Raw genomic sequence first — 72,089 nt, 5'->3', positions numbered from 1 at the left:
CAGTATCTTGCTTAAATTAAGTTTGTATCAAGTAAAAATTGTTTTAAAAAACTTTTTGGTCAAATTAGTACTTTATGGGTTATAAAAAACAAATAAATAGTATTGGTATAAAACAGATAAATTCTTTTTATTTCGTTATTTTAGGTTACAGTTAATTTCAACAGCTTATTTTAAAAAAACTTACTATTGAAAACAAAAAACCACCTAAAATCACATTCACTCTCAAGAACTTTGAATGCTTTAAAACTTTTTCCGAAAAATGATTGCACAGTTTTTTTTTATTTTATGTGATATATAAGGTCATATAGTTTATTGAACGACAAAAAAAAAGACGCTTAAAGTGTTTGGTTCTAGACCTTGTGCACAAAAAACCTTTCGGTTATCGAATTGTACACCATTTGAATATTTTATAACGTCTTGTCCAGGACAAAACTTAGAAAGTCTGTAAACACTGTATACTTTTAGAAAGTCTTATTTAAGCATAAATATATGTTATAAACTTTCAACACTAAGATTTTATTCTTTATATCTACAAGTTTCAGCAATTTAATTGTCCTTCTATGTCTTATTTCTTTTACATCATAAGACTCATATTTTTGTAAGTATAACTATTTTTCATGTTGTTAAATTGTCAACATAAAAAAATTTTTTACCACTTACACAAAGCAGTTTTGAAAATAGTAAGCTTTTAAAATTTTGTTGGCTTTACACCTAGATTGATAAAACTAATTTTTAAATTCGCTGTTAGCTTAATTGCAAGTAGGTAATGTTTTGATTTTATTTTTACTTCACTCTTACTTTAGGCAAAAATTTCACAACAACTGTTTAAATTTACAACATTAAGCTCCGGCATTGAAATTGTTTGTTTATTCTTTAACTACTAAACATTGCTTGTTATAAAATTCTTTGAATAAAAATACAATTAAGACATGTAGATAAATAAATTTAAGTTACTTAGTGAAAGGTAAGTTCCGTTTATTAAGACTGTTAAGTTCATTATTAATCTTATTTTCTTATGAAATCCGGATCAAATCCTTGTACAGATTACTCTATTCTTATTGATGCTGAAAACATTTATTCGTTGATAAAATAAACTACTAAACTTTTATTTTAACATTCAATGAAAGTGTTTGAAACTTTTGTAATCAAACCTTAAAATCTGATTATGATTGTCGTGTAAAACTATAACTTAGTAATTCTTTATTTTTAAATAACTATTACAAATTAAAAAAGAGTAATCAATGATAATGAAAATAAAAGGAAAGTCTTTTAACTAACTGTTGTATTTTATCTTATATGAGTTTTTTATGTTATATAAACTGACTTCCTTGTTTATACTTTTTCCTTCACAAGCAGTTGCAGAAAAAAAAATAAAAACAATAAACAGTTTTACTATAGCTTGTTGCATTTTAACAATTTTGATCTGATTTCAAAATTAACTTTGCACAGCATTTATAAATATTCAATATAATTTCATTTGTCTAAAGGATTATATTGTGTTCATTTGACAGTAGACTTGATTAAACTTAATATGTTAACACTAAAATATAACACTAATTAACGGTTTAAAATAAATATTTGTTATCAATTAATTTAAACAGTACCAAGTATATACAACTAATAGTTTTAAACTACTTATAATAAAAGGTTGGTTTTTACCCATTGCTCATAAACTGTTTTTAGTTTTTTAGATTTAAATGATTAAATCTAATAAGTGATAATCAATAGTTTTAAACTAGTCTTTAGTATAAGTACTTTAAATTACAAAATACGTATCAATCAAGAAAAAATAGTGTATAGAATAGTTAATAAATACTATGAGCAGTTTTATTTTCATTTTACTTGTTCGTTTATTAGTTCTCATGCTTTTAAATTTTTTAAGATGATGTGATTTTGTAGCTGTTAAAGTAAAAAACTAAACAAGACCATATCAGTTTATCTGAAACAGAAGCTTTACCTTTATTGTAATTTTATTGATGTTATAAACGTTTTTGTTTTATTTAAAAACTCAAAAGCTTGAAAAAGTTAAAATAGTTTTCAAAATTATTAAAATGTTCTCATCTTAAATATTGACTCATTTTTTTTTAGATAGGGTTTTTATTTATGAAGAAAATAAAATAGCTTATCTAAATAAGTAAAACTTAACATTTCAATGTTTTGGTTGAAGTTTGTGTAAAAACTGTATAATGCTGCAAAAAAATAATACTTATAAAGATCTTCCTACATAGCTATGAGATATTACTCATTTGAGAATGTATTTTTGTATACTTAATATTTCTGACAACAGATATTTCATGTTATTCTACCTAACAAAAATCAATTTTAAAAAACAACCTATCATAAAACTGTGAAATTATTATTCAAACATAATAATAAGGTTGCCACCGGTTTTTAAAAAATTCTTCCGGGTTTTTGAAAGTACATAGTTTTGGGTCTATTTTTAGTTATAATTTAAGTCTAAAAACTGTTTAGTAGTATAAAAAAATTGAAAAGATACTGTAAAGCTACTTTAAATGTTTTTTTTATAAGATTATTTTTATTTATATGATAGATTGTTTAAAATTCCAGGGTGTCTGTGATTTTTGTTTAGAATTCCAGGTTTTATTTTCTCAAAAAAAATTAAATTCAAGGTTTAGTGACCACCCTGTAGTTAAAATAATTACTTTTTGCTATTTAAAAATTAAACAAATCCTTCATACAATGACTAAAACAGTTGAGAAATTAAATATAAGTCTATAATTTATTCATGTGGTGTACGACTCGACAACCGAAAGGTTCCTTTGTACACCAGGTTCTTAAAACAAATATTTTGAGTGCTTTTTTTATCGCTTAATAAACAATAATATACACTTTTTTTAACAATAAAAGTGTTATTGATTAATTGTAACTAGTATCATGACTTAATAAATTAAAGTTTGCAATGATAGTGCAAAAAAAATTTACAAAACAATTATTCTTAACTCCATGGTATATCTATTTTTAAAAGTAAATCAGGGGTTGGTAGCTTACAAAAGGGTCAGGTTCACTGAAAAAAGCTTTTTTTGACCACAATAAAAAGTTTTTGCGGGCCATGTTATCATTGAAAAGTTTTACTCCTATAACTAAATAAATTGTGTATAAGATTATTATGCATCAATAAAATATTCAGCACGGTTTATTAGTATTAAAATACCAGTAATTCTTGTTTTGAATAAGCTCGAACTTGTCTTACTTATTTTTGCAGCAAAACTAGCCACATGTTAAAAATGTTTCTTCCGAAGGTCACAGGCCGCTGAACTTGCATTATACCAAACCTGGACTTTAGATTTTTATTTGTTAACTTCAACATAATATTTTGTTTAATTTAAAAACAGCATACTAATTTTATTTCATCATAAATGACATTTACAAACGACTTTAAATAAAAGAAAAATTAAAAACATTTTATAACATATTTTATAATCATTCCGAATTTCTAATCAGCTCAGTCTTAATTTGTGAATACTACAATTCATTACATAAATTTTTATTTTCTATACACATCTTCAAATACAATGTAGCTAATTTAGCTATTATTGTCATAACTAAGCTTAGTAAGTACTGACTAAAATCATTTTTATTACTTACTTAATTTACTATTTATTTATTTTATACGTATTCATTCTGTAAAAGAAAAGCTTAAGCTAGTGTACCGGCAGCTTTAAGAAACACTATATTAAGTAATTGATTGTATTTAAAATGTAAGCAATATGCATTTACATATTTAATCTTGTTTTTTTGAGGTTGTTACTTAACTTTCTCGTAATTTATTTAACTAAGTTGTTGTAGATTTGTTTATTCTTGGCAGTCCGGTATTTGAACATATGAAAATAGTTATTAAACTAAATAAAAATAACTCGACAAATATACATTATTATATTTTATTGTGAATAGAAAAAAAATCAAGTATATGAAAATATCAACTGATGTAGTTGCAATTCACTCATCCTCCTGGCTTGGACCACTTCTCCAAATCCACACAGAAACAGGATTGTCTCACCCTCCTGGCAACTCGCCCTCCTGGCTCGGACGATCCTTGCAGTGTATCTGTTGAATTATGTTGATATTACAAACTAGAAAACAATATTTTGATTTTATTACGATTAAATTTGTGTACTTGTGTTTATTTGCAAACGATAGAAACATGTATTTATTAGTTAACTCAGATGCATGCAGACTTTTCTCAGTTTATGCTTACAAGATGTCCATTCGAAAGTATTATACAAAATTCTTTTGAGCAAAATTTTTTTAAAGAGTTTATTAGAAACACTTTTGCTTAAATGCACTATACTTGTATAAACATACAAATACTATATAACATACTTTTATCCTTTTACCCAAAAACCCAATGATCAATTTTACATTGGTAAAACGATAAAATGTAATAATTAAGAACCAACCGAGTTGATTGTTCAAGTTTGCTTAACAGAGAGAACATTGTAGGAAGCCATGTTTTCCTACCATCTGCATATGTACAGGAAATCATCATCAGTGGAAGATCTCGTTATCCATGATCTCTCCAAACTTCTCCACCAGCTCCAGTGATGACGCTCCGTTCACCTTTTGATGATCTGCTTTTGAATGATCTTGCATGAAGAATTAACACAGCAGTTCCTCTTTCATGCAAGATTATTTTCTTTTGATGACATCTGCTGCTGTTGCTGATCGCAGTTTCCTGTTTATGTTTATAATTACTTATGATACTTCAAAATTTAATGTTCATGATAGTTTTATTACTTCGATAGAAAATATTCGCTCATTTTCAACATAGAAACTGTTAACTATAATTCAGAAATTGTGTAGATTTTTGTCACATTTAGTTTTTATTTATGTTTATACAAATAAAGTAAACACTAAACAAATTGCAGCATGAAAATACTAGAAATACTAATTGGATACAAAGTTATGTATTTTAATCAGCGCAAATTGATTATAAATATATATTCAAAAAAACATACTTTTAACATCGAACCGGTCAATATTTTAAGACAAAATAAAAGAATTTTAAATTATTCGTTTAATAAATGCAACTAACCAAGTTGGTTGGTGGAATGATATTAAACTGGAAGCATAACGAAGCAACTCTTTCCTACATTTATGACCAGGAACACATCTTTTTCGGAGATCTGATTCCCGTGAAGTGCCAATGAACTGCATCACGGCCCTTCACCTTCGTCCTGGTCTGCTCATTCACATTGAAATGTTCTTGAAACTTCGGATGATTTCCATCAGGCTACTCATCTTCAATCCTTCAGAGATTTTTCCACTTCTTCTGATGTTCTTCTTGATCGCGATATCCTGTTAAAAAAATATTGACTTAAAAATCTTTTAAGCTTGTTTTACAGCATCTCTAAAAAGAACAAATATTTACACAATCACTAACAACTTGCTCAGAATAAAAGCTTTGTTGCGGCGAGTCTCTGAGTTTCATCAAACTTATCTCAAAACCTTCGAAACATTATCTGAAACCATTTCGGGTCTATCAAGCTCTCCGCTGACTTCCTTAAGCTTTAATGTGACGTCATACCGTTTTGCTTGCTTTGATGACGTCACTCGGTCTCTTTCCACTGTTGTTGGTGTTGGATGCAGTTTTTTTGCTGTAGAATTTTAATCAATTAACCACTCAAATTTTTCTCAAGGTTTGCTATAACTTTTATGAACTATAAATACCTATTTATACGATTATTAAAAATTTTCGATAAGTTTATAGCTCCAATAGAAATGTAGCACTATAGTTAATTACAATGCCTAATTTTTTTTCCATTATAACATGATTTTGTACATTATTTCGTGTTACAGTAAAATAATTTCAAACGGGTTGATTTTAAAATAATACTAAAAGTTGATAAATTATTGATTACAAACTTATTTTTTAAATATTTTACTTCACTTTCAATATTTAATAACCAATGTTATATTTCTGATTTTTTAAGGAAAACAACCAACTTACATGTGCTTGATCCGCTGTTAAGAGACAAGTCTTTTGACGCCACAGACTTCTGGCACGTTATCACAAACTTGCTGTTCTCCGGAGTTCTGAGGAAACTTCCGTCGGTGTCTCCTCTCCCACAGGCCATTGAGGATCAGCTCCTTGAGCAAGTTGCTGCATCTTCATTCAGTATAGATTTGATCTTCGAAATACTGAACTTTCTGTGGAAGAGTTCTGAAATTCCCTTGTTTGAAACTAGATCTTGAAATTCAAGGGTGACGAATCAAATAATGGTGCAGTTATAAGAGTTTTTTTTTTGTTTTCAAAGTTGTTTCATAAAAACTTAAAGAATTCAACTCGAAGTTAAAATGTTCAAATACTGCATCATTCAAATCAAAAAATATGTACAATATTTAAAAAAAATCAAAAAGTTTGATGAAACTTTCATGGTTATGAAAGTTTTTTGCAATCCAAGGACTAGGTTTGTAATAAAAACACGGAGAAATAAAAACACATAATTAATTATATTTACAAATATACAGTTATTTGCCTTAATTTCAAAAGAACGCTCAATTTACTGGGATGTAAAGAACTTATTTTAATAGATTTACATTTATACAATTTCTCACGATTATCATCTTGATAACAATTAATAAAATAAACAAAAACACAATAAAAACTCAATATAAGTAAACAAAATTAATATGCATTCACTACAAGTACATTAAATTCAGGATAAAATAAAATAGTAAAAACTAAGATAAACACAATATTTACAACAAAGAGAGAACTGATTTTTCTACTCTTTTATGGTGGGCTGTTACTTTTTCTAGACGTAAATAATAAAACAAAGTTATTTACAAATTTACACACAAATTACAAATATACTGAAAATCCCCTTTATAAAAGCTGTTAATAATGTGATAAATATGTTTTTAATTTCTAATTGAATACCCGTTGAATTAAAAAGATAGTAATTTTAAAATAATACTTTGATAGGATACTACATTTCTAAATTTTAGTTTCCAAACGTTTTGTAAATTTAAAATAATTTAATTATTCAAATAGATATTTTCAGTGTAAATTCAACAAAACTTAAACTCTAGGTGGTTTTAAACTTAAGTTCAGCATGTAAATAATTTATATTTTTTCAAAACTTTCGCGGTTTCAAAAGCATTTATGCGCAGAAAAACACGTTTTTTATGAGAAAATAAAATATGTACAAATATTACAAAAGAGCCAATATCTATAAGCGGACAAGTAGGTTTAGAGAAGTCATAAGAAAACAAGAAAAAAAAAAACAAAGAGATGGTTTTTTTTTTCTTCTACAAAATACAAAAATATATATGAACAATACAAAAATATCTGTACAAATTTACAAATAGAACAAACTTCTTGTGAACCAATAAGCGAACAAAAAGTTCTTTACAAAAAAAAATTATCAAATACAAAGAAAAATAAACAAAGAATAGATGTTTCTTTCTTCTCTTTTTATGGTTATTTGTATCACGATATTAAATGAAAACAAAACTTTCTGTACAAATATACAACAACGTTATGAAAAATACTGATTCTTCAGTTTTATTGTACATACAAATTAAGTTTTATAACATATATATCCAAGTTTGTGTTTTGAAATACTTGATAAATCGTTTGCCATTCTTTGCAGGAAATTATATAAAACGCAGTTATAATAATTTGGTCTTTTGTTTTTAGAATATTGTAAGGGAATAATCAACATTTTTCAAAAAAAATAATCATTTATAATATATACAATTTAGTATAAATCATTAAAATAGGGGATCTATAAACCTTGTACAGAAAGAACTTCACATACTTATCAGCATTCAAAAAACAAGACAACAAAATTAAATTCAACTATAATAGAAACAAAATACTGTACATTAAAAAGATGGATTTTTTAAAATCTCATCTTTTCAGTCGAATTTTGTATACGTGTTTCACAAAAAATTCTGTACAAAATTTTTAATAACATAAAAATTTATTCTCAACAGATATTTTATTCTAAAATATCAAAGGTACAATTGCTTAGCGCTTTGAAATAATATTAGGTTCAACTAAAATATTTACATTTTTGCAGACATGCGCCCTTATTACAACATCTCAACAAAAAATACACAAAATGTACAATTTAAATGGGTCTGCTTCCAGATATGAAGCAGATTTAAACCCAAAATTCAAACATTTTCCAAAAGTGCGACAAATGAAATCTTTAAAAAATAAACAAAATAATTAAGGTACAATTAAAATGGGTCTGCTTTCGAATATGAAGCAGATTTAAACCCACAATTCAAACATTTTCCAAAAGTGCTCCAAATAAAAATCTTTACAAAAAGATTATAAATTAATTATAAAAAAAATAAATACAATTCATTGTGTGCGCAAGGGATGTCGCGCAGACAGACTAATGACATAAGTCGAGCGAAATATAACAACAATCAATATAAAGAATTTAACATTGTAAAATATTTTCGAGGGATTACCAACTAGTACATTCAAGTAAAACAACACAAAAAAATATCAATAATATTTACAAAATTTTTTTAGGGAATTATAACCCTGTGTTTTTAAAAGTGATATGCTCATTTTTAGCAAAAAATTAAAATCTCAGCACAACAACAAATAATATAAATAACTACAAACATCACCATATTAAAATATTGAAACACACTTTTATGTACAACGACAGAATTTTGCAGGGACTGAGAACCCGTTTATTAACCATGACAACTTGACTAACAATAAAAATATTAACATTTCATAATAAGCAAAAAATATATGAAACAACAAAAACATTTATGTACAAATATACAATTTTGTAAGGCAAAGGACTCATTTTACATACCAATATTAAAAAAAAACAATATTAAAAAATACAATATATACAAAACACCGTTAGCCTTATGATGAAATGTTGCTAGGTAATTGGTTTAAAAAGGGTGCCCGAAAGTTTGGTGATGGGAGAAAATAAAATTTTTATGAAACTGTTTTTTCTAAATTATTGTTTAACTTTTGATTTAGCTTTATATAACTCCATATTCTTTTTAAATGAACCTTTTAATATCAGTGTTTTGGTTAACTTAAAGTGGACAGCTTTAAACATAATTACCTAGCAACAATAACATCAAAGTTTCCCAGGACACGCTGCGAGGAAGCCGGTGTTATAAAATTTAAATCTCTGCTGCAACTAAACATGACAATTATAAAAATATTAATATATGCCAATTGCAAACTTTATTAGGAGTAAGTGATTTAAGTAAAAAAATCGTTTTAGTTAACTTGTTAGGAATTTTAGTGTCAGCTTCAACAGTTGCAACGAAGATTTAAATTTTGTGCCCCACAATAGAACTTGATTTAATAGAAATTAAAAAAAAATTCAAATTAAGAAACTATGGTTGAGCCTACATGAGTTAATAAAACATTTTTTATTAACTGACATAAAACTCTGGTTAAATATAAACTTCTAAAAAACAAGTTACCAAATATTGAAATGTATATATTAAGAACAATAAGTTTAATAATGAAACTAATTGTTTATAACTCAAATTAGAAAAAGTTTTCGTTCAGTAAACAAGACACCAATTCCAAATTCATTACTTAAGATTAAACTAAATAAGTAAAACTCTTTTTAATATTAATGTTTTTTGTGTTGTAAAATAAACAAATTAAAGTTTAAATATGTTGTTGAACAGCTAACTAGTTAGTTTCAGTGTTGAGTCTCTAGTTTAGTATCAGTTTGGCAGTTGGCGTCCTCAAACGGTTGCGGTGCTTTCAAGCGGAACGGTTGCAGTGTTTTCAAGCGGAACGGTTGCAGTGTTTTCAAGCGGAACGGTTACAGTGTTGTTTTCAAGCGGAACGGTTACAGTGTTGTTTTCAAGCGGAACGGTTACAGTGTTGTTTTCAAGCGGAACGGTTACAGTGTTGTTTTCAAGCGGAACGACGTCCTGATGATGCAATCAGTAGAAAGAAGAATTTCCGAGACTTCGTTGCAGCGGATTTTTACAAGTTGAAGGGTCGCAAATGTTGCAGGTGCAAAATTCGACACGTTTTTGGACGATCTACTGGTGCCGATTGACCCCATTCACGGCTACTTGATAGGAACTTTGCATCTTCTAAAAAAGTTCCTTACAAATCAACCTGAAAAGCCTGTGCCCTGCAATGCACTTTTTAGTTAGAAAGAAGTGTGTTTTAAAGCATTAAAATTAGTTTCTGTTGTAAAAGTTTGCATCTAGATTCTTAACTTGATATTTACTAATTCATTGTTGTTGGTCATTTTAGGACACGTCCTTATATATATTTGCATTAATCACTCAAGTTAGTTTAAAATAAGCGTACATGTTACCAATGGTATATTTACAGGGTTGCAAAATGTTTTTTGTAAATTTCTTGCAGAATTAAAAAAAAGTTTTTCAGATCATAAATAGTATCAAGTAAATTGAAGATAAAAAATTTATAGGCCTCATAAGTATAACAACATTAAAAAGATACTGTAAACCTGTTTTATATGTTATTTATAATATAAAAAATTAGATGACACAGAGAATATCTTAACTTTATGATAGATTTTAGTATTTAATCTAAATTCCGTTTCTTTATATGTAGAAATTGTAGGTTGTTTTTAATTTAATTGAAGCTTTTTGCCTAAATAGTCAAATTCCAGTATTTATTTAAGGGCATAGGGGGGTCCACCTTGGTTTTTACAAATTTATCTTATTTTACAGTTATATCTGAGCAACCAGACATTTTTAACTGCTTGAAAAAATACAAAGTATTTTTTCAGATATGAGCAATCAAATTCGGTGACTTAAATAGGTTCCTAATGGAAGGCGCAAACTAAAAACGCTAAAAAAAGACCATTTCACTAAAAATCTATCTCCTCCTTCATGGTTTATGCAATCTTCTTCAAACTTTCACAGAAAGTGTATTATTAAATTTTAAAAAGATTCAATGCAGGAATTTTTTTAATTTTGAAAAGTAAATTTTTATTAAAAAAACCATCTAATTGCCACTCATTTTTTCAAAATTTTCCGAGGTTTCTCAACTTTCTTCCAGGTTTTTAAAAGTACATTTTTTAGATCTATTTTTAGTTTAAAGTTAAATTTAAGGTAAGAAACTGTGTTAAATTGTATGTAAAGCTACTTAAAATGTGTTTTTCTAATAAAAAAATTTTTGGTGATGACAAAAATTTTTCATATATATGATAAATTTTTTGAGTCAAACTGAAGTTTTACTACTGAACATGCTAAAATTCTTAAAAATTCCAGTTTTTCAAGGTTTTTTTAAAAATTTCTTAAATTCCAGGTTATTTTGTCTAAATTGTCAATTTCCAGGTAAAGTGGCAACCCTGTTTTATTAAAAAAAACATCTTTTTTTTTGTTATTTTTATCTAAAATTTTTATTTGATAACATTTTATAATTCCAACATTCAGAGTCTTTTAATCTGTAAAAGGAACGTTTCCTAAAAATTTGAGGTCTCTATCTCAAAAATCGAAGAAGAAGATAGGTTTTTAGAGATTTTTTTTAATTTCTGAGAAAATTGACCTTGAAAAACTTACGGTTCATACGTTTTATTAAAGTTGTAAAAACAATGTTGGACTCGGACCCCCCCCCCTATGCCCTTAATTGGTAGTTCACAGTACTGCTTGCCATAAAATTATTTGACTAAAACTTTTTTATTAAAAGATTATACTATCTGATTTTCATTGTGTGGCCCGTTGGTCATTACTTATAAAATGCTGTTCGGATCTAGAAATGCACCAATAAGACTTATAGTATTAAATTTTGGAATTGTTTGGGTCAAAAAACAAACCAACACAACTTGAATTAAGGTAGCCGGATTTGAGAGAAGATAATAAAAAACTGAAAATACTTACTTCTGTTCAAGCTTAGGTATCCAAAAACCCTAACAAAATAAGAAATGCTTTATTAATAACAGTATTTCAGGGAAAACACTAGATTTAAATTCAAAAAACTTGTCCGTATTTTAAGAGAAGTATCAAGACAAACAGGTACGTTGCAAAAACCAGACAGTCCAGACTTTTTGTTTTGATTTCCGCACTAGTGATTCTGAATTTAAGGCCTTGCAGAGGCAAAGTTTTTACAGAACTGGTTGCCAAGTCAGTTCCAACCCAATGGGATGATATTTAGTGTCAAACATAAATGACATTTAACCTTAAGCAGTTTTCAGTGAACAGTAAAAAAAAGGTTGCGTACTTTTATTTTAATAACTTTCAGACATGCTAAAACCTAAACGCGAAGATTCAAGGAGCCGCAACAATTAAAAATATATACTGAGAATCACAAAATTAATTGATCGAAAGTTCACTATCACACCAAGTTCAGGACAAATGTCTACCAGATTTATGTGGCATTTTTAAAAATAATTTTTTGTCACAGGCATCAAGTCTCATAAAACTGCTCATACTAACTTGACCTAATATTCTGTTGTTTGTTTTACTGTTTTCACGAGACTGAAAATGATGGTTATACGATCTCTGAAAATTTTGTTTGCCTTGTCACAAGCTCTTTAAATAAACAGTGAAAGGTTCTTTCACAGTATCTTGCATTTTACCAATGACACTAGAACTTTTGAGACTTGGCACTTTTTTTAAATTATGATAATGACAAGCAGAAAATATCAAATTTTCTCTAGTGACAACTTCCAAGTACTGAAAAGGAAAATCAAATTAACTAAAATTATAATTAGCCTTACTTTGAAGTTTCTTTCAAATAGTATAAAATTGTGTGCGAGACGCTGTAACAAGTCAAGTTCGCAAAAAAGCCAAAAGTTAAGAAATTTCAAACTTTTGGTGGTATTAGGAAATTGTTTCTAACCAAGGATTAAGATCTTAATTAATTTTTTTCGGTTTTTAACATTTTGACACCTAAAACATTTCCTAGTCCAAATTGTAAGTATAAATTCCTATTTAGTCTATTTGATATAGTGGTATAAATTAACTCTAATATAATACAACGCGATTGATATTTATTTCATAAATTTATTAATAAAAATAGAATGTAATCAACATAATGTCAACTCGATATTTAATTTGTTGCAACTTGTCCTGGCTTGGACCACTTCTCCGAATCCACTCAAAAATTGGATTGTCTCAATTTCATGTCCTGGCTTGGACCACACCTCCAAATCTACACAGAAATGGGATTGTATCAGTTCAATGTCCTGGCTTGGACTATGTTGCAGTGTATCTGGAAATTTTTTTTTATTAACATTTATTATTTTTATTTCAATAGAAGTTATGTACTTATTTTTAATAGCAAACGAAAGAAATATCAAATTTATTCAAGTTCAGAAACTGTGCTTTTTCTCAGCTTTAATTTTTTAAGGTTTTGCTTTCAACATAACTATCAAATAAATTGCTTTTACAAAAAACTATTTACAGTATGAAAAGATTACAAAAACTTTTGTTTAAAAATAATATACATATAAAAAACATAAGCAGGTTGGATAACACACAATTATAGTTTTAACCAAGTACAAAATGTTAAATTTCATTCTGATAAAACGAATATTGTATAATAACTAAACCATTGAGAAGCAACTAACCGAGCTGATTGTTGAAACTTTCTTCATGTTAGTTTGAACACGATTAAGAGACACGTTATTATTTTCCACAAGCTTAATTTTGAACGAAGAAAAGGCCAATTGAAGATCTCGCGCGGTACAACGCATTCGCTGATCTCTCAACGTGTTTTTCATCGCGATGAAGATTTGTCAGCAGCTCTTCCTCCACCGAAATGGAGTTTTTTCTCGCCGCTGTAATTCTCGATTGCAGTTTCCTGCTAAGTGAATAATTTATTAATAACTCTTAAAACTTGTTTTTTATGAAATATCTATAACCTTTACTTCGATAGAATTAATTTACTTTTTTATTTAAACCTTAGAAAAATTTCTGATATTAACTAATTAAAAAATTATACGCGAAATATTTCTTAGATTTCATCAGATTACTAACAAAATTCAATTATTTGAACAAAAAAATTTAACAATGCGAATTGGTTATAAATAAATATTTCAAAAAAAAAAACTATAGCATTGGACTGGCAATTTTTACAAACTAAATAAAAAAAACTTAATCTATCTATTTATTCAAATAAAATCAACTAACCAACTTAATTGGAAGCCTTTTTTTTTCTTTGATGATTCAGAGAATTTCAAGAATTCATTTCTTCTTGAAGATCTCGTCAGGTCTGATTCTGTTAAAGAACTGAAGAATAGCTTGCTGATAAATTAATCTCAATGTTGGGATGACATCAATGTTCGGGTGAAGAGTTGTACTGCTCTACATCAGCGGCTTCTCAATTATCGTTTAAAGATTTCTTCTTACTTCTTGTTTGGACATCTGCTGATGTTCTGGATTGCAGATAACTGTTAAGTTATAATTAAATCATTTAAGACTGATGTTTGGTAGTAATTTCATAAAGTAAAAACTAATCAAGTCAAAAATAGTTATTTAATCAAATTCAAAGCAACTAACCAACTTAGTTGAATGTTGATTCGATGTAAGAAAGCAAGCGAATCTTTTAATGTGACTCCTCAACTCATCACAACCTGAACATCTTATGAGGTCATCTAGATCTAGTCACGTCATCAACTGAAGTCTTCAAGACTTCCCACGGATTTCTTCTTATTTGTGACGTTGTACCGTTTGTGACGTCATAATGTCTACTTCCACTGCTACTGGCGGCGTTGCTGGTTGCAGTTTCTGCTGTGAATTAAAGTATATTTATAATCAGTATTTGTTAAGGCTCTTAAATAAATAATCAAGTAAAGAAATCAATAAAAACTTGTTAACAAAAAATTAATCATTAATTTAAATAATAAAATTTAGCAGTTTAATTAAATTTGATGTTGTAAGCTTTTTTATTAAAACAGTATTATTTACAGAAACTTGTGTCAAAGATTCAAGTTATAAAACAGATTGAGTTTAAAATAAAAATTTCATGAAAACCAATTAGAGTTAAAACATTCAAAACAAATTTAATTAATTCGATTTTCTAAATAACACCAACTAACTTTTTTGTACTTTGTACCCACTAACAAGAGACGGGTCTTGTGATGCCGCAATCATGAAGATCTTGTGGGGGATCTGCTCTGCTGCGAGGCATCACTCCACAGATTGTCATGAAGAGATCCTCCCCTGAACCTGGGAACACGTCAGCATTTCCTCTTCCCGGGATTTCCCTCTTTTAGAACAAGGTTCAAGCGGCTCCTTCAGCAACTTGCATCTTACTCAGCATGATCTTTAAAATACTAAAAGTTTCTCGCGCATCTGTGTTCTAAAATCCCCTTGTTTGATACTGGTTTGATGTTTAAACACAGGGGCGGGAAAATTTTCAGGTGTTTGGTAATGATGCAGTTACATAAATTTATTTACACATCGGGTGGTCTTTCCCAATTTTCTATATGTTCTACAGGCTTTAGACATCATGTCAAATATTTGACTCAAAAAATTTTAAATACATCATTGAAAGTGCATCATTAAGACAAATAAGTAATAAGAAACTGTACAAAAATTTACATAAGCTATGAAAAACTTTGATGAAACTTTCATGGTCATGAAAGTTTTGTTGCTAATATCAGAATCGGTTTGAAATAATCACTTAAAAATATAAAGACACAAAATTAAGAATATTTACAAATATACAATTCCTCGCGCTTTTCACTTGATAACGATCATTAAAATAAACACAAAAAGACAATAAAAATTCAAAATGTAAACGAAGTTCATTAAATTCAAATTGAGCATGATTCACGACATAAGTAAAATTCTTATCAATATAAACTAATTAAAGGAAGAAAAATATGTCATATATACAATTTGTCGAGTGAAATTTTCTTTCTACTCTTCTATGTTGGATAGCATTCTCAGGTTTTTCAAAAACAACTAAATATTTTATGTACAAATTTACAAGTCAACAGCTTAACATGCACAAATAAACACGTTTATAACAAAAATAACAAAAAACTAAATATCTGTACAAATATTACAAACAGAGCAGTTTTATGAACTCAAGCGAACAAAAGTTCTTTTTAGGCGAATACAAAAAACAAGGAGCACAAATCAAAAAAAACAAGTTGAAAAGATGAAAAGATGTAGTTGTTTTCTACTCTTTCTATGTTGAATATCATCATGACATTAAAATTATTATAAAAAAAAAACAACTAAGAATATTTACAAATATACAATTTCTCGCGATTTTCACTAGATAACCATAATTAGAATAAACAAATAGACTATAAATATTCAAAACGTAAAAAAAACAAATATCTGTACAAATATTACAAACAGAGCAATTTTTATAAGAACTCAAGAGAACAAAAGTTCTTTTTAGGCGAAAACGAAAAACAAGGACGAAACAAATAAAAACCGCTAATTGAAAATACAAAGAGAGATATCGATATCTTGCTCTTGTTATGTTGAACTGTATCCATGACATTTTAATAAAATTTTCTGTACAAATTTACATCAGGTTTTTGAAAATGTTGGTTTCTAGAGTTTTATTAATGGAGCTTTAGACCATTTGTTAATATTTAAAATTATTTTTCTCATTTCTTACAAAGTTATTATCATACTAGGCTTAATTTTAGTAATTTTAAGGGTCTGTAATAATTAAGTGTTTTGTTTTAGAATATTGTAAAGAAAACATCAACGATTTTCAAAAAAAAAATTACAATATATACAATTTAAGTAAAATAAATCTTTGACTTAGGGGATTTACAAACCTTTGAACAGAAAGAACTTCGCATTGTTTCCAGTATTAAAAAATATAAGACAACAAAATTAAAACAAATGTAAATTATGTACAATTTAAGTGGGTTTGCTTTCAAACATGAAGCAAATTTAAACCCACTATTCAAACATTTCCACAAGTGCGTCTTAAAAAAATTCATAAAAATGATAAAAGTACAATTAATTATTCTCTACAATTCATGGTGATGCCAACTGTACAAGTAACGCTACTGTAATTATGTTAACAAATATTTAAAAAAATAATACAATTCATTGTGTGCGCAAGGGATGTCGCGCAGACAAGTTGATGACATTTGTTGAGCGAAATAAATAACAACAACTAATAAATTTTGTAATTTTTTTAATTATTACAATTTGAGGGGTTAGCTTTGAAGGCTCAGATAATTCAAGTGAAATAATTGATATTTACAAAACTTACAAAAAATAAACATTTTTTTAGGGAATGATAACCCTATTTTTTTACAGGAAAACTCAGCAATTTCAACACAAAAACTAATAAATTTAAAATAAGACATTTACAAAAAATAAACATTTTTTTCGGGAATGATAACCCTTTTTTTTACAGGAAAACTCAGCAATTTCAACTCAAAAACTAATAAATTTAAAATAAGACATTTACAAAAAATAAACATTTTTTTAGGGAATGATAACCCTTTTTTTACAGGAAAACTCAGCAATTTCAACACAAAAACTAATAAATTAAAAATAAAATATCAACCACAATAACCATAATTATTAATAAAACAATAACACAATAGAAAAAACTTAATAATTAAACAACAGATATATTTATAAACAAATATACAATTTTGTAAGGCATGAGTACTAATTCAAATTGTAACAAATAAATATACAATATTTACATTCACACCTTTAGCCTTTGAAAATTTATTTGTTGCTAGGTAACTGGTTTTAAGGGTGAAAATTATTTGGTGTTTACAAAGAAATTTTTATGAACCTGTATTTAAACCATTTTTAAACGTTTTATTTACTTCTGTTTAAGTTAATATTAATTTTAGACAAATTCAAGAAGTTTAAGATAGTTTTTATAAGAACTTAGTGTGGGCAGTATTTAACAACATTGGGGGTTACCTAGCAACAATAACATCAAAGTTACCAGGGTACACTGAACGAGGAAGCGGTGTGAATAAATTTAAACCTCTGTTGCAATTAAACATGACAATTCTTCATATATTAAAATAAATTAATTGTAAACTAGACACATTTTAAATTATTACACTTTTTGATAAATTAGTCAGAATTTTTTGTCATGAAATGCACCAATTGCAACGAAGGTTTAAATTTCGTACCCCGCATCAAGTTTATTTTGATAATATTAAACTAGTTAAAAGTTAAAACATTTTTAAAAACCTAACTGTTGGTTTGACAGTGGCTAGTCTTTGAGAAATTAATTAAATTCAAGATTAGAGCATTAATATATTAATTATCAGTTAAAATAATTAATCAAACAACCAGTAACTAAAGTATGAAATTTAATCACACGGACACAATAAATTTTTTACAAATTATTTTTCGACATGATAATACAAACCAATTAACTTTAGTCAACTGTTCTTAGGTTTCTTTTATTTTATAAGCTTTCAAAGTTTTATAAAAAACCTAATTTCTAAAATAAACAAATAGACAAACATTAAGAAACACATATTAAACACAAACATATCCAAGTAACAATGTGAATGTGATTAAAATTTTATTTTTCTCAAAAGTTTATCATCGATCAAAACAAGTTTAAAATAAACTCTAATAACATTGAAATATTTATTTTGTTCGTAAACTAGAGACTTTATTAAGAAAGAGTAAATTTAAAATATTTGTTGTTAATTTGATAATAATGTTAGTGTCAGCTTCGCTTTGAAACAAAAATTTAAATTTTGTACCCTAGAATGAGACTTAATATAATTTCAAATAACATATAATTTTTTTCAGTTTTTAAATTAAGAAACTATAGTTAATAAGAATATTAATAAAAATCCAAGAAAAGTTAATAAAAAAATATTCAAGTAACATAAAACTTTTCTTATCCGTCAATTTAAAAAAAATACACAATTTTGATGAATATATTATGAATAAAAATTGTTTCACTTAAAATATTTGTATTTGGTTCAAGGCTATATATTTTTAGGACATAAAAATATATTTATATATAATACCAAGGTAAGACTAAATTCAATTTGCACTGTTTTTTTAATTATTTTAGTTTTTCCTTTGTGTTGTAAAAATGTTTCATAAATAGCAGCGTCTTGTTGATAAATAATCTATTAATCGGCTAACTTGCAGGTTTCAGTGTTTTCTAGTGGACCGGTTTCCTCGCGACACAGCAGAAAAACAATTGCAGAAGACCCGGACGTTGCAACCTCATTCTCCGTGTGACCGGGCGTGTGAAGTAGTCGAAACTTCTGAAGTAGTCGTATGAAGTAGTCGACACTTTGTCCCAGGAGCTGCTGGAATCAAATTGATGCTTGTTGACTCCACTTGCGGCTTTTTAGAACTTTGCATCTTCTTGAACGGCTCTTGGCAAAATGCGGCCTGCAAAGCAAAAGAAAATGCCTTTTTTGTATTTTTAGCGAAATGAAACTATTTTTCAAAACAATGTATTAATATAGAATTCACTGAATAAAACTAAGGAACTAGTCACAGCCTTGTTAATTTAATTTAATAAATCGAATCTTTACATTTGTTTTAATGCAACGAAAAACAAAACTATAGTAACATTAATATTCTACGAATAAAATACATTACTCGAACAATTAAGTTGTAACAAAAAATGATATTATAGTATAGTGAACAATACTACTTGTCAAAACCCATTACTTAAGGTTAAAACTAAACTCAGACACGTTTTTAAAATGTAAAGATCTTGTCAATGATAAAAACAAGTAGCTTTCAGCTTGAAATTATAACATTTAGTCTATAAATAATTTATTAACCAGCTAACTTTTCGGTTACAGTGTTTATTCGTTCTCACAACACAGCCAGTGGGTGTGATGAAATTTCAGTCTTTACAGCAGAATATTTTACTTGCTGAGAAACTGCATTTCAAGCAGCAAGATTCAGTCGAGACTTTTACGCAAGAGCTGCTGAAATCACATTGAAAGACTGCTAAGAACTCTATGGCTGGTATAATGAGACTTTGCATCTTCTAGAAAGGGATTTAGCAAGTGCAGTCTGCAAAATAGGTAAAGCTGTGGCTCTTTATTATTCTAGTGTATTTGAAGCTCCTTATTTATAGTTACAAGTTTCTGGTGTAATTTTATTGGTTAATTACTGATGCTTTCGAGTAAAAATTATAAATATTGATCAATAAATTAAAGTCTGCCAACACTTATACCCTCGTGAAATTTTCATACCATAAATTGAAAATCTACATCCAAAAATGTTTAGTTTAGAAAATTTGCAAACAAACCTGACTATCCAAAAACAGTTGTAACTAACTCGAGTTATTCTGATTTTTTATACTATTTTTTTGTTGGGATGAATCCTAAATTAGGAGTTTGGCGAAAATTTTACAGAGCTGGTAGCCAAGTCAGCTCCAACCCAAAAGGGGGAGACGTTTTAAATTAACTACTTTTCAGCGAACACTACAGGGTTGACAATAGTTTTTTCATAAAAAATCTAGGTTTTCTAATTATTTTTCAAGTTTCTAAAAGTTCACATTTTTGGGTCTATTTATAATTTAGAGTTTAAGTAAGAACTGTGTTAAATAGTATTGAAACATCGAAAAGATATTGTAAAGCTACTTCAAGTTAAAAAATAAACTTTTTGATGATGACCAAATTTTTTCATTTATATGATAGATTTTTTGAGTCAAATCGAAATTTTACTATTAAACATGTGAAAATGTCAAAGTTTCAGATTTTTTAGTAAATTTCATTCGAAATTCCAGTTTTTTACGAAGTTTATCAAATTTAAGTTTTATCCAGGTTTTATTAAGCCTAAATTGTCAAATTTCCGGTTTTTCCAGGTTAAGTGGCTAAAACTAAAAAGTAGTTTTAGTGTAAACTAAAAATTATGCACACGTTATGTGCCGCGTTTATATCTTTGTAAAGCAAACCAGACCTGTTTTTAATAATAAAAGCGGAGAATCACCTTTACAAGATAAAACAACATTTTAGAATTAAAAAAAAAAAACTTTTTCAAGATACCTTTTAATTGAAGCGCACCAATTCCAATTACTTTGTTCATACCAAATGATACACATTGAATGACAAGAAGTTTAGTCTGAGGACCTGGTGCACAAAAAACCTTTCGGTTGTCATGCACCAGGACAGTTTAACGTCATGTCCAGGACAAACTATTGACTTAGTTCTAATACTCGTTTTGCGCTATAATCGGGAGACTGTAAATTGTTAAATTTACTATCTTTTAAACTTTGTTCGCCGAATCAAAAGCTCCTTAGAACGACAGTTAAAGCTTCCGTTAAGGTAATTTGTAACTTATCTTAAATTGTTTGGTTTTTTTTTCTTATTGTGACAACAACGACCTAATCAGTGTTGGTACTTGCAACCAAAATTTCATCTTTACTGCAAAAAAATCGAAAAAGTTCCCTTTGCAATAAAAATTAATTTTGAAGTTGTTAAGTTTAAACCAAATAGCAAAACTTCATGAAGGTAGTATATTAGTCAAGTTTATAAAAGAACAACATTTAGGGCACTATAATTTTGTTTCTAATCAGTTAAGGACTTCGTTCCTACTTAGTTTGCTGATTTTCAACCATATTTGACACAAGAAATACTCGTCAACTTCAACTTGAAACTCTTATTTCGTTTACAGTATTAACTCTTATATAAAACAACGCGATGTATATTCATTTTTTAAATTTATTAAAAGAAATAGAAAATATCAAAATAAGATCAACATTCAATTGCATGCACCGCAAACGTTCTCCGCTCATCTCCACAACGCATGTGTGTACTGGTCCCCAAAATGGTCCGCAATGATGGTCCGCAATGATGGTCCGCGATGATGGTCCATTCATCTATCCTGCCTCGGACGATCCTGCAGTGTATCTGTGAAATTAAAAATCAATATTAAAACTTAATTTACTTAATTCAATAGAAGTCATGTAATTTGCTTAATTTGCAAACGAAAAATGCCAACTTTATCAAGTTATTGAGAAATTGCATGCTGACTATTCTCAGTTTTAACTTTTTTAAATTTTAACTTGCAACATTTGAAACTATTATACAACTACTTTTGCGAAAAAACTTTTAACAGTATGAAAAGATTACAAAAACTTTTGTTTAAAAATAATATATTTGTACAAAACATAATCAGGTTGTATAACACATAATTACAGTTTTAAATTCAAACACCAAATGATAAACTTCATACTGATAAAACGAAAAGTATATAATAAGTAAATGATTGAGAAGCAACCAACCGAGCTGATTGTTGAAACTTTCTTCATGTTTGTTTGAACACGATTAAGAGACACGTTATTATTTTCCACAAGCTTAATTTTGAACGAAGAAAAGTCCAATTGAAGATCACGCGGTACAATTCGCTGATCTCTCAACGAGCTTTTCATCGTGACTTGTCAGCAGCTCTTCCTCCGCCGAAATGGAGTTTTTTTCTCGCCGCTGTAATTCTCGATTGCAGTTTCCTGCTAAGTGAATAGTTAATTAATAACCCTTGCAACTTATTTTTAATGATAAATCTATTACTTTTACTTATTATATTTTAAACATAAGAAATATGGTGATTATTGACTAATTAAGAGTTTTACGCAAAATGTTTGTTAGATTTTATCAGATTATTAATTAAGTTTAATATGTAGTACAAAAATTTAAAACAATGCGGATTAATTTTAAGTAAATTAAAAGTTAAAAAAAAAAACTTATAACATTGGACCGGCAATTTTTACAAAATAAATAATAAACTCAACTTTTTACGTTTATTCAAATAAAATCAACTAACCAAGTTAACTGGAAGAATCCAAACAGAAATGGGATTGTCTCCGTTCCACGTCCTGGCTTGGACTATGTTGCAGTGTATCTGGGAATTTATTTTTATTAACATTTATTATTTTTATTTCAATAGAAGTTATGTACTTATTTCCAATTGCAAACGAAAGAAATATCAAATTTATTCAAGTTCAGAAACTTTATTTTTTCTCAGCTTTAATTTTTTAAGGTTTTGCTTTCAACATAACTATCAAATAAATTGCTTTTACAAAAAACTGTTAACAGTATGAAAAGATTATAAAAACTTTTGTTTAAATATAATATATTTGTACAAAACATAATCAGGTTGTATAACACATAATTATAGTTTTAACTAAGTACCAAATGATAAACTTCATACTGATAAAACGAAAAATGTATAATAAGTAAATTATTGAGAAGTAACTAACCGAGTTGATTGTTGAAACTTTCTTCATGTTTGTTTGAACACGATTAAGAGACACGTTATTATTTTCCACAAATTTAATTTTGAACGAAGAAAAGGCCAATTGAAGATCTCGCGCGGTACAACGCTTTTGCTGACCTCTCAACGTGCTTTTCATCGCGATGAAGATTTGTTCTTCGTTCGTCCTCCGCCGAAGTGGAGCTGCTGTAATTCTCTATTGCAGTTTCCTGCCAAACAAATGTTTATCAATAACCCTTAAAACTTGTTTTTTTATGAAATATCTATAACCTTTATTTTGATAGAATTTACTTTTTTATTTTAAGCAATTGAAAAATGTCGGTTCTTAACTAATTAAGAAATTATACGCGAAATGTTTGTTAGATTTCATCAATTACTAACAAACCTAGTATTTTAGACAAAAGTTTAAAACAATGCGAATTAGTTTAAAGTAAACATTTCAAAAAAAAACTTAAAACATTGGACCTGCAATTTTTACTAACTAAATAATAAAAACTTAAATTTTTTCGTTTATTTAAATAAAATCAACTAACCAAGTAAATTGGAAGTCGTTTTTTTTTTTTCTTTGATGATTCATCAGAGAATTTCAAGAATTCATCTCCTCTGGAAGATCTCGTCGGGTTTGATTCTATTGAAGAATCGAAGAACAGCTTGATTATGAAGTAATCTCAGTGTTGAGATGACATCAATGTTGGGATGACCTCAATGTTGAAATGACCTCCGTGTAGAGATGACCTCCGTGTTGGGATGTCATCATTGTCGGGATGACATCAGTGTTCGGATGACATCAGTGTCGGGATGACATCAGTGTCGGGATAACATCAGTATTCCGGTGAAGATTTGTACTGCAAACATGAGAGCTCTTCATCGGCGACTCCTCAGTCATCGTTCGAAGATTTCCTCCAACTCTTTCTTTGGACATCTGCTGCAGATGGATTGTAAAGTTAATAATTAAATCATTTAAGGCTCATGTTTGGTAGTAATTTTAAAAAGGAAAAACTAATAAAGTCACAAATAGTTTTTTAATAAAATTCAAAGCAACTAACCAGCTTAGTTGAATGTTTAAAAGTTCTTTATCTTGAAGAAAGCATGCGAACCTTTTAATGCGACTCAAAATTTTCGACTCATTACAAGCTGAACATCTGATGAGGTCATCTAGATCTATTCACGTCATCAACTGAAGTCTATCAGACTTTCCACTGGTTCCTTCTTATTTGTGACGTCATACCGTTTGTGACGTCATACTGTCTACTTCAACTGCTTCTGGTTGCAGTTTTTGCTGTAAAATATATATTTTTATTCAATGTTTCTTAAGGCTCTCTTAGTCAGTACAGAACTAAAGTAATCAATAAAAACTTGTTATCTAAAATCAAATAATGGAAATAAGCATTTACATAAAACTTGATGTTGTAACTCAAGTTTTCTTTTTAAAACCACATTACGAACAGGAATTCGTGTAAAAGATTCAAGTTATAAAACAGACTGAGTTTAAAATAAAAATTTCATAAAAAAAACGAATTAGACTTAAAACATTCAAAACAAATTTAATTTATTCGATTTTCTAAATAACACCAACTAACTTGTTAGTACTTGGAAAAGTACCCACTATGAAGAGACGGGTCTTGTGATGGCGCAATCATGAAGATCTTGTGGGGATCTGCTCTGTTGCGAGACATCACTCCTCAGATCTTGAAAAGATCCTCCCCTGAACCTGGGAACACGTCAGCATCTCCTCTTCCCGGGATTCCCCTCTTTAAGAAAATTCAACCGGCTCCTTTAGCAATTTGCATCCTCACTCAGCATAAAGCTGATCTTCGAAATGCTGAAAATTGCTCGCGTATCTGTGTTCTGAAACCCCCCTTGTTTGATACTGATTTGATGTTCAAAAGCAGGGGAGAGAAAATTGTCGAGTGTTTGGTAATGATGCAGTTATATAAGTTTATTTACACATCGGGTGGTCTTTCCCGATTTTCTATATGTTATACAGGCTTTAGATATCATGTCAAATATTTGACTCAAAAAAGTTTAAGTACATCATTGAAAGTTTAAGTACATCATTAAGAACGAATAATTAGTAACAACTGTACAAAAATTTACAAAAGCTATGAAAAACTTCGATAAAACTTTCATGGTCATGAAAGTTTTGTTGCTAATATCAGAATCGGTTTGAAATAATCACTTAAAAATATAAAGACACAAAATTAAGAATATTTACAAATATACAATTCCTCGCGATTTTCACTTGATAACGATCATTAAAATAAACACAAAAAGACAATAAAAATTCAAAATGTAAACTAAGTTCATTAAATTCAAATTGAGCTTTGTTCACGATAAATGTAAAATTCTTATTAAAATAAACTAATTAAAAGAAGAAAAATATGTCATATATACAATTTGTCGAGTGAAATTTCTTTCTACTTTTCTATGTTGGATAGCATTCTCAGGTCTTTCAAAAACAAATAAATATTTTATGTACAAATTTACAAGTCAACAGCTTAACATGCACAGATAAACACTTTCATATAAAAAAATAATAAAAAAATATCTGTACAAATATTACAAACAGAGCAGTTTTATGAACTCAAGCGAACAAAAGTTCTTTTTAGGCGAATACAAAAAACAAGGAGCACAAGTCAACGAAACAAAACAAAAATTTAATTGAAAAGATGTAGTTGTTTTCTACTCTTTCTATGTTGAATATCATCATGACATTAAAATTGTTGTAAAAAACACAACTAAGAATATTTACAAATATACAATTCCTCGCGATTTTCACTAGATAACCATAATTAGAATAAACAAATAGACTATAAATATTCAAAATGTAAAAAAACTAAATATCTGTACAAATATTACAAACAGAGCAATTTTTATAAGAACTCAAGAGAACAAAAGTTCTTTTTAGGCGAAGAAAAAAATTAACACAAGCACAAAGCAAATAAAAACCGCTAATTGAAAATACAAAGAGAGATATCGATATCTTACTCTTTTTTATGTTGAACTGTATCCATGACATTTAAATAAAGTTTCTGTGCAAATTTACATCAGGTTTTTGAAAATGTTGGTTCCTCAGTTTTATTAATTTAGCTTAAGACCATGTGTTAATATTTAAAATTATTTTTCTCATTTCTTAAAAAGTTATTATGTTACTCGGCTTAATTTAAGTAATTTTAAGGGTCTGTAATAACTAAGTGTTTTGGTATTAGAATATTGTAAAGAAAACATCAACCAATTTTCAAAAAAAAAATTATACAATATATACAATTAATGTAAATGTAATATAAATCTTTGAATTAGGGGATTTACAAACCCTTGAACAGAAAGAACTTCGCATAGTTTCCAGTATTCAAAAATATAAGACAACAGAATAAAAACAAATGTAAATTATGTACAATTTAAGTGGGTTTGCTTTCAAATGTGAAGCAAATTTAAACCCACTATTCAAACATTTCCAAAAGTGCGTCTTAAAAAAATTCATAAAAATGATACAAGTACAATTATTTTTGCATTACAATTCATGGTGATGCCAACTGTATAAGTAACGCTACTGTAACTATTTTATCAAAATATTAATAAAAATAATAAATCAATAATAATAAAATAATACAACTCATTGTGTGCGCAAGGGATGTCGCGCAGACAAGTTGATGACATTTGTTGAGCGAAAAAAAAACGACAACTAATAAATTTTGTAATTTTTTAAATATTACAATTTGAGGGGTTACCTTTGAAGGCTCAGATAATTCAAGTGAAATAATTGATATTTACAAAACTTACAAAAAATAAACATTTTTTTAGGGAATGATAACCCTATTTCTTTACAGGAAAACTCAGCAATTTCAACACAAAAACTAATAAATTTAAAATAAGACATTTACAAAAAATAAACATTTTTTTAGGGAATGATAACCCTTTTTTTTACAGGGAAACTCAGCAATTTCAACACAAAAACTAATAAATTAAAAATAAAATATCAACCACAATAACCATAATTATTAATAAAACAATAACACAATAGAAAAAACTTAATAATTAAACAACAGATATATTTATAAACAAATATACAATTTTGTAAGGCATGAGTACTAATTCAAATTGTAACAAATAAATATACAATATTTACATTCACACCTTTAGCCTTTGAAAATTTATTTGTTGCTAGGTAACTGGTTTTTAAGGGTGAAAATTATTTGGTGTTTACAAGGAAAGTATTATGAACCTTTATCTATTTTTAAACGTTTTATTTACTTCTGTTAATATTAATTTTAGACAAACTCAAGAAGTTTAAGATTCTTTTTATAAGAACTTAGTGTGGGCAGTATTTAACAAATTTGGGGATTACCTAGCAACAATAACGTCAAAGTTTCCAGGGTACACTGAACGAGGAAGCGGTGTGAATAAATTTAAACCTCTGTTGCAATTAAACATGACAATTCTAAAAATATTAAAATAAATTACTTGTAAACTTGACACATTTTAAATTATTAAACTTTTCGATAAATTAGTCAGAATTTTTTGTCATGAAATCCACCAATTGCAACGAAGGTTTAAATTTTGTACCCCACATTAAATACATGTTGTTAATATTAAACTAATTAGTTTAAACATTTTTGAAAACCTTACTTTTGGTTTGACAGTGGCTAGTCTTTTAGAAATTAATAAAATTCAATATTAGAGCATAAATATATATGTGTTCTGTTTAATATAATTAATCAAACAACCAGTAACTTTTGTATGTAATTTAATCAAACAGACACAATAAAATTTTTACAAATTATTTTTCGACCATACTTATACAAACCAATTAACTTTGGTCAACCGTTTTTAGTTTCTTTTATCTTACAAGCTTTTTAAGTTTTAAGAAAAACTTAATTTCGAAAATAAACAAATAGACAAACCTTAAGAAACACATATTATACACAAACATATCCAAGTAACAATGTGGTTAAACAATTTTATTTTTATCAAAAATTTATCATCAATCAAAACAAGTTTAAATTAAACATTACAACTCCAAAAAACATTGAAATAATTATTTTGTTTGTTAACTAGAGACTTTATTAAGAAAGAGTAAATTTAGGATATTTTTTGTTAATTTGATAATAATGTTAGTGTCGGCCTCGCTTTGAAACGAAAATTTAAATTTTGTACCCTACAACGAAAATTAATATATTATAATTTAACAAACAAGTATTTTTTTCAGTTTTTAAGCTAAGAAAATATAGTTAATAATATTAATAATAAAAATCCAACAAAAGTTAATGAAACAAAAACTATTTAATTAACATAAAACTTATCGTACCATCAACTTTAAAAAAAAAATTACACAATTTTGATATATATTATGAATATAAATTGTTTCACTTAAATTATTTGTATTTAATTCAAAACTATATCTGTTTTAGTACAGTAAAGTATCTAGATATACCACTAAAGTAAGACTAAATTCAATTTGCACTGTTTTTTTCAAATATTTTTTATCCTTTGAGTTGAAAAATGTTTTAAAAATAGCAACGTTTTGTTGATAAATAATCTATTAACCGGCTAACTTGCAGGTTTCAGTGTTTTCTAGTGGAACGGTTTCCAAACAACACAGCAGAAAAACAATTGCAGAAGACTCTGTCGTTGCAACCTCGTTTTCCATATGACGGGGCGAATGAAGTAGTTGACACTTCGTCCCAGGAGCTGCTGGAATCACATTGATGCTTGTTGACTCCACTTGCGGCTTATTAGAACTTTGCATCTTCTAAAACGGCTCTCGGTGAAATGCGGCCTGCAAAGCAAAAGCATATGCCTTTTTAGTACTTTTTAGCGAAATGAAACTATTTTTTAAAACAATGTAATAAGTTAGAATGTCCTGAATAAAACAAAGGAACTAGTTACAGCCATATAAAATTAATTTAATAAATATAAATCAAACCTTAGCATCAATTTTAAAACCATGAAAAACAAAAGTATAACAACATTGATATTCTACTAATAAAATACATTACTTAAACAATTAAGTTGTTAAAAAAACTTATATTTTAGTTTGGAGAAAAATATTACTTGTCAAAATCCATTACTTAAGGTTAAGACTAAACTCAGAGACGTTTTTAAAATGTATAGATATTGTCAATGATAAAAACAAGTAGCTTTCAGCTTGAAATTATAACATTTTGTATATAAATAAATTATTAACCAGCTAACTTTTCGGTTTCAGTGTTTATTTCGTTCTCACAACACGGCCAGTGGAAATGGATATGATGAAATTTCAGTCTTTACACCACACCTAAATATTTTTACTTGCTGAGGATTTGCAAATTAGAAGCATGACTGATTCAATCGAGACTTCTTCGCAGGAGCTGCTGAAATCACATTGAAAGACTGCTAAGAACTCTATTGCTGGTATAATGAGACTTTGCATCTTCTAGACGGGGATTTAGCAAATGCAGTCTACAAAATAGTAAAGCTGTGACAGTATTATTTTCGACTAGTGTATACTTTTAAATCAAAACGTTAATATTGTAAAAAATTTTATTCAGGCTCTTTATTTATAGTTTTTAGTGCATTTTTTCATTGGTTACTCAATGATAGTTGCTAGTTAAACATTTATGTTGATGATGAATAAAATTAAATATAAGTCTGCCAATCCTTTTACTAGAACCCTCGTGCCATTTTCATAACATAAATTGAAGTCAACATCCAAAAATATTCTAGTTTAAAAAATTAGCATACAAACAGAATTCCTACATGTAAAAAATAAGTAGTGTTTATTTAATTGATCGTTCGCAATATTACTTCTTAAAAGATTGATAAACTTATCACTAATCCAAAAGATGCAACCCCTTTTTTATTGTAGTGTGCTGGCTTGTTAACACGTTTCCTAACAATTTTTATTATTCTTTGTATGATACTATGACCAAACTATGTAATAATAATTTTGGTGATAGTGGTGGCCATTGTTTCATATCAAAAACCTTATCCTAAATGTAATAAATTTTCCTTTAAAAACTTTAATTAGCGTTGAAAATAAAAATTTATTAGCCGAATGCTTGAAAGATATCAATAAACATTAAATCTCTGAAAACTCCATAAATAACAAATCGTTTCAACTAAAACACCTTTTTAAAGAAAAACGAGATTTCGAATCATAAACTGGTCTTAAATTAAGCAGAACTATCCAGAACAAGCCAGAAACTTGAAAAATCTCGACGAAGTTTCTGAAGATAGTTGTAACTAGCCAGAGTTGTCCTGAATATTTTAAATTGTTTTTTTTTCTGTTGGGATGAATCCTAAATTAGCAGTTTGGAAAAATTTTTACAGAACCGGTTGCCAAGTCAGTTCCAACTCAAAGGGGAAATACAAGATATTTATAAATTAACATGAATGAAATTTAAATTTTAGGCATAGTTTCCAGTGAACAGTATAAATTTTTGTGCTTAACTATAGTCATGTAAACACAATACAGGCCTGTTTAAGAATATACGCGGAGAATCAGTATTAATTAATTTAACAACAACAATTATGGCCTGAGAAAAGAGTTATTCAAAAAAAAAAAATTTCAATTTACCTTGAGGCGCACCAATTCTCATTACTTTGTTCATACCAAATGCTACATTTTCAGCGACAAGAAATGCTCCAGAAGTTTAGTCTGAGGACCTGGTGCACAAAAAACCTTTCGGTTGTCATGCACCAGGACAGTTTAACGTCATGTCCAGGACAAAATATTGACTTAGTTCTAAAACTCGCTTTGCGCTATTATCGGGAGACTGTAAATTGTTAAATTTACAATCTTTTAAACTTTGTTAGCCGAATCAAAAGCTCCTCAGGATGACAGTGAAAGCTTCAATTAAGGTAGTTTGTAACACATCTTAAATCGTTTGAATTTTAGAATTTTTTTTCTTATTATGACGATCTAATTAGTATTGGTACTTGCAACCAAAACTTTATATTTACTTTTGCAAACAAAATCAACCAAGTTCCCTTTACTATAAAAATAAATTTTGAAGTTTTGAAGTTTCAACCAAATAGTAAAACTTCATGATGAAGGTAGTATTCTAGTCAAGTTTATAAAAGAACAATATTTAGTGGCACTATAACTTTGTTTCTAATCAGTTAAGGACTATGTTCCTACTTAGTTTGTTGATTTTCAACCATATTTGACACTAAAAATACTCGTCAATCTAATTTTGATGTTAAAACTCCTATTTCGTCTACAGTATAAACCCTTATATAAGACAACGCGATGTGTATTCATTTTTTAAATTTATTAAAAGAAATAGAAAATATTCAACACTATTAAATTGCATGCACCGCAAACGTTCTCCGCTCATCTCCACAACGCATGTGTGTACTGGTCCACAAAATGGTCTACAATGTTGGTCTGCAATGATGGTCTGCAATGTTGGTCCGCGATGATAGTCCATTCATCTATCCTGGCTCGGACAATCTTGCAGTCTATCTGTTAAATAATATTCAAGTTATAAAATAGAAGATAAAATTTACTATATTTAGTTCAATAGAATTTGTTTACTTATTTTAATTGCAAACGAAAGAAACATAAAATTTATTTAAGTAGTTTAGAATCTGAATGCAGACTCAGTTTTAAAGGAAAACACATAATTAAATGATCAAAAACAACCAACCAAGTTGATTGTTGAATTTTTCGCACTCAAATGAAATCAGAGGAGGGCGTGTTTAACAGGAAGGTATCACCAAATGAAAATCTCGTGAATTGTGGTGAATTGTGGTGCAAGGAATCCGTTGATCCACTGGCTTCAGACGCTCCTGTTAACTTTAGGCTGCTCCTATGAACTTTGATGAAGAACACAACCAGCACTCTTTAGATCATGCACGATTGCTTTCTTCAATAAGCGTCTGCTGCTGTTGTGGATTGCAGCTTCCTGTTTTGATAAATTAATAAGTCGTTAAACTGAATTGATTAAAAATTCATTCTTTTTACTGAAAATGAAATCAAATAAATACTTGAATTTCAAACAATAGAAATATCAACTAGTTTTGAAATTGTTGCAGATTTTGTCAGATTATTTTTTTGATGTTAGTTTACAACATGTGAAATTCATTTACAAAACTATCTAAATTATAAACAGTAAACAATTTGCAGCACAATAAATGACATACTTAATACGAAATGCTTACAGACTTAAACTTCTATAGAAAAATTAAACGAATTTATTATCAAAAAATAATGAAAACTTTAATTATTCATAATTCAAACAAAACCAAACTAACCAAGGTGATTGTTGGAACAAGTTGATAAATCAGACAACTTTGAGGAAGCTGTGTTTTTCCTTATTTGTCGTGATTCTGAACGAGAACGCTGGAACGCCATCGAAAGATCAGTTCTGCTACAAGAAATCCGCCCGACTGATGTCTCCGCTGCACTTGTGTGGTTCGCCACATGGCTCTTCTGGACTCTAATGAAGATCGAACTCCGTCAGCACTTATATCTTCTGATGGCTTTTCTCGGTTGCCTTTCCTGCTGTTTGAAAATTACTTTTAGATATTTAAAAAACAAATTTATGTTATGGCTAAAATTATATGTAAAAATAAAACAGAAATAAACATTGCATTTCAATATGAAATAATTATTTTTAAAACAGATCAAAACTGGCAATAGAACTATATCTTTAATACAAGTTAATTATTTATTCATCTACTTAACATTCAATTTTTAACAGCTAATTTGTAGTCTCTTAAAAAAAATAGTTTATCCAAAGAAAGACAACCAACCAACTTTGTAGAATTTGATGTAATTAATGAAGAAGCAAGTCTTAGAGTTCACAGAAAATTTTCTCAGCTTTGAACAGCCAGTAGATCTTCCAGAAAACCTCGTCAGGTCCTCAGGCATCAACTGAGGTCTGGCTCTCCGCTGGCCTCCTTCCCTTATCTTTATGACGTCATAAATAGGTGCAGCTTCCACTGCTGCTGATGGATGCATTTTTTTCTGTAAAGTTGTTATTTATTAGTCTTTGTTTAACTTAACAAGTCAGTACCGATTTAGTTTAGTTATTAAAAACTTATTCTCTAAAAATTTATATTTAAAATTAATAGAATTAACACATAAATTAAATATTACGTAATAGTTGATGATTAGTTTTTATATACAAACAAATTAAAAAAAAAATATATAATTCTAATGTTACATTAATTTGAAACCAGATTTAGCTAGAAATACCAACTTAAACATACAGCTTTTAACATTTAATGATATTTGAACGGTTTTTTTGAAAATTAAGGCAACTAACTTTTTGAACTTGGAACAGTGTGCGCAGTAAAAAGCCTTGTGACGCAACAGATCTTGCGTGACTGCATCCGTGGGCCCTTCGCTTTTCCTGTTCATCGTGACGTGTTCCTTTCCTGAATCTGGAGAAACCATCACATCGGCAACTTCCACAAGAAGACAGCTCCTTTGGCAAATTGATGCATCTTACTCAGTGTAATGTTGATCTTTGAAACACTGAATGTTGAGCGCACATCTGTGGGAGAGTTGTAAATTCCCCTGGTTTGAAACTATGTTGATGCTCGAACACAGGGGTGCTGAAAAAACTCGACAAAAGTTGTCTTGACAAAAATTGAAAAGTGTTTGGTAATAATACAATTTTTATGTACAATTTATACATCGGGTGGTTCTTCCCGAATTTTTTTTATGTTATACAGGCTTTAGACATGTCAAATATTTGACTCAAAAAAAATAAAACGCGTAAATTAAAATTGTTGAACAAAAATATGTACAAATTTACAAGATCAAAAAATTGAAACTTTCATGGTTGTGAAAAGTTTTTGCTAATATAAAATCAGTTTAAAAAATTACACAAATAAAAACACAACTAAGAATATTTACAAATATACAATTCCTCACAACTTTCACTTGATAACGATCATTAAAATAAACAAAAAGACAACAAAAATTTGAAATTAAAAAAAAAAAAATATCTGTACAAATATTACAAACAGAGCAATTTTTATGAACTCAAGAGAACAAAAGTTCTTTTTAAGCGAATACAAAAAACAAGGAGCACAAATCAAAAAAACATAATATAATACAAAGAGAGATTTCCTTCTACTCTTATTATGTTGAATATCATCATGACATTAAAACTATTAAGAAAAATAATTAATTATTATTTCCAATTATATGCAAAATTTACAAGCGTAAATCATAAAATTAGGGGATTTACGAACCTTATACAGAACATACATAGTTTCCAGCATTCAAAAAAACAAGACAATAAATTTAAACCAAAATTAGAACAACAAATATATATGTAAAATTTATATGGGTCTGCTTTCGAAAATGAAGCAGATTTAAACCCACAACTCAAACATTTTCCAATAGTATGTCTACAACTTTTACAAAAAAAATAAAAATTAACGTACAATTATAAAGTAACAAATAATTATTTACAACTTAATGGGTCTGCTTTCAGACATGAAGCAGATTTAAACCCACAACTCAAACAATATTCACAAGTATGTCTTAAAAATATTTTAATTAAAAAATCTGTACATTCATTGTGTGCGCAAGGGTTGTCGCGCAGACAGATTAATGACATAAGTCAAGCGAAATAAAACAACAACAATAAATTTTGTAATTTTTTTAATTATTACATTGAGGGTTTACCTTTTTAGGGCGGCTTTAGGAAAATAACTCGAAGATCTTATGTACAATATATACAAAAAACAAACATTTTTTTAGGGAATGATAACCCTATTTTTTTACATGAAAAGTAATAAAATAAAAATATCAACCACAATAACTATAATTAGTAATAAAAAAATTGACCACAAAAAAAAAATTATTATACAACAAATACACAATTTAGCATGAACAACCATTTTACATTTAAAACGCAACAAATAAATATACAAAACATCAATAATGTAATATTTACAGACACACCATTTAGCCCACAATGTAAGTCAATTGTTGCTAAGTAACTGGTTGCAAAGACAACTAGTTTTAGAGGGTGCAGAAAATTTTATGGTGATAATACAAAGAACTATTTATAAACGTTTCATCTACTTCTATACAAGTTATGGTTTATCTATAATAATTGAAATTAACCTTCATATATCAGTTTTGTTTTAAGAACCTAGTGTTAATTTTTAACAAATTTGGGGACCCCTTAGCAACAATAACATGGTGGTTAACCAGGGCACACTACGAGGAAGTAGGTGTGAATAAATTTAAACCTCTGTTGCAATTAAATATGACAATTTTAAGAATATTAAAATAAATTTCTTGTAACTACACACATTTTAAAGTTAGAAAATTATTACACTTTTTGATAAATTAGTCAGAATTTTTTGTCATTTAATCCGCCAATTGCAACGAAGATTTAAATTTTGTGCCCCACAGTTAAAATTTTTAGTGAATATTTAACTAGTTGAAAAAAAATTGAAAATCTTACTTACGGTTTGACAGTGGATAATATTAAACAAGTTTATATCATAAACAAATTAGTTAACAGTTAAAATAATTTATCAAAAAATCAATAACTTAAGTATGAAATTTCATCACACAGACAAAATAAAATTGTTACCAACTATTTTTTTACATACTAATAGACACCATTGCCATTTTTTTACAGTAATAGATTATTGAAATACTTTTTAATTATAATAAACTCAAGTGATCATCATGTGGCTAATTTAAGCTTTTTTTTTCCTTATATGTCTATGCCCCTTAGTTAGAACAATGTATTGCAAGAAAGATGTTTTTTGAAAAATTCTTCCTATGTTTTATAAAACATGAATTTAAATTTTGATGCTAAGACAAGTGTTCTGACCACTGTTTAGTAGACTGTACAAAAATAAGCACATTTTAATTAAGAATTTTATTTAAGATTTTATATAAGAAGAATAGAAATTCATAGGTTTAAATTCACTTAAAAAACATTTGATTACCACAGATTTCAAATGATTTTGACAACATTGATTCAATAATACAAAACTGCAATGCCATAAACTTTAAGGTAGAAATTAAAAAACATACATACCCATATAGACCCAGTGTATTATTTAATATTATTGCATATTATTTTATCATTTAAATCCACTTCAAACAGTAAGGTTAAAATAAATTTATTTTATTAATATCTATTAATTTCAATTACTAGAGATTGTTTAATGCCTAAGTAATAGTCTGTATCATAGCAGGTGATGTGGCATTTATGTTTGTTCAGATAGTTTTTCTACATATAATTTTCTTAAGTTGTTACCAAAACAATTCAACACATTTATAATGAAAATTTTTGCTGTTATTGAACAATTTTTAAATATTTACATTTAATAATTTGTTGGCTTGACTTGAAATTTCAACCACAAAATGCAATTTACAAGGCTGATAAAACAAACTGAGCAGTAGTATTAATTATTTTGAAAAATTTTATAAAACTGCTTAAAACACTCAAAACTTAGTAGTTGCCATTTGCAGCACTGTTGATAATATAAGATAACAAAATTCAATAATTAAGAAGTTCATAGTATAGTTAATTTCTATAAATTTTGTTTATTTTTTAATAATATTTCATAAAATTACTCAACATATATTATTTCAAATATAAAATTAAAAATAAACAAGTTATATTTTATAATAAATTATAACTTTTTAATAAAACTGTTATTTTTTCATACTACTTAAATCTCTAATACAATGATGATTAATATAAAATAGTCTTTTTGGCCCATATTCAGAATTAATTTTTATTGAAAATTTGGTTTAGCATTATTAATCATTGCAATGTATATATAGTAGCATTCTTGTTTCTATGGGGTAAGTTTTACTAATAATCTGGACCATTTAGGGGACAACACCTAATGTTATTAATTGCTATTGATTTACAGCTAACAGCAGCAGCTTTCTATAGATATGAGCTTTTGATAAAATCACCTTAACAAATCAACACATTATTTCATAGTTTGGTTAACTCTTAATAAAACCAGGGATTAAATTCTTATGCCTACTTTGTGGGAGTGTCTAGAATTTTAAGATCTAGATAAGTTCTGAATACTGAATAAAGTTGGTTTTACTTAATATGTCATGCTTGAAAGATGTGTGGCAATTTTCTTATCTAACTTTGGCAATTATATTTTTTAATGTTAGAATTAGTAGTAAGTATAAACAAATTCAATTTGACCAAAAAATTAAACATTTGGTATTACCTACTATGTTATTTTGAAATTGATAAACTATGACCATATTCAACAACAAATTTGTTTTACACCAAATAAAAACCATTCGAAAGTTAGTATTTTATCAATAAAGTTAAAATATAATATGTAGGTAATCTTCAAATTAGAACTATATCACAATTATGACTGTATTCTTATGTTAAAAATGAATAAAAATGTTAAAAATAGATATTTCATAAAAACTTGAATGATTTTTATGTAAAAATAATCATAGATAACAAAGAAGTGTACCTTCCCAGTACTAATTACAACCAATTGCTCTACAAAGTAAATATAAATAAAAATATTGGAGTAATATTAAAATATTCAATAACAATAAATAAGAAACATTTATACCTTAAAAAATTCAAATTTGTTCAGAAACTTTAACAACTATGTTAAAGCTATCTATATAGCTTTTTAACTTATTATCAAAGTTATCTATATACTTTTCAAACTATAAACACAACAACTATAATGTTGCCATAACTTTAGTTAAATACAGTAAACTAAGTTGAAGGCTTTAACTTTTACAATAATAATCTGAAAATGCTGTCATTACTATTTAAAACTTTTACATTTTTGGTCCTTACATTTACTGTTAAAATTTAGTGTAAACACTTTTTACTGTTTTCATAATATTTTGCATGGGGACTTTTCTTAACTTGTTTGTTTACATAGTGGCACTACCAGGGAAAGAAGAGTTTTCAAGGCTCGATTCATGTTTTATAAACATTAATTTCTTAATTAAATTTAAAGAATTACTGTTTGGAATAAATTTGTTGCTTATTATTTCTTGTAATATACTATTAAATATTCTTTTTAGATACCTTAATTTTTTTAATTTGGATAGCAACCGATTTAATTTTCAGTTCATATATAATTCTCTTTTACTTATTCATTCATTGAGTAGCTTAACCAACTTAACAACTACTTACTATATTCATATATAAACTTTTTTATAATAAAAACATATGCTAAACAAAAAAAAATTAATAACAAATGAGAAGGTAGCCTATTAACTGTAATATAATTAATTATGATGTTGTTTAAAATGGTTATTTCAATAATAGGTACATGTAATACAGGTTTCATTGAAAAGCATTTAAATACACAAACACTTTTACAGTTATTATGAAACACAACTTAATGCTTACCCCAATGTCATCTGTTACCAACTACTTAGACTTTAATTTAAATTAGTGCATTAGTAGATTTCAAAACAGTACCAAGCAACTTTTAATTCATTTAAATGTGTTTTCTTTTTTTCATTTAACGTTTATGGAACATTTTTCTGTATAAGCAATTTTTCAGAATAGTTTAGGTTGCAGAATTACCAAAAATGTATTATTGTAATGAATTAAGGAACAGGCATTTTATTACAATTTGGCATAGGAGAAGACAGTGCTGTTTATTTTTCATTAAAATAAATATTACAGCTACAGCTAGTGTGTACATGGTTTCATAATAATGTTAAGTATTAAGAAGTATGACATAATGTTGGCAATCTACAAAGGTTAAACTCTAAATTTTAAAACAAAAATCGTAGGTTAAACTACAAAGCCACTTAAAATAAAGCCTATTGAGTACAAACTAGCCTTTATCTATATTATCTGAAAATTCAACATCTAATCAAAATAAACTTAAACATTAGTTGGAAATTATTTGAGCAAATCTAACTTTTGATGATTGAATATTTTTTTATTTTCCTTATTGTATATCTAAATATTTTTTGCTTGAATTATATATTTTTGTATCAATGAGTTGTAGTTGACCAGAGAGGATACAATAACTCTTCAAACATAGATACTACATTATTATATTTTATATTTTTATACATTTTTCTGTGTTTATTTAGCCTCCATCTCCTTAAGCCTTTTAATTCTACTGAAATTAATTATAAACCCTAATTTTTAAACAAAATTTCATCAGAAATGTTACCTGTTAAGAATAACTTAGCTTCAATACATGAAATAATTATTGAATTAATATGATAGTTTGGTATAAATGTACCCTAAACATTAATTAAGTACTTATTCACTTCAAGTATACCAACAACAACCTTGTATTCAAAAACAGTAATTCAAGTAGTTATTTTATGAAATCAACCTTCAGACTTTCTAAACCAAGTATATCTAAGTGAGTTTGTCACTCTAAAATACAGATAGATGGTTTGAGTGACCTTAAGTTTATCACACTACACCAGCTTAGAATATGGATGAAGTTATAATAAATTCAGTAAAACCTGAACAGTGAAAAAATTAACTTCTTGTATAACTTGTTAATGAAACAAAAAAACCTAATATCTACAACAGACAACTTGATTAGCATCATAAAATTTTGCATTTGATTCAAGAGAAAATAGCTAGTTGAGTTATCAACCAAAATAATATAATCAAACAAAATAACAATATTAAACAAGCTTTGGATGTGAAAGTACATGTAGCCAATATAAGAAGTGGTGAGTAGCTAAATAATTGGGCCAATGAGGCCATTCAGGTTAGCTGAACTTTCAAATAAAACTTGTGCTAATTAAGAACTTCACTTAACTATTTATAAAACTTAACAGTTATTATTTATCAGAAATCTCAAGCATAGTTTGGGCATTTTATAAATCTTTCAGTCCAAAAATCGTCTTGCTCTTATTGCTAAAGAAATTAACATGTTAAAATTGTATTAACAGAGAAAACTTTCACTTTTTGCAATTTTCTAAGCAATTCTGGCTAATTTAGTGTGACTCATGTTGTCTACAATGCTTTGAAAACCAAACCTGTCAGTGTCAACAAGCAATTTTAAACCAGCTTGAGCTAGAACCTATTATTAAGATGGTTATACTAAAGATTAAGCAATAATGTTTACATTTATCAGATTTCAATAAATACAGAATACATCTCTTTTGATTGAGCAATACATTCATTGAGCTGAAAAATCTTTTGAACAAACTTAATAGAATTGACAACAGTCATCTGATAAATATCAGGAATTAGACAAGAAAATTTGTTTGGTAATGATCATATGATGAATTAACTGTAAATCGGAATAATTCGGTACCTGCTGAGCAGAGAGTATATTCAAGCCTCATACTGCAATTTAAGCCAATTTAACAAGTGAACTTTGTGATATTAGCTTGAAGGTGACCTTGAGGACAATATATTGCAATGATTTATATTAAATCAGTTTAATACTTGAGATAAATTTTGAGTTGTTCAAAATACATTCATACAGCTCATAAACTTGTCATTTTTCAGACCAACATAAACAAATTTAATGGTCATTTTATAAGAAATGACAATAATAAGCTAACTTTGAAAAAGAGACTTAGCTTTCAGTAAATTACCACTATTACCAAGCCTTAAATCGTTAAAAGCTTATTTAACAAGTGCACTAACTGGAATTAGCCTAAAGGTGACTTTGGGGACAATATTTCACATCATAGTTTATAAATATATGATTTTGATTAACTAATTTTGAGCTAGACTAACAATTTATGGGAGTTGTACAAGAAAATGCTCAATTCTGAAATGTTCCAATCCATCGAAACAGCCCTGCACACCAACGTCCGTCGTTGAAACAACTGTAAAAAAAAGTTAAATTATATATTTCTCAATTATACTTGGAAAAGTTTCCAAAATACTTACCATTTCCCTAGCAGCATAGCCCTGCTGCTCATAGGTGTGTTACCACCTCAATGAATCGAAATGAAAAAGGACTGAATGAAGAAGAATTGAGAAAACGTTCGAATGTTCAACATTCACAAACAAAAAGTACAAAAACAAAAAAGGGCAGTTTTCTCCTCAACGTGTAAGTTTATGCAAAGCCAAGGGGAATTATTACTTCACTATTCAGCATTCTAATAGTTAACTATAACTGTTCTATTAGACTTCAGTTTATAAAAGTAAAATATTAAAGTTTTTCGTTAAAAAACATACTTTATTAATAATCAAAAAATATTATTAACAATTTAAAAATAATTTTCTAAAAACATCTTTTGTTTCACTAAAAAGTAAAAAAAAAATTATTGTACATATTCTTTAAAAATAAGTAAAAAATTCTAAAGTAGAAATTAAAATGATAACTAATACTTGAGCTAAAAAAAAACCATGAAACTAAAATTTGTTTTTATTTTAATTATACACTTATAAAAAAGTGAAACTTTTGGTTTTCGATTTGAAGTATTCAAGAAAAAATACCTGCATTTAATATGTATTGATGTATTATTACGTTTTTTTTAATACTTATGACAATTAAAGTTTAAATAGAAATCACTTGTTTTAGTGACGGCAAATTGCTAAATAGTTGCTATTCTAGCAACAGGCATGTGGCGAAAGTTACTCGAGCATAACATTTTAAATTGAAACAAACATAGGTTTATAGTATTCAGCACACTTTATTTAGGGCATTATGGCAACTATAACCACAGGTAATTACTTTGCTAAATAGTTAATGGTATATTACGATTGTTATAAATATTATTAATTTTTATTTTGCAAAAAGAAACGAATGAATTAAATTCGTTGCTAGTAGTAAATTAAATTAGATATTTAAAAATATTAGTTAATAAAAAAACTTATTTTGAAAAAATTGTTATTTAATATGTAAATTAATTAAGTTTAAAATCTAAATTGCTATTTTTGTTTAAACAAGTTTGTTACAAAATAACTTAAAATATTAATTTTTAAAATTGTTTTTTGTATAACAGAAAAGCTATATTTTCAAGTTACGCCAATTCATATTTTTTTTTTGTTTTTAATTTTTTTAATATGTATGGACTGAATATATTTACCATGGTCTTATGCATCAATGAACAATAGTAGTTTTTTTTTATTAACTATTAAAAAAATGTAATAATAGATCGAATACATTAAAAAAAATGTAGCTATTATTATACATTTCTTGAACAATATTAATATAATAAAACAAACATTATACAAAAGTTTTCTAAAATAACTTATATAAAGTTAAAAATTAGTAAAACTGTAACTTAATGATTAATTCTAGTATTAAAAAGCTATAAATACAATTTTAAACGGGTAGCTGTCACGAGGGGATAAAATTGAACGAGTGCACAAAATTACACGAAGATACTTTTGCACAAAGGGTCACTTTTGCACGAAGACACTTTTGCACAAGCAGAAAATTTCGCACGGAGATATTTCTGCACGGGTTAATTTTTTTATTTATCTATAAACTTTTTTATTAATTTTGCCTTTTTTTTATTATTTTTTTTACTATCATTTCTACCCCTAACCCTTACCCTCGGGCGATAAGTTATTTCTTCTTAATTTTTTTTCTTTTTTTTTAAATTAATATAACTGTTACCCTTAACCCTTGCCCTCGGTCAGTAGATTATTGTTTTTTAATATTTTTCTTTCAATTTTGTTTTTAATGTTAATTTTTGTTTATTAATTATTTTTTTTTTAACTATCACTGTTACTCCTAACCCTTGACCTCGGTCAGTAGCTTTTTTACTAAATAATTTTTAGTTTAGTTTTCTGTTTTTGTTTTTATTTATTTTTATTTTTTTTACTCTTGTGCAGAAATGTAACTAGTACGAAATTGACCCTTGGTGCAAATCGTCTTAAAGCATTTTTTTTCCTCGTGCAATTTTGTCTTAGTGCAATTTTGAGCACTTGTTCAATTTTGTTCTCGTGCAATTTAGTAACCTCGTGCAACTTTGTTTATGTGCAATTTAAACCTGTTCCCATTTAAACAGCTGAAAGTTTCAAAAATAATAGTTATTTAAAATTAATACAATTTTTTTTTATTATAAACTATTTCTAGATTTTGAAACATCTGTTTTATAACTTTTTTATACTTTTTTGATAACATTTATTATAGTTTTTAATTCTAACTTTTGTTTATTGTAGTATTCTTTGTTCGGGAACGGGTCTAAATTGCGCGAAGACAAAATTGCACGTAGGGACTTAATTGCACGAGAAAAAATTGCAGGAGTGTACAAAATTGAACGAAGACTAGTGTGCACGCAGGCAAAAAATTTCACGAAGACTATTTTGCAAGGATGCTCAATTTTGCACGAGTTACAATTTTACACGACTGATAGTTTTGCACGAAGGGTTAATTTTACACAAAAAAAAATACTAACTTAAATAACTAAATTAAAAATACATTAAAACCTTTGTATTTTATAAAAAATAATAAGTATGTATTAGTGTAATTCATTTTAATTTAACTAGGTTAAAATTAGTTATATATTTTTTTAATTATTAAGCTTGTTTTTAAATTAAATAAATGTGTTTAAAAACTACTATAAATTAAAATTTTAGTTTAATAAAAATTAAACTAGAACTTTATTTTAATAAAAATAACCCTTGTTAAAAAATAAAAATGTATTGATGTTGACTTAGATTAAATTATAATTAAACTTAATTTTAATATGAAATAAAAAAAGCTAAAAAAAATATGCATATACATGGGTAGGTGTTAAAATTGCACGAGGCGACAAAATTGCACGAAGATACTTTTGCACAGAAAAAAAACGAGCATTCAAACTAATGAGACAATTAGATAAATTTAGAAAGGAGGAAAACTGTCTGATGAAATTTTTATTGTGAATAATATAGAAAATCTGTTATGGCTTTGCAGTTCTATAAATTATACTTAAAATTGTTTTTTTTATTTTATATGAAAATTTTCAAATAAATATTTTAGTCTTCTTTTAAGTGTTTTATAATTTAAATTAATATTTTAATAATAATTAAAATATTTTTATCTTACATTTACTTTATCTTTTAGTTTTTTAAATACACTCATGTTTTAACTTAATTTGATTTTTTTTAGCTTGTAAATCTTTAGTAGATACTAAATACAAAGTCTTAAAGTAAAAAAATATTTCTTTCTACTACAAATATTTAACGTAAATTTAAGATTTAGGTTATACAGGATGAAAATAAGTGAAATTTTGAGATATTTTGATTGAAAATCTAGCAAGGTCTGCCAATTTTCTGTGATTTGTTTTTATATCCACAAAAACAAAGGATAATAAAAATATAAACATAATTTATATATCATCATTTTCTATTTGTTGAAACTTTTCTTAGTTGCATCACTATTTGCACGCGTTTTATTCTAGTTAGCTCCTAAGTTTCTCCTGCTCTGTTTTATATTTTTTATCTAACCCAGACTTGTGAAAAACGCTGTCAAAAACTTTTTTTAAACTTTTTTGGAAGAAAAAGGAGTTACAAGCTTTTGAATAAAGGAAAATTAACAAAATAACGCAACAGCTACAATTAGTTAATATATATTTTTAATAAAAAGAAATATATTAATATGGTTAATAACAAAACTTTTTCTGGTAACAATATTCTAATAATGTTTAAAATCTAGTTTTATATTCTAGTTTTTATTTTTATTTATAAAATTTTTTTTGATTGAATTTTTGTTTAATTATTTAATCTGTTCATTTTGACTTTTTAATTACTATTATTATTTCTTTCAAGTTTATTTAATTATTTAATTTATTTGTTCAGACTTTTTTTATAACTTTTATTTCGGACTTTGATTTATGAAATTATTATTTAACTTATTTATTTAAAAAGTTTTTTTAGTTTTTTTTAAATATATTTAATATTTAGTTATTTTATTTTTCGAATTCTTATTTTTTTATTATTATGTTTTAATCAATTCATTTTTAATCAATTTTTAATCAATAACATTCAATTTATTATTTTTTACCTAAAATTTTAATTTATTTATTTATTTTTTGTTTATTTGATTTGTTATTTTTTTACTTAAATTTTTTCTTAATTTTTAATATTTTTATTAAATAGTTATTATTTTATTAATTTGATTTTTTATTATTCTTAAATATGATATAAATTTTTTTCGTGCAAAATTGTATGACATGCAAAAACATCCCCTCGTGCAAAAGTTTCTTCGTGCAAAAATGAACCTTCGTGCAATTTAGTCTACGTGCAATTTTGTACGCTTGCGCAATTTAGACAGCTACCCTGTTTGTTGATTGAAAAAAAAAACGCTCAAAATATTTAGTGTTAAGACCTAGTGTACGAAGGAACCTTTCGGTTAACGAGTCGTACACCACTTGGATACAGTTTAACTTTATTGTTCACGACTAGTTACATTGATTATAAAATTGTACCAAAATACTAAATTAGGATGGATATTGTACCGCCCGCGGACTAGACTCAGCTTACAAATTATAAATTTCTAGCTAAAGACGTCTTTCAGCTTAACAAACTTTGTGGAAAAAAAAGGTTGTTTTATAACAAATAACTATAACTATGCCCATAGTTTTATACTTAAAAATGCTTATTAAAAGGCTGAACAAGACATTAAAAGGCATCCGTGGTTTGCGACCCAATAACAGGAAAGTTATTTTTGTTCACCCGGTCTTAGGACAAAACATTTTGAGCGCTTTTTTTGTCGTTCAATAAACAGTATATTAAAGGACAAGAACTTAAAGTCTTTAAGAAGACGTTAAAAGGTATCCAAGCGGTGCATGACTCGATAAACGAACTTCTTTTTCGTGCGTCGGGTCTCAGAACCAAATATTTTTACTGTATTTTTTGTTGTTCAATAAACAATGATTTAATAATCATTTGAAAAAGTGATCAAGATTTTTTATAATGCTATTATTACGATTTCGTAAAATTACGTACACGGAAATGAAATTTTTCTAGTGAGTCTACAGACTAAAAAATGCTCATTGTTTTATAACTTTTGATGGAAACTGCTTAAATTATAAAATAAAAAAATCTTTATTATACTTTGAAGAAAAATTACATTTTTTTTTAATGATTATAGTGTTCACTTAAACACTTAATAAAATTATATTTAACATATATGTGAAAAGGTTTTGTATTGATCTTAATATTTTAGCGTTTAGATTTTTCTTACTTTAATATTTATTTTTCATTTTTCAGTGGATTAAAGCTTTGCGACGCAAATTTAATTTTGAAAATAATATTTTTTTAAGTAACACTTTTTATTTTTTAAGTTTAAGTTAATCTTTTTTTAAGTTTTCAATGGGTCATATCTAAAGAAACAAAAAAGGGACATTAACAAGGGCGTGTTTTGACTGCCTGTGCTACCCCTATAAAATTGAAAAAAAAGCGTTTATTAAAAGCGATTAAATGTGGTTTTCTTAATTTTTTTTTTAATTCGTACCAATATAGTTGATTTTTGATATTAACTAAAGTTTAATTCATATTTTTTTAAAGAACTACGTCAAAATGAAGTAGTTTTATTAAGTTTTTTGAAAAAAAGTATAAACTATACAAAAATTTTATAACTACCAAAGTTGCACAGTGTTTAAAAAAGTTATTTTGAATGATTATACAACTCAAAAGGTTTATCTATTATTTTAAAAACTTTTGATGAATTCACATTGTGTTTTTATTTTAAGAACATTTAAAATCTATATATATTTTTAATGATTAAATTATAAAATAATGGTTCACGTCTGTTTTTCAAAATATGATTTATTTTTGTTTTAAGTTGAGTTTTTAGCTAAACTACTTTAACTGGAACTGTTCAATTAAGTATTTTTTTACATAATATTAAATAAGTTTTTCCAATTTATATTGTTTATTGAACGAAAAAAAACACTCAAAAATTTGGTCCAAGGACCTGGTGGACGAAAAAACTTTTCGGTTATCGAATCATACACCAGGTTACACTTTTATGTCCAGGACGTTATTACTAATACAACTTACTTAATAATTTTGATTAGTACTGTGTCTTAACCTTCTTATGTATAAAATATTTTGTTATTTAGTTAGCTTCACAATTTAAGGCAAAATTTTCACATTTTCAAAAACAGGAGCTAGGCTTATATTTATTTTGTGGTTACTAAAAATTAAATATATGGATTACACATTAAGACAGATATTAAGATATTTCATTCCGTTTTACTGGTATTTTCTAATTGTTAAAATTTTTAATACTTTTATATATCTGCAAAATTTTAGACAGTTATTTAGTAGAGAGCTATACAATATTCTAATGTCTTTTACTAAAATGATATATTAAAAAGATTTTACACATAATACTCTACTATTAAACAAAAAAATGTGCAAAACCACTGAAAAAAACATAAGCATCAATAACGTACACATTTTAAGAGATTACATTAGCGTAATCCACAGACAATAAATTTTTAAATATAGAAAAAAAAATTGTAAACCTTTAGTTTAAAATAGAACAAATTAAAACAAATAAAGTTAAATGATTAAAAATTTACTTTTATGTGGTTAATGCAAACGTAACAGGATCAATTTTTAGGCTAATTAATTTAAAGTTTAGAAGAATAGACAGTATACTTATAAAAAATAAGTCTAATTACATATTACTTGGAGTAAAATGCATGAAATTTTATAGTGAGTATTTTAAATAAAACACACGTTACAACATTTGTCTATATTGAAACTGCTTACCTTATTAGTTTTACTACACCATAAAATCATATAAATGAGTCATAATAGAAAAAAACAATAAAACAGTTCCTAAAACGGCTATACTCTGCTTAGTTAAAACATCATTTTATAACTAATATAACTAATGATCGTAAACGAAAAACTAAAAATGTACTAATCTATTTAAACTAATAATTGTATGATGGGAATTTAAAAATTACAGAAAAATAATTACAAAAGGTATTTCAATATCATTTAGGAAAGAATTTGAACTTTCATAATTCTAAATGTCGTAAATCCCAAATATACCCCCGAAATTACGCATTATGAGGACCTGCGCAAAAAGTTTTAATTGTTATCGTTCTACCGAACTTATAATTTTCAGTTTACAAATGTAATCTAAAGAAACTTTTTGTGCAATATGCAGAGTTAGTTTAAGGTTAATGATTACTTAAAAGTTATGACACATAACTAAAAAGTTTTTATAAAAGTCGCTTTTTATTATATTGAAATTTCAAATATTTTTTAAACTGTTGGTGTAAGAAATATAATGTCTGCTAAATCACATGAAAATAACTAAATACAACTTTTAGGCTCAACAATGTCCACCTAAAAGTATTTCCTAATGTTTAACCTTCTTTAGCTACTCATAGTTTTATTAAAGTTCTTTTTTGTTGCAACTTAATGATTTAAAGAATTTAAAAAGTTGGGTAGCTTTTTAGTATCTCAGTAGTTCAATTCAGTTACAAATATTTAAACTCTATTAAAATTTGTAACTGTTGAAACAAATCAGTCCTATTTATTCACATCCAATGTCTTCTTTCACAAATTGTTAAAATTGTATCTATACATGATATTGATTATGCATAAGAAATTTATTTTAATGTTTCTCAAGTTCTTATCTAAGAGCTTTTGTTTGTTTGTTTAGCAACTCACATAGTAGCATTACTTAAGAATTTAAATTCGGACAGATTAAATTCCGACGATTCAAATTCTTCAAAAAATATAAAGGACCACAACTCACTAAGTAGTATATGCTTGAAAAAAAAAACATTTGTAGCTTTTATCAATAATTACAAGCCATTTTATCTTTCTTGTAAAATTTTAAATATCTTTTGAGATATTTTGAGGCTTGAAGATATTGAAAAGACCTACATAATTTTTTTTTTCTATTCAAATATATACTACTTGGTGAGTTGTGGCTTTTTTTAGATTATTTTTAAGAATTTGAATTGTCTAAACTTGATTTATTGTGCACCCACATAATAGTTCTGTAGCATAAAGATGACAACTTCTTAAATATACATAAGTAACATGACAATTATATCTTAATTTTAGGGTGCATGATTATAACTTAAATTTAGGTTAATATAATTTATTAATAATACAAATACAAAATTTCTAACACATACTTATTCATATCTAAACATTTACTTAGTAGTCACAACAAATATTCTCTTTTAACATATTGAAAATAACAAGCTATACATCTCTATGAAAAATAAATAACCTAAAATATTTTTATAAATTCTTATAGCGACACCATGCGACTAGTAAACTTCCATAATGTTTTCAATTTTGAGACCAGGGTCGGCAACCTCTACAGTTTTCGTGCGAAATTTAGTACTTCAAGCAGTAACTTACGGGCTGAAATTTTTGTTTATATGTAAATAGATTTCCGAAGTAATTTAAAAGTAGCTATTTTACTGTTTAAGTTTGCAAAATGTTTGTAAATTTAACTTAATAAACGTCTTTAAAATATAAAAATTTAAAAGAATTACGTTGTGTTTTTATACGTTTTTGTAAGCAGTAGCACAAGTTTAATAACTATTTTTTTTAAGTTTTTTTAAAATTCTTTAAAATAATTAAAAAAAAAACACACATTCTATAATCTTTTGAAAATATTGTATGTAAAAAACTTTTTTTATAATCTAGCGCTAACCCATAAATTTGTCAAGCTACAGATTTTCGTTTTAAGACGATAAAAATATAAACACGCTAATAAAAGCAATTAATTAAAACTTTAAATATTTGAATTAAAAATAACTTATACTATATTTGATTAAAACTAGAGATAGTTTATAATTTTGTTATTATTCAAAATACTTAATATTTATATCTTTCTTTTATAATTATTTTTGTTCTATTTAAATAAAGTATTAATTTTAGCTGGTTTAAAATAATACCTTGTTCTTAATTTGTCATAATGTTTCTTAGTAATTAATGACCTCTAGTTATAAAAACTCAAATAATGGCAAATTTAGTTTTTAAATTTCTAGTTATTCAAAGTTTTTCAATAACACCAAAAGTTATCATCTGAGATCAAAAAGATTGTTGGCAAGTAATTTCTTGAAAACAATACAACTTTTTAAACTAATTAATTTCGAGTTTGCCTCTTTATCTATTATTATTATTTTAAATTTTGCATATCTTTTTTCATTTCATAAACATTTGAAAAGTTTTATTTTTTATAATCAAAGCATTATGTAATATTCGATACAGTAAACGAAAACCGAATAAATTAATAAGCTTAAAATGGCTAACCAAAAATTGTAATACACATTATTCTTACAATGCATTAAAATCTTTGAAAAAAAAACCTTTCTAAATTACTTTTGAAATTTATTAAATAATTTAGTCTTAACTTATTAAGTAAAAATTTTAACAGGAACATTGTAAGAACTTGTTTTCAAAAGTCTTTTAAGTGTTGTATTGTATAAAACTAAAATGTACAACGACATACGACTAACTATAAACCTTGAAAATATCAGTTTTTGGTATGTCAAAAAGAATAATTTTTTAAAGAAAGTGTTTAAAGTTGACTTGAAATTATCTTGTATAGTGTAACAAATTTTAGATAAATTCGTACCATTCTATTGTACAAGTAAGTTTTAGAAATGCCTAGCTTAACGTCAGTTATATAGTAGTAGAACTCTTGCTAATCAACTTAGTTTCATTTTTCATAAATAAACAAAAACTATTTATGACTTTAGTAAATAAGATTATTTTTTTATTTTACATACAAAGATTATACCTTTGCTCGAGTTTTCGTCTATTCAGCTTTTTTCAGTGTTAAGTTTTCTATTTATTTACCATTGTGAACAATGAATGTATTGTTTACATTATAAGTTGTTTCTTCAAACAATAATGATAAACAAAACAATTACAATAAACAAGAATGGTTAACAGTGATGATGAAGAAAGGATACCACATTTGTATGGTAATTTCTAATTTCTTATAATAAATTTACTTTTTAAACTATTGCAAATGCAAATAAAATATCTTTTAAAATTAAAATTTTCATCACTCTTTAAATTTAAATAGCTCATAACAGTGTCTACTATCAAATGGTGTGTTGCTTAATGTCCGAATGACATTTATCCAATGACCAGAGTTATGGGCCTTTTATGATTTTTTGCTTTCTAAACTTACCATAAGAATATATTTTTTGTATATGTGTTGGCCATGGTTTATAATCTTGCAATGCACAGCTTGTTAAAGATTGCAGCATTATTAAATAGAAGTAGATATGTGACTTTAAATAGCTATCAGATATAATTATTTTAAAAAGTAAAGTAAACAGAATTGGTTTGAAGAATGATCTTATATCTTTAGCTACACCCAACTCATTCAGTTTTTATTATTTGAGCTATGATTGATTAAAAATAGGGTTTTAAGATTTGTAAGAATATATATTTTGTTCTTCAACACAAACAAAATACCTAAATTATAAAACTCTGTAAGTTTATTGCTGCTCAAATATTAACACCACATTCTACCAACACCACAACATTTCCTTGCTCAAAACTGTATTTTTAATGATTAGAAATTATAAACTAACACAATGTGTTTAACAGTTAAAATTTGTTATTAAAAGAGTTTTTTTTGGCAAATATGTGACAACTTTGAATTATAGTACACACATCACTTGTAATAATTTAAATATTTCTAAACTTAATAGGTTTTTTTATAAAGTTTATACAAAGATGTAGATATATTAAAGAGTTTTTTCTTATGTAATGAAACAAAAGTTAAACTCAGGTGGTGTAAAAGTAGTTAGTATCATAAAAAATATAAGGACTAGTGTTTAACACTAGTAATCTCAACCACTAAAGGGGCAGGTGTAATTGCATATTGATTTAACTTACATGTTAAACTTAAATGACCTTGTTGTTGTTTTTAAATAACAAAAGTTTGAAGGTTTTTATTTAATCTATATATATATATATATTTATTTTTAATTAAAACATGAACAATAAAGTTTGTTATTTTGTTGTAATTAAAACTATCTTTGTGTTTTTCAAGGTAAGTTAATTTTTACAGTTTCTCTTTTCAAAAGGATTCACAGCTTTAAATACATTAAAACACTGGAATAAAGCCCCAAAATTATACAAAACACAGAATTGTACTTTTTTGATACTTTGTTAACTATCTTAATTGCTTCAAAAAAAAATTCTGATAAAAATTAGTGATGTGTAATAAAATGTGTCAAAAAAAAATACAACATCAATCTATATAAGCTTGATTAGTCTTTAAATTTTATACTCAGTAAATAAAAACAAAAGCTTCAGAAAGTCTAGGATGTATGAACCTATAATATTGATCTGCTAGAATGTTATTAGTGAAATTAGTATAACCAGTGTAAAATACTTTTAACTTTAAGGTAAGAGGTTGAGGAGATTAATTAGAACAGCAGTCCCTTTTTAAAAGCTTCATGTAAGAGAAAATATTTTTATTTGATAAAGAAAAAAAATCTTTAAAATAAAGTCAGTTTTATTTGAAGTAACTGATATATAAGTATGGATAGAAGAAACATTTTCATTGTTGATTTTTTATTGAAATTGGAAAAAAAATCTTCTGTTAGGTTTTTTATGCTAGGAACCTCAAGTTTTTAGTAAATATTCCTGGCAGTAGTAACAAAAGTATTTTTTTATAAAATTCAAAAGTTTAATAAAAGTAAATAAATTAAAAACAAGCTATAGTACTTTTGTTTGTTGTTTAATAAAGATTTGACTGCAAAGTTTAAAATGGGTTCTTCAAAACTTTTAAAGGAGATAGAATTTTGTGATTAAGTCTTATTTTGCTATTTTATTATAATTCCTATATATTATATATCAATTCCCATTAAACTTACCAACTTTGACCTTTTATACCTCTAAAGTTTTTTAAAAGTTTTATTAGGTGGTAACAAGCAACTAGGAGCTTGGTTAAAAAATGTGCAAAATAAGATCAAGTTCTTAAAATAATAATGACTGTTTTACCCCCATATTATCTTAATTCTGTTAATTATGTACAATATGAAGGGAAACAATCACTTCCAATCTTTTAAATGCTAGCCAAATTAGTCCCAATTTGAAATATTTCACATCCACTCATACTCCATAAAGTTATTTCCCATCCAAACAATTCCATCAAACTATTTCCTATCTGATTCATTTCCTTCCAAATAAGCTTCCATTTGTTCAATTTTCATCTTAATTATTGTTTCTTTTCCAATATTTGTTGTTGGAAAATTCAGGATTTTTTATCAAATATAAAACTTATTTCTTGTTAAAGTATTTAAATGTTTTTTTCATTTAAAAAAAAATAAATAAAGTATTATTATTTTACACATTAAACTACAGTATAGTATTATTTTTTTAAGATTCTAAAATTAATAAATTTTAAATACATTTTTAAGAAGCATAGAAAAAATAACAATGAAAAGACTTGAGTTTTATTTTTTTTCTAATGTTTTGAAAACAAGTTAGAAGTATTTTAAATACAGGTTAGCAAAAGGTTAAGTAAATTTGACCATGAACCAATAGAATTTGTTCAACTGATGTACCTATTAAGGCTTTGTCTTTTATGACTTATTATAAACAAAAAATCCTTTTTTATTTTTTTGTTCTAATGTGCATTAATATGCATTAGTATTGTTTAAAAGTTTGTTCATTTGGATGAAAATTTATTTGGCCAAGAAACAGTCTTGATGGGTATAGACTAGATTCATATTGGAATTAATTGCTTACTCTATATAGCCAGTGTTTCTTTAATTTTTGAAAACTTTTAACAGTAGATAATTAGTTTTGTGCATCTTAGTTTTAGTTTAAATAAGTATTTTAAACCAAAACTACTACAGTGGTGTTTATGACTACACTAGGGACAATGATTTTTTATAAAAACGCTTTTGAAATATAAGTTCAGTTGAAAAGTTGCCTTCAAATCAAAAAAATCATTATCAAAACTTCTTTGCAGTATAAACTTTGCAGTATAAAACAGAGTACATGTTGATAAATAGTGAACTTTACTACACAACCATCAACAGCAGTATCTAAGACAAGACAGGTTAAGCTCATTATTTATTATTGATGGCGCGAAGCATCTCAACTATGTTGATGATGGCCGTAATAAATACAGTGTAAATATTGAGAAGTACCGGGTTTAGTCACAAAACAAACTGAATAAGTTTAATTGCCAATTGCTCATTTATACAAAGGCTAGAACATTATTATTTTATTAAACTTGACTTTAAGAGTTTTAACAAAAACAAAATTTTTATTTTATTGAAAATCAAGTGAGAAACCCTTTGTCTTGTTGTTCTTATAATTGTGTGAATAGTAGTTTATTCAAAATTTTATTTTTAATCCTAGTAACAAGTTCTTTATTAATTTCAGGCAGACCAAAGGAGTATGATCCGGACTTCAGGGGCCCGGTGAGGCAAAGAAAATGCACTGACATTCTGTGCCTCATCATTCTGTTCGGATCTATATTTTTCTATTTCACCATTGGATTGTACGGTAAGTTAGATTTTTGTAGTATTTAAAAGCAATAGTTTTTAAATTATTTTTTCTTTTAGTATTGATTCACCTATTAATTGAGGTGTTTTTAGTATATTTCTATTTTTATCAGCTGTTTCAAGTTTTAGGCTTTGAAATGCATGTTAAAATTGTTACGCAAATTAGAACAACACATTCTAAGGATAGACAAGTTTTTGTTATGACTGTTTTTAGGTTGGTTTGCTGGAAAACCAGAAAGATTAGCTTATCCAATTGAAAGCTCTGGTAGAATATGCGGACAAAAATACAGAGATTTAGATACACAGTAAGTGAAGTGTTATTATTACTATTATCTCAAAAATATTGTGTAATTGTCATTTCATGTCACAATGGTTTCATTTTAAAATAAACAATTAATATGATGTTTGTGTATTTGTTTTATTTTTTTATCTTATTTATTTTTATGTGTGAAAATGATTATTTTAATTTTGATATATGTTTTTTTTGTTTATGTGTATCTTGCAACTGGGTGTTGATCTTTCAACGTTCAACGTAGAAACTTATTCAAACATTGCGGAATCAGGCCACACTGATTTGTGTAATAACTCGATGCTGTGTTTTACTAAATTTGATAATACAATGTTGTCTACTTTACAAGAATTAAATTAAACATAAAAATAGCTTACAAAATGTACACTTAAATTATAACACATTACCTTTTTACTGTTTAACAATAACTATTTTTAAGTTTATTTGGAGATAAACCATGAATTTCTTTTTATTTTTAAGCTAATGAATCCCTCACAAATAACAGTTAAGTATACTAGTTTTAAAAAAGAAATTATATAATGTTAAATTTGGTATCATACTTTTTATGATAAATTGAAAAGGTTTACATTTCATTATTTTAACAAATGTTTTTATTATTTGAGAAATTTTTATTTATGCATATTTTTAATTATCAATCATGCTGTTTGCTGATAAGTTTTTCACTCAAAATAACAAATTATCATGTTTATAACGAGACAAATTATTATATTTATGCAGTGACAAGCTATTAAATGTAAATTTTGTAAAACCTTTTCTAAATCTTTTACATGTAACAAAACAAACTTTCATTACTTCCTTCAGTGACTATTAGGTGGAAATCTTGTCAAACTTTTCCTTGATTTTTACACTTACAAACAACATCTTTTTATTTGCAGTGACAAACCCTTCCTCTACCTACTACTTTGATACAACGAATTAGTTTACTGTTTTCAAAAAAGTCAAAATAAAACTACAACTCATTATGATATATCTTCAGTAACAAGCCTTTCCTCTACTACTTCGATATATAAAAATAATTTATTAACCTTAATAATAGAATAATCAAACTAATAAATAAAATATATGTTTACATTTAAAAATTTTAAATATACACATTAAACTACAACTTATTATAATGTTTTCTTCAGCGACAAACTAATAAATGTAAGTCTATTCAAGCCTTTTCTTTATATTTTATACTTGAAAATAGAAAAATATTGACAAACCAATTAACAATTATCTTATATTATATACATTACATATTTTCATATACACATTAAATTACAACTCATTATGATATTTCTTCAGTGACAAGCCCATCCTGTACTACTTCGATATAGCAAATTAGTTTATTAATTTAAAAAATAGTTAGAAACTACAACTTATTTAAAAAAAAATTATACTTAAAAATAAACAAATATTGACAAATCAATTTATAGTTATCTTACTTATACATTATATACATTTATATTTCTTCAGTGACAAGCCCTCTACTACTTCGATATATCAAATTAGTTAATTAACTTTAAAAAAGTTTAAAATGAAAACTACAACTCATTAAAACATTCCTTCAGTGACAAGCCCTTTCTGTACTACTTCAATATAACAAGTTAGTTCATTTAACTTTAAAAAATATTGAATAAAACTACATCTTATGGTTATTATAATATTTATATTCCTTCAGTGACAAGCCATTCCTCTACTACTTCGGTGTAACAAATTACTTCATTAACTTTAAAAAAGTTTAAAATGAAAAGTAAAACTTATAGTTGTTATAATTTCCTCCAGTGACAAGTCCTTTCTGTACTACTTCGATATAACATATTAGTTTAAATAAAGTTCTATTCTATATTAAATTATAACTTTAAAATAAAGTTAGAATAAAACTACAACTTATTAAAACTTCAGTGACAAACCCTTCCTCTACTACTTCGATATGACGAATTAGTTTATTAACTTAAAAAATAGTTGAAATAAAACTACAACTTAAAAAAAAAATATACTTGAAAATAAACAAATACTGATAAACCAATTTATAGTTATCTTACTTATACATTATATATATTTATACTTCTTCAGTGACAAGCCCTTCCTCCACTACTTCGATATAACGAATTAGTTTATTAATTTAAGAAATAGTTGAAATAAAACTACAACTTATTATGATATTCCTTCAGTGACAAGCCCTTCCTCCACTACTTCGATATAACGAGATGCACGTTCTTCGATGTCGAAAGGCCGCTAACTGGTAGGGAGTGGTACGGAAGTGACGCTGCGCAGAACGAGGACGGTTGTTTCGAAACCGCGGCTAATTTGACAGACACGCTGGTCGTGCCCCACTGTCCGACCCAACAGGTTAAAATACGAATAATTTAGCAAGTTAAAATAAACGGAAAGAAAAAGAATTGTATTTTGTATATGAGTTGAAAATGCTAGTATAACTGCTATAAATAAAAATAAAAAAGTTTTACTTTACGTTTAGTTAACTTAACAATTATGTTAGAAGTTCAAAACTTTTGATGAAATAAAGTTATGAGATATACATTACTAATTTTAATATTTTGTAACTTTTTATAACCTATACATTACTTGATTGTTAAAAAGTACAATAATATTGAAAAAGATAAAAAAAAGTTGATAAAAACTTCTTAAATTCTTAATATTCCTTGCCTCATGCACATTTGACAAATAATATGTATTTTTAGCTAAAAATTAAAACTGAATAGTACTAAATTAAACCACATGAACATAATCAACAATCCAACTGCGAATCATTGTTGAACGGATGGTAGTTGATGATCATGCGGTAAGTGTTAATTGTAAACATCTTGACTTTGCCCACAACAACATTAATACTTAGCTAATAGCTTTTATAAGACACAGTTTTTCATATCAACACTGCCACAAAAATTCCACCTTTCTACTTGTTCAACCTTTTGCGTTACTTTTTAGTGAAGGCTTGTGTTTCAAGGTGCCAAATTTACAGTCTATGGTGTATATTTTTCCAAGCTAAGACATAAAGCTGCATTTTTAAATGATAAATAGTTTGTATAAAATACCAACATTAATAAACCATAACTTAGAACTCCCATTATTTTGTATAAAACTCATAACAAAACCGTTTGACTTTTTTTAGGGCAATTATGGTAAATACGAAACATTTTGAATTTCCTTCCTCTCTGAGGGTATGGTGTCACAAAAGTTTATAGGATTTATGTTTTTAACTTAAAACATCAAGATGTGTTTTAAAAAACAAACTATTTATAAGTTATCAACACTAACACAGCCACAAGCTAAGATTATCCTTCAATAGCTCAATAGTTGCTTTTTTTTGCTTGAGACCAATATGTTAACTACGCAGCACCTTCTAATTGACTTTTTTTTAGTCTGTAGGCTTGCGTGTTGCAATGCCTGAGCAAGTATCATTGTTTATAACAATCATGACAAAAATAATTGACTCCATTTTTAAGGAAATAAGAGCAAGTATGCACCTTTTAAAGTTTGTTTTTCTCTCTGCAGGCTTGCGTGTCAAAATGTCCGAACAAGTGCTTGGACTACCATAACTTAACTTCATAACTTAAAAGTCCCATTTTTTTGCATCACAATCATAACAAAACCATTTGGCTGCAATTTTTGGAGCAATTATGGCAACTGTGCAGCACCTTTTGATTTTTTTATATGCATTTTACATTCCTCACTGCAGGCTTGCGTGTCAAGGTGTCCGAGCAAGTACTGCGACTACAGTAACTTCATAACTTAAAAATCCCATTGTTTTGTATAAAAACCATAGAAAAAACTATTTGGCTCCATTTGAGGGCAAGCATGTGGCACTTTTCACCAACATTTCACCTCAAATCTTCTCTGCAGGCGTGCGTGTCCCGGTGTCCCAGCGAGTACTGGGACTACAGGACGGTTGAGGAGTTCCTGAAGCCGCTGGAGGACGAGGCGAAGGAAAACGACGGAAATTTTGACACGGACAAGGCTTTGAAGGATATAGGGGGCGTAGCAGACACTCTCGGTATTGGAGGCGGCGACGACGACGGTGGCGACGGAGCCAAACCCAGCAAACCGAAAGGTCAGTACGAGTGTTTCTGTTTAACGATATGTTTGTTTGTTAGTGGTTGTCTAAGCCATTAACTGCGCTCAAAAAACAGCTGCTTCGACTACTTGCTGTGTGTTTTCAACAAAAAAAAAAAGCAAAATGTTTTCAACAAAGCGGTCGTTACAAAAACAGCCGTTTTGATCGCGTGTTATATTTTTTTAAAGGAAAACCGAAAGGCAAGCGGTCGGTGCGGGAACCGGTCAAAAGAGCCAAGGGGCTGGGCAAGCTCGTCGACAGTGTTTTCGGCGGACCCAACGAACCCAACCGGCTCATCGACACCCTGGACATTTTCAGCTTTAACGGACTGTCGATAGGTGGGAACAGTTGTTTGTATTGAAATATGTTACATTAAGAAAGTTAGAGAATTTATATGTTTATGTAGGTAGGAATAGTTATAATGAAAAAAAAATGGTACAACGTTAAGTCAGTGTTTTTTAAGAAAGTTACAGAAAAAGTATTTTTGCTGTGTCATGTGCTGAAACTAAGCTGATATTTTTCATTCAACTAGTTTGTAAATGTTAAAGGCAACATTTACGACGTTTACAAGCACTTGTCGCCCGGCAGGATCAGAAACGCCAAGGCTGTTGATTGGTCGAAATTCGTGTGCGTGCCCGGGTACGTGCCGGTGATGCAGTACGTTGTAAAGAAAAAAGTTTGTTTTGTTATATTTTAAATTTATCACAATACTGAAGTATGATTCTTCAAAAATGGCTGTGTGCATGTGATGCAGTACGTAGTGAAGAAAAAAGTTTGTTTTATTTATATTTTAAATTTATCACAAAACTGAAGTATGATTCTTCAAAAATGGCTGTGTACCTGTGATGCAGTACATAGTGAAATTTTTTTTTTTCTAATTATATCATAAGTTTTTTATTCATACATGTTTATGTACATACATTGATAAAACACTAAGTTTTTACTGAAAACTTGTTTCTTTGTTCTGTTAGACCGGACATATCCTCAGTTAGTTTATTATAATTTCTGTAAATGGGTGCGTGCCAGTAATGCAATCATAGTCAAGAAAAAAATTTGTTTGATTTATTAACTACAGTTTTGAAGATTGTATTTGTAGACTTATGAAGTGTGCATGTAAATTTTTGATTAGTGAAAATTAAAGTTAATGCAAAAATTTATGGGTTGTTGAAAATAAACTTAAAGTATTGGTGCTTGACACATAAACAAGTTCTTAGTAGCAACGATGGTATTTATCTTTTTTATTTTTATGTTCAATGTACGAATAAACTAGAAATTCATATAATGTCATACGCTACTGTATATATATATATATATATATATAGAATTAAGTTATTTAACTTAATAAATTAAATTTTTCACACTGAGCCCACCTTGAGGGCTTTGTTAATAAAAAGTTTTATTCAAAGATGAAAAAACGAGAAGAACTCAAGTTTCGTGATTACTCACTCATCAGCTTCAAAACAAGTTTAAAATAAAGCACAAAACAAAATCACTAATGAAGGTAAAAAATTTTAAGTTTATGGTTAAAATTTAAATTTTAAGTTTAAAATTTAAAGTTTAAAGTTTAACAAGTTTTAATTTCATCTTAAAATAACCTAAATTTCAATTTGCATCTTAATTTTATCTTTATCTCTTCCAATTATCTGTCCTAATATGTAATTACTCACTGAAGTTATATGAATTTTCGCTAGTTTATTGTCTGTTGGTAGATTAGTTTTTGCACAAGCCGTTTTGCACGATTTTTGATGGTTTCAAAATTACGTCATAATCTATTTATGCAAAAAATTTTTTACCTTCATTAGTGATTTTGTTTTGTGCTTTATTTTAAACTTGTTTTTATATATATATATATATATATATATGTTTTTAAATTCAACATATATATGTTTATATATATACATACAAACATACTCTGTAAAATAAATGCTTCACAGTTTTCTTCAATGTAAAGTGCTGTACTTTGATTTAAAAGTAGAGCACATTTTTAATTACTTTAAGCTAATTACTATCAAGAGTTAAATAGTAACATTCATACTAGTAACAAATATTTTCATTTTATATTTTTGTTCTAACAGTCAATCAAGGAGATAATGTATAACACATACAATTATGTGAAATAAACGCATCAATTTTTATTTTTCATTGTTACTCTATTTAGAAGTAGATTGTCATACATACTTTTTCAAAAACTTTTGAAAAAGTTAACTATAGACATTATCACTTATACTAGTACTCGATTATTATATGTAATTATTTTACTCAACAGTCGACCAAGGAGATAATTAAGGAAATTAAAAATATTAACTGTGAACATAAATATTTGTACTACACTAGTTGTATAAGTAATTATAGATCCTCATTTTTATATTAAGTACCGTTCTTACTACTCAATAACTTAAACCTATATACTTTTTCAACAGTCAATCAAGGAGATAATAGAAGGAAAATAAAAAATCCTAACTGAGAAAATTGATATTTATTTTATTACTGCACTTATTGTATAAGTAATTATATTTTTATATAACTTTCAACAGTCGATCAAGGAGATAACTAGTACCATTCTATTTTACTACTCAAGTAACTAAAACCTATATACTTTTTCAACAGTCCATCAAGGAGATAATTAGTACCATTCTATCTTACTAATTATTAATTTAAACCTATACTACTTCCAACAGTCGATCAAGGAGATAATAGAGGGGGGTTGCGCGGCTTATACGGTGCCAACCAGACCTGTTCAGGGCATCTGCATGCCCAACATGACCAAAGACGACCCCATGCTCAACAACGTCACCGTTCGTTTTTATTAGTTTTATAATTATACTGAATAACAATATTTAGTATATAATTTATTCGTACAAATAATTTAATTGCCATAAAAAATACTGCGTGCCCAACATGACCAAAGACGACCCCATGCTCAAAAACGTCACCGTTCGTTTGATTCTACTGTAACGTAATAAAATTATGTAAATAATAAAAAGTAATTAGCTTTTGAAAAATTCTGCCTTAAGTGAACTTTGGTTTGTGGTTTTTGTTACAGTTTGTTTGATTGGTAAATAATTTTAACGTAAAATGATATTTTGGTGCAGAGTTATCATAGCATTTTCACTGGTTAAGAAAGTTGAATAAAAAGCATTCTCTGTTGTGTCATGTAAAGATATAAAACTTAACTAGTGCTTTAATTCTAGTTGTTGTGTTACAATACAATGTTATAAAGAATTTTGAGGTTGAGGAAGTGAATATTTATTTACTATTATTTTATTTTAATTGTTATTATTTATTTTAAAGAATTTTGAGGGTGAAGAAGTGGGAGATTTGATGAAATGCGGAGTCCAAGTTGTCAAGTTCATACTGGACTCGAGGCCGCTTTTGCACAAAATTGCGTGCGATTTCGCCTACACATGGACATGGATTGTGTCGTTAGTATTAATTTTATTTGTTTTTTTATTTTATTATGTTTTATTATTTTCGATTTCGCCTACACATGGACATGGATTGTATCGTTAGTTTATTACAATTTATGCTATTTTAAGAAATTAACCAATTAAATTCACGTTTAGCCGGTTTATAGTTTTTGATTAAAAAGTATTTCAATGTACAGTGAACATATGTATTTGTATTATACTCAAAAAACGAATACATTATAAGGGTTTTGTAATTTATTTGAAATATAGAGTCTAAACTTTTTTCAAACTAAGTAATTTACAAATATACAGCATAACATTTAACATTCAACTTTACAACATTTAAGCCATCATCCATAATCTAAACATAAATTGCTTATAAATTGATGCTTGAAAAACGACTAGGTTATAATTATGTACAAAGTGTTTGAAAAATTTACATTTATAAAAAAAAAAAAAAAAAAAAACAAATTTACACAGTCTACTCCTCTTATCAGCAGTGATGTCTTGGGTGTGGATAATACTGATGAAGTATTTCTCCTACGTAATGACCTGGTTCACCTACATATCCTGCACTTGCATGTGCCTCGCCGCCACTCTATACTGCTGGCTGCGATTCGCTGTCAGTTTGTTTTTCTTTATATAAATTGGTTGAGTTTTAGTTTTGTGTTACAAAGACGATTTTAAATTTTTTATCAAAATATGCTGAACATTGTTAAAATAATCAAGTTAAAAGAAGAATAATCAATTTAATTTTAGGGTACGTTTAATTAATCTTCTGTTGAAAGCTTCAAAACTGCTAAGTATTTGTTACACATTCAGAGCTTGGAATATTTTTATAAAAACTGTTATAAGATACGTAAACAAATTTTAATTAATTTTAAATGAGCTTGTGTTTTATACAACTTATAAACAATAACTTAAATGTTCTATTTTGAAATAAAAAATAAGTTTTTAAGTATTAATTGGATTTTGTTGCTAATAGATGAGTTTAAACTAATGATCAATGTGTTTGATATTTTGTTTTAATTATATTTTTTGTAAAACTATAAAATATTTTAGAATCTTCAAAATTCTGTGGAAGATAATAACTTATCCACAACTGGCTCGATGATTGGTAATCGTTATTTGTGGACTGTAGTAGGTATTTCATTTATAATTAATTATGTTTTATTTTTAAAGTTTATAGCAAAACTTTTTTTTGTCAAATTTTAGCTTTAACTAAAACAACTTTGAAAAATACTAGATCAGATTTTTTTCAAAACTTGTGTTATAAAATTTCTTCAAACAATATGTTGTTGTTTATGCATTAATATAAAGAAATGTTATGTCATAAACATTACTAATTATATTTTATTGAAGTGATCAGTTTTATCTTAAAGTTGTTTATTTATCATTATGTTGAAAATCTAGACAAAGCATATTTTTATTTGTATCTTATGAAACAAATTATAAAATTTAACAATATTTAATTAATATTTCCAACAGCCATAATGTTGATGCCAATAGACTTCATTTTAATTATGTTTCTATGTTTTGACGGATTCAAAAGAATTCAAAATGCTGCGAGGGTCATTAATTTCCTCAGCGAGTAAGTTGTTGTTTAAAACACAAATAAAATTTCATGAAATCGGGAACTAACTATGAAATTTAAATTTTTCAAACAATTATTAAATATCTTCAAATTGAAGCTCACACAAAACCAATTTCAAAATAAAAAAACAATTTGGTAGTTCTTTTGAGAGATAGAATTAAATTTTTCAGTACATTTCAGTACATTTCAGTATAAAAACAGTATTTTGATATTGAAAAATATTATATAGAGAGTTAATAATATAAGCAATCTTTTTTGTTTCAAATAGTCACAAGCTCATGGTGTTTTTTTTCATAAATTAACCTCAAGAACACAAAAGCAATGTAGAATAATAATGTTTTTATTTTATGCATTTGTTTTTTAAAAATATTATAAAGTTTATACATTTTCAAGAACGCAGGAAGCGGTGTGGTCGTTCATCACTTACCCGTGGATCACGTGGGTGCTAACCACGCTTATTACGTCATACTGGCTGCTGACGTCACTGTTCATCACGTCGACGAGCAAGCCGGTGTTCGCGTGGCTGAACGGAAATTACTCCACAGAGAACAACGAGACCAGGGAGGAGGGGAACCAGCACGGAAATTACTGCACTATTCAAGTTTTTTGAGAAAATGTTGTTAAAATAAAAAAATAAATAAACTTTATAATGGTAAATAACTTTAAAGTTAGGGTAATTGATTTTTTGAATATTATTATTATTGCAAGTTTGTTATCAATACGATGGACCCGGGCATCAAAACCCATCAAAACCCAAAACCCATCTTGAACCGAAAGACACATAAAATAAATTATAATAATAACACAAGAAGTTCATTTTAGTTAAAACAAAAGTTAAAAAAACATAATTCAATTTCAAATTTATAGATTGGCATAAAAATCAAAATTTTAAACCCACAAACTTTTACTTATTAGTTTATTTACGCTTTGATGTAGAAGGATTTTGTCCTTCTATTGGTAAAGAATAAATATAAATAGAAATAACTATTAATAACTTATTAATTTTATAGATAAAACTTTAAATTAAATGAGCATTTAATCGTTAGGTTAGCTATTGAAATATTAAAGTAAGCTGTTAGAAATATGTTTTCAATAAAATAAATTACTAATAAATATTTAAAAAAATCTAGGTTATTTAGGGAGTTAACGTAAAAACAGTTGCATTTAATTAAATTAAAATTAAATCTGTTCGTGAATTATTTGTTTATTTTAATGAATTAATTGAAGTCTTACTTGGTATTAAAAAAATCTAAAGAAGTAATATAATAACAAAAATAGGAGTATGCCAATTTTAAAACTCGTTTTTTTTTCTAAAAAAACTTTCTAGGTTTCATTATATTTGCATTTAACCTTATGAAAAAAAGTAGCGTCTCCAAACAATAAATATTGAACTTTCAAAAACCTTCAAAAACTTTCAAAAGTTGAAAATATTAGTAAACTAACTCTGATTTTTTTTTATCTAAAAATAACCATTAAAGCAGTGTTTCCCAAACAAAAAGGCTATTGCCCCCTCCAACAAGACTACCATTTAAAACACCTAAGACCTTTTTTTTGCTCTTCATCTGTAACTCCAGGATATCTAGTGTAAGTTTCAAAATAACTAATAGATACAACGAAGACCTTTTTTTTGCTCTTCATCTGCAACTCAAGAATATCTAGTGTAAGTTTCAAAATAACTAATAGATACAACTAAGACCTTTTTTTTTGCTCTTCATCTGCAACTCAAGAATATCTAGTGTAAGTTTCAAAATAACTAATAGATACAACTAAGACCTTTTTTTTTGCTCTTCATCTGCAACTCAAGAATATCTAGTGTAAGTTTCAAAATAACTAATAGATACAACTAAGACCTTTTTTTTTGCTCTTCATCTGCAACTCAAGAATATCTAGTGTAAGTTTCAAAATAACTAATAGATACAACTAAGACCTTTTTTTTGCTCTTCATCTGCAAGTCAAGAATATCTAGTGTAAGTTTCAAAATAACTAATAGATACAACTAAGACCTTTTTTTTTGCTCTTCATCTGCAACTCAAGAATATCTAGTGTAAGTTTCAAAATAACTAATAGATGCAACTAAGACCTTTTTTTTGCTCTTCATCTGCAACTCAAGAATATCTAGTGTAAGTTTCAAAATAACTAATAGATACAATTAAGACCTTTTTTTTTGCTCTTCATCTGCAACTCAAGAATATCTAGTGTAAGTTTCAAAATAACTAATAATTACAACTAAGACCTTTTTTTTGCTCTTCATCTGCAACTCAAGAATATCTAGTGTAAGTTTCAAAATAACTAATAGATACAACTAAGACCTTTTTTTTTGCTCTTCATCTGCAACTCAAGAATATCTAGTGTAAGTTTCAAAATAACTAATAGATACAACTAAGACCTTTTTTTTGCTCTTCATCTGCAAGTCAAGAATATCTAGTGTAAGTTTCAAAATAACTAATAGATACAACTAAGACCTTTTTTTTGCTCTTCATCTGCAACTCAAGAATATCTAGTGTAAGTTTCAAAATAACTAATAGATGCAACTAAGACCTTTTTTTTGCTCTTCATCTGCAACTCAAGAATATCTAGTGTAAGTTTCAAAATAACTAATAGATACAACTAAGACCTTTTTTTTTGCTCTTCATCTGCAACTCAAGAATATCTAGTGTAAGTTTCAAAATAACTAATAGATACAACTAAGACCTTTTTTTTTGCTCTTCATCTGCAACTCAAGAATATCTAGTGTAAGTTTCAAAATAACTAATAGATACAACTAAGACCTTTTTTTTTGCTCTTCATCTGCAACTCAAAAATATCTAGTGTATGTTTTAAAATTTTAAAATCGCCTCCCTTTTGCCTCCTTACTAATTATTTCCCCCAACTTACTAAAATTGGCCAGGGGGGTGGTACCGCCCACTTTGGGAAACCCTGCTTAAAAGTTTTAATAGGTTTTGCTTTTAATCTTATTGACATTATATTTTCTTCAAACATCAAATTAAATTCGTAATCATGACACTATTATTACGTCACACAGTCAACGGACGACGTGTACACGGGGAAGGGGGAGAAATGTTCTTTCGTGGGTTACGAGACGGCCCTCGCCCCCCTAAACCTGATATGGTTGTTCGTCATTTGGAAGTTCCTGTCAAATTGGATCATTTCGCTCGGTCAACTGACCATGGCAGGTACAACTATAAGTTTTAATTAAGTGATATATTTTTTCCAGTGTAATATAAAAGAATATCCTGTGTTGAATTTCAAAACATTGAAATGAAAAATATATTTTTAAAGTGAGTAAAATTACATTTATTTGCAACCTATCAAAAACATTTAAAGCTTGAATGAACATTTTGTTAGCTATTTGTGTTGAGTCAGTACAATAGTTGTATTAGATTAAAAATTATTTCAATTCAAATTTTATTCAAGTTGTTTGTTTCAGGAACATTCGGAATGTATTATTGGGTGAAAAGTGCTGCAGACGACGTTCCATATTTACCTGTTTTCAGCAGTTTCGGTACAGCACTCAGGTTATTATACTGTTTATGTTGTAAAATATTTGTTTACCAGCTTTTTAGTGATTTCGGTACCGCACTAAGCATTTTAATTTGCAAGTATTTATTTGATTTATCTACTTTTGTTTAGTATTTTTGGTACAGTGTTAAAGCTTATATTTTAAACACGTTTTGAAAAGCATCAATTTTCAACTTTCGAAACTGGGTTTTTTGTACTATTGAAGTTGTCAGTAAATAAACAACAGAAACTTAGCTTTGTTCGATTTCAAAGTTTTCATTAAAAAAATCTAATGCCCAGGTACCACTCGGGTACATTGACTTACGGCTCTCTGGTGCTCCCGGTGGTGACGCTTCCCAGGTTCATGGTCGAGTGGTTTTACCACGTTTCTCGGAGGTACAAGTTGTGCCACTGCGCCACATGCTTGTGCGGCAAGTGCTTTCAGTTTGTGGGGAATTACTGGAAGTATTTCAACAGGAACGCCTTTATAATGGTGAGTTGACATATTTGGAGACTGTTTACAAAAAACCAAAGTTTAGTTGAAACATTGAGTAAAATTTTTAGAAATCGTTTCGATATTTGATAATAGTAAGGTTTATGAGCCTAAAAAAAGTTGAACGTCGAAAAATTTTAAGTGAATAGTTTAGTGAGTGTATAACATTGTAGAAATGTTTTAAAATTCTATACAAACAGTTTTAGATTTAATTAAATAGCGGTTAAAAGTATAAAGGGATAAAGTTAAACTATACCTATTTTCAAGTAACTACCTTCTTTTAAGTAGTAATTAATATCTCACGTTTTTTAGTTTTATGATAAGTTTTTCAAATCTATTTTTCTACAGGTAGCGTTGTACGGGGAAAAGTTCAGGGTATCCGCTGAGAGGGCGTTCCAAATTGTTATGAGAAATAATCTCAGATACCCTTTGATGGACTACACCGTTGAGATTATCATGATTATCGGTTTGTTGTAAAATTGTTTTTAATATTATAAAACTTTTTTGTTTTTGATGTTATTGTTGATTTAATGTATCCGACATCAATCAGTGATTTTTTGAGTTGTTTACAAAATTTGACTTTCCAGATTTTTTTCGTCAAGCTTTGCAACATTTCCAATATTTAAAAAAATATTTAGTGTTATTTTTCTTATTAGTATAAGAAAAGGTTTGATGTTTTTAGTAATACTTGTAATAATTTAGTATATATATATATGTATATCATTTTTAAACAGCGCAATTACAAATCAGTATAGTAACATTAGCTATATCAGTATAAAATAGTATTACTTTGTTTCATAAATTAATATGTATATCATTTCGAAACAGCGCAACTACAAATCAGCATAATAACATCGGCAATAGCGGTGACAGTGTTCAGCGAAAATGCGGGTGTCATGTTCGGATTGGAGTTAAACATGCCCGGACTGAATTATTACTGGCTACCCGTTCTCGTTAGTTGCACTTAATTGTATGAATCAGGTTGTAAATACATGAGTTTTTGTAAAAATATAATAAAGAGTTTTACTTTAGTACAATTAATTTTATGCTTGCTACAAGTTTAAGTTTTTTATATCGTTAAAGAGGATAAATTTTTAGGTCGATTTTAACAAACTATATCAATAAACTTAGCATCTTCTGTTTAAATATTTTTTTTAATTACAAGTTTCTCAAGTTACAATTTTTGCAATTTAACGTTACTTTCTCAATACTTTTATTTTATCAAATATATAAACAGGTGACCACTTTTTCCAGTTTTGCAATTTCACAAACATTTTTCAACGTCTTCAGTATAACGAACGATGCCAATTGGATTTGCTACAGTAAGTTAAATTATAATATTTTATTGTGTTTATTAGTATATACAACTGGCTACTGATGAGAAATTAAACTGTTTTGATTTTATATATTGCTCTGAAAACATTACCTGTTTAGTAGTTTAAAATATTTCATACAAAAACTTAAGTGGCTATCAGCAATCTTTTGTGTAAGTGTTAGTGATAAAAATGTATTAAAATCTTATTGATAAAATACTCAAGATGTTCTTGGTTTTTGCTTACATAACTTTTAGAATTTAATAAGAAATATCCAAGTTCATAATATAAAATAGAGTTTTATTTTTTGTTTATAATTTTTTATTTTACACTTTTTGTTTTATTCTTATTTAAAAATTTGTGTACAAATTTTGTTTTTTATTTTAATCTTAGGCGTTTACTTAATGTTTTACAACAACTAAACTAATTAATTTTCATATTCTCCTCTTTTTTATAACATCATATTCTGAAAATTACACCAATCTAATTATCACGTCACAGTGGAGGATCGCGAGATGGGGTCACGTGATCGCAAGTACACTATGGAGAAAAGCTTGTTGAAGTTGACAGAGGCGCCTGGTGGTGACTTTTGCAACTCTTGCGTCCAGAGGAGAGGAAGAGAAAACAACAGCGACTCCAACGATTACGACTCCATGTCGTCACGTGACTGGTGATTATTACGTCACTCCAACAATTACGACTCCATGTCGTCACGTGATTGGTGGTTATGACGTCACTTCAACAATTACCACACGATTACTGATGATGCGTGGTTATTGAGAAACAGTTAGGTCTCGATGAAAATTCATGGCTTTTACACAAATTTTTAGCGGTTTCATAGTTTAAAACTTGTAGTTTAAAATATTGTGAGTTATAGTTTTTTTTATTAAGTAATCAGATTTCTTTTAACTGATTTAAAAAGCAGTGTTATGTCTAATTTTAATAAAAAATTAAGTTCAATTAATGTAAGAATAACTTCAATTTTTTTTTTTGCGAAACCACATTTCATTATGTACAGAATGTTTTTGAAAAGTTTTTTAGTTTTTGTTCGAGTTGAGTTTTCACTGTGTAATTTGTACCAATCCGTGTTTTTTGCTTTTAAACCTCTTAAGCATAATTTGTTCAAAGGAATACTTATTTTTCATTGTTGGTGAAATGCTTTAAAGTGATTTGATGTATTTTTCATCAGCCTTTTTGATATATATAAAATAGCCTTTTTGTAAAACTTCTAAATTAAATTTTAATGAACTAATAAATATTCTAACAGAAATAAACGGAAGTTAAGATAAACCACTATTATAAAAATATGATTAACTTATTGTTTAATTTAAGTTTTATTTAAAATTTATTATTAAAACGGAGAAATTAACTGAATGTAATAAAAATCACTTCAAAAAGCATTCTAAGATTTACTAAAAACATTTCAATTAATTTTAGCCAGTCTAAGTTGAAAAATTTTAGTTTACTTCAAGTATATATTTAATAGATAGTTTTTGGAGACATTATATCTAATATACAGTTAAATAACAATTGTTAAAAGTTAGTTATAAACCAAAGTAATTTTGAGTTTGGTTTTGTTGGTATTTAAATTACAAAAGAAAGCTAATCAAATTAGCTTGAATAAATTGCTAAAATTGTTTAATATCTAGGTTTATGTTGTTCTGACTCTTTATAAATTCGAAAAATTTTAATGGTACCATAATTTAAAATACCATTCAGTAAAATTAAGTTTTTGTTATTCATTCACAGTCTAGTAGCATATTAAAACTTAATATTTATATATTTAATAGTTTCAATCTTAGCTTATTATATTTGGTTTTGAATTAGATCAAATGCTTATATTAAAACTGAACTTTGATAAATTTCTGATATAATAATTATTCTTTTGTACTACAACTGCTATAAAAAATATAGGCTATAAAACAGCATTATATTGTTTTTATACATCTATAAAATTAATTATTAATTCTATCTATATAAACAATCAGCTTTTATGAACACTGTCTTTTCAGTAAATTGGTTGTATACTTTAATATCTTATCTATTTTATAAAATAATACGTAAAAGTTCTACACAAATAAAACAATTATCTTTCTAACTGTAAAGTTTTTATGTAACAGGAATATTTTATTTTTAATACTTACTTCAACTTCACTAATATTTTTATTTCTGTTTAAACCTTTTTAAAATCTACAGCCACGAATGGTATTGAATTAATAAAAAAAAATATGTATAACTTTAGTCCCTAGATCTATGTTTAATTAGCTAAATATTACAAAACTACATGTAGTTTCAACTAGTTTTATATTTCAACAAAACAATATTAAATACAATACAAAGTTCAATTTTAGCTTAATAAAAAAGCTACTATTATAACATAGACAATTTCAAAAGTATCGAGCTTTTTGTAGTTATAAACAACGTATAAACAATGATTTGAAATTTATTTTAAAGACATTATGTTTACCAAAGTCTAAATTTACTTGAACATCTAAAACGTTCTAGATTTCTTTTAAATAATTCTGTTTATTGTATAACTTTTTAGTTTAGAATAGTATAAAAACCAGGGGTCGTCCAACTAAAGCCAAAGTCTGCGGTCCTCGGGTTGCTTTTCAGATAAAAAAGCAATTTTTTTATGGAAATTGAACTAAAAAAGTATTACAAAAAAACATATTAAAATGCTTTTTGCTGTGCAAATTAAAAAAAACACGACTACTTGATTTCACTTAATTAATAAAAAAAAGGATGAAATACACCGTATGAAGACAGTTTTTTTTGAATTGTTTCATTATAGTCAAAAATAGTCTGGTATATGGCATTTTTAAATATTTTGCGATGTATTTTATTGTACTTACTACAGTGGAATCAATTATTATTTTTCAACAAAAATCTAAAAACATTGATTGGTTCTTTGAGACTATCAGTTTTTTATAAATTTA

At 27.1% G+C, this 72,089-nt stretch overlaps 1 protein-coding gene and 4 long non-coding RNA genes across 12 annotated transcripts; 1 reads left to right on the top strand and 4 right to left on the bottom strand.

Annotated features, from left to right (window-relative positions):
- Positions 1-3,885: 3,885 nt before the first annotated feature.
- Positions 3,886-9,295, bottom strand: LOC145843938 (uncharacterized). The gene is made up of 5 exons (XR_014370262.1): positions 5,969-9,295; positions 5,402-5,615; positions 5,054-5,316; positions 4,419-4,693; positions 3,886-4,065 (listed from the first exon to the last, which is right to left on the bottom strand). It is a non-coding gene; the product is annotated as an uncharacterized LOC145843938 (long non-coding RNA).
- A 3,730-nt stretch (positions 9,296-13,025) lies between these two features.
- On the bottom strand, positions 13,026-18,015 carry LOC145844009 (uncharacterized). Of its 3 annotated transcripts, none has more exons than XR_014370267.1 (5): positions 15,003-18,015; positions 14,464-14,694; positions 14,095-14,354; positions 13,533-13,768; positions 13,026-13,174 (listed from the first exon to the last, which is right to left on the bottom strand). It is a non-coding gene; the product is annotated as an uncharacterized LOC145844009 (long non-coding RNA). The 3 variants fall into 3 exon arrangements; XR_014370269.1 differs by having other exon boundaries at positions 13,533-13,765; XR_014370268.1 differs by having other exon boundaries at positions 13,533-13,765; positions 14,099-14,354.
- A 3,611-nt stretch (positions 18,016-21,626) lies between these two features.
- Positions 21,627-27,655, bottom strand: LOC145843994 (uncharacterized). Of its 3 annotated transcripts, none has more exons than XR_014370264.1 (7): positions 24,708-27,655; positions 24,174-24,406; positions 23,661-24,052; positions 23,114-23,336; positions 22,678-22,755; positions 22,142-22,366; positions 21,627-21,767 (listed from the first exon to the last, which is right to left on the bottom strand). It is a non-coding gene; the product is annotated as an uncharacterized LOC145843994 (long non-coding RNA). The 3 variants fall into 3 exon arrangements; XR_014370266.1 differs by having other exon boundaries at positions 22,142-22,363; XR_014370265.1 differs by having other exon boundaries at positions 24,225-24,406.
- Positions 27,656-31,427: 3,772 nt separating this feature from the next.
- Positions 31,428-34,238, bottom strand: LOC145844137 (uncharacterized). 4 transcript variants are annotated; one of them, XR_014370271.1, is made up of 5 exons: positions 33,381-34,238; positions 32,866-33,079; positions 32,365-32,614; positions 31,758-32,015; positions 31,428-31,573 (listed from the first exon to the last, which is right to left on the bottom strand). It is a non-coding gene; the product is annotated as an uncharacterized LOC145844137 (long non-coding RNA). The 4 variants fall into 4 exon arrangements; XR_014370273.1 differs by having other exon boundaries at positions 32,365-32,611; XR_014370270.1 differs by having other exon boundaries at positions 32,870-33,079.
- Positions 34,239-41,709: 7,471 nt separating this feature from the next.
- LOC145845166 (choline transporter-like protein 2) lies at positions 41,710-69,824 on the top strand. The gene is made up of 19 exons (XM_082952588.1): positions 41,710-41,728; positions 54,357-54,479; positions 54,693-54,783; positions 56,945-57,122; positions 58,635-58,842; positions 59,034-59,183; positions 59,394-59,521; positions 61,524-61,640; positions 62,137-62,267; positions 62,733-62,878; positions 63,741-63,843; positions 64,240-64,447; positions 66,869-67,019; positions 67,274-67,361; positions 67,645-67,837; positions 68,186-68,303; positions 68,666-68,790; positions 69,075-69,159; positions 69,652-69,824. The coding sequence occupies exons 1-19, from the start codon at positions 41,710-41,712 to the stop codon at positions 69,822-69,824; spliced, it is 2,535 nt and encodes an 844-aa protein (XP_082808714.1).
- Positions 69,825-72,089: the final 2,265 nt, after the last annotated feature.

This window comes from Thalia democratica, chromosome 9 (assembly GCF_965202585.1).
Source record: "Thalia democratica chromosome 9, ktThaDemo2.hap1.1, whole genome shotgun sequence".
NCBI classification, from domain to species: Eukaryota; Metazoa; Chordata; class Thaliacea; order Salpida; family Salpidae; genus Thalia; species Thalia democratica.
Note: the sequence above shows the minus strand (reverse complement) of the source record. Positions and strands in the feature narration are given on the sequence as shown.

Bases quoted from the DNA above. Each gene is read 5' to 3' on its own strand.
- LOC145845166 (XM_082952588.1), top strand. The intron at 59,522-61,523 runs GTTTGTTTTGTT...TACTTCCAACAG, and splicing joins AGTACGTTGTAAAGAAAAAA to TCGATCAAGGAGATAATAGA. The intron at 62,879-63,740 runs GTTTGTTTTTCT...TATTTCCAACAG, and splicing joins CTGGCTGCGATTCGCTGTCA to CCATAATGTTGATGCCAATA.